This window comes from Aplidium turbinatum, chromosome 18, assembly GCF_918807975.1.
Source record: "Aplidium turbinatum chromosome 18, kaAplTurb1.1, whole genome shotgun sequence".
Taxonomy (NCBI): Eukaryota; Metazoa; Chordata; class Ascidiacea; order Aplousobranchia; family Polyclinidae; genus Aplidium; species Aplidium turbinatum.
This window is the reverse complement of record NC_137489.1, coordinates 19,998,651-20,070,739: the sequence shown is the minus strand read 5'-3', so window position 1 is coordinate 20,070,739 and position 72,089 is coordinate 19,998,651. Positions and strand designations below refer to the sequence as shown.

Genomic DNA, 72,089 nt, shown 5'->3' with positions numbered 1-72,089 from the left:
AAAAAAAGGTTTTGAATGTAGGCTACAGCTGCACAAATAGAAGTGGGCTATCATTACAAACAACCTGAAGATTAAGACGAAAAAATTATTGCTAAAATGTCTTAGCTGTTTTATTATTTAATTATTCAAAGTTCATATTTTCGTGAACAATGACAAATTGAACCGAAAATCTTCAGAGTGAAACATGCATGGAACTCAGTTGAGTGCGTACCCGTGGATCGTTGTTGAGAAGAAGCGATCTTCCAGGCGTCAGCACTATCTGACTACTCACTATAGAACAGCGAGCATTGTGTTTCGGTGTGGCATGAAGTAGTGGTGCGATACAGATAATCCTAGCCTCATGGGCGAAGCACGTGTCTATCGCTGTCACTTCTTGTTATACGACTGCCGAGAAACACAAATCCGTGGATCGTCGTCGACTTGTTGTAACCATGTTGTTGTGTTTCAGGAAAAAGACGGGAATGCATGAGGTGCAAAAAAGGATACTGCCCTGACACCTTCTTTCCATAGTAACCGTCGTACATGATTGATTTCCAAACAAGGTGCAAGTGGAAACCATTATAATTTATTAGTCGCATTGTGTGTTTGAGAAATGCCCCCTCCCCCAGAAAGCGGAAGGATTGTTTAATCTGCAAGGGGAAAAATTGTTTGTAATGTTTCATGAACATCGAACCAACCTTCTTCATATTGCAAATTTACGTTCAGCTGCTTCCAATATACACAACTTCACCTAAAGAAAGATGGTTTCGGGTAGCTCTGTTGCTTTATCCGAAAATCGTTTTTTCTTCTGCAGTTATTTAAACGTCGATGACACTTATACCGGATTTTTGGGTTATTTCTAATTTCTCTAAATAAATGTTGTATTTTTATTTATCATCACATCAAATACAATTTTTGAAAAGGAATTTCAAAAAGTTTCACATTTGGAGTTATCACTTACTGCCATTTATATAAACTTCCAAAGCCTCTCAACGACAAGATGGCGCGCTTTAATTAATGCTGCGTGTTTGATACGAGGAAGTCATTGTTGTAGGGCAGGTGTGAAATATTTATTCGGCTGCGTCGGTTTCCTCGCATATTTGTTCATACAATAAAAGTTTGTAGATAATTTTGTTGAACTTTTAAAATGTTTCATTGAGGAGTTCAAGCAGGGCAAGTGCAGTCAGTGCAAGCTCGCAAAGCTCATAGCACATATGTCGAAATCTGAAGTATTTATAATTAACGTTTCAACTTCAGTTGATCTTATCATCGTCTTACACACGTGATGTTGAAATCGTTCACCTTTCCGCATGACTGACCATGGGACAATCACACCTGTCTGTAGCGCTAGAACAATTTTCTTGTCTACTCAGGAAATTTTTTAAATCACGACTAATTACCATGGCGACCTTCGCACCCTGTCAACGATGACGTAAAGGTTGTCAATGGTTTCTTCATCTATCAGAGCAGCAAGAGATTGTGACTTGTACCAGTTTTGATCTACTCTTGTTTGACTAGATACGGTCTTGGTGGAAAAGATTAATTTTAAAATCATCAGTTGTGAAATGAATGGGATGACAAAGCAAATGACGACACAAAGCGCGCGATGATTGATTAAGCACGTGACAAGAACCTCTATGACTTACAACCCTGTGTCGGTCCCTTGGTGATAAAACTTGATATCCAGGCTTCATCAATTTTTCACTTAAACTCGGAAAAACACTTACGAGTAATCTTAAAAGGAAACTTTAAAGATTACTTGAAGCTTTGCTATTCACGACTTGTGACTAATTACCAAGTGGTTTTTGCCATTGTCGTATATGCAAGGGAATAGGCCTTTGATTAGCTAGATACTAAGCCGTGCATAATTGGTTTATTTTGTTTAAAATTAAATAAAAATCTTGTTCTGTGTCTACCACCTGCTGTCTTTTGAAAAGGCGACCTCTGAGTGAGACAGAGATCTTCAAATACTTCTCTGATGATAACACAGAGCAATTTGAGTTGTTTTTGAGATAAAAATCTGGTAAAGAGGTTTTTGAGTTATGTTGTCTATTAATTTCTTACCATGTTGTACACAGTTTAAAATTTCTGTTTTTACAATACTGTATAGTCTGGATACGAAATTTAGAGCATTTTTCTGCAAAGCGCATCACAGTTAAGCTACGTCCCAATAAAAGCTGCATAGGTTGAGTTTCGCTTTTAGAAGCATGATCGTTGCTTACTTCACAATTTAGATATTAACGACCTGTTTTAGGCTAAAACAATCTAAAACTAATTAAAATATACATTGTGAAGTAATAATAACTAATGAAATTTATTAACCAATAACACTACTTGAAATAAATGTAACTGATTCCTCACTCTATTTTAGTGGAAATACCAATGTAGCCTGTTTGAGTTCACATCGAACAGGCAAGTGAGCTTACACGCAACGTTTGAACACAAGTAGAGGAAAGTCTTCAGGTTAAAATGATAGTCCCAATAATTTTAAACGCTTTTTCATGAAAAAATGTTGACATAAAATATAATTTTTAAAATGTTAATAACTTCCTAACGCCATATGGAGAAATATTTTATTGATAGTTTTGATAAAAAAATTATTTGAAGGTCAAAGCACCAGAGATTTCATATAAAAAGTGGATTTAACCAATAAGTTTTAACTTTTTTAAAAGCCTTTCAATTTAATGGCGGTCATACGTGACCGTTGTCAAAGCAGTTTCAAACCATCAACTGGATTGCAACATTTTTGCAATTTTTAGCAATGTCGTCTTCATTACCCTGTGCAGCATTTGCAGCAAAGTAACTTTCATGGGTCAAAAACCTCCCCATTGCTACACAAGACAAGTAGCAGCATTGAAGCTGTAGCCTCCACCTTATATTGTTCTCGGCAATTTTAAAAATATGTAAAGCAGTTTATGAACATGCTTTCACATTTTAAAAATTTAAAATGCAGAAATTTAATCGACCTTTCCAAAAAAGCAGTCCACCTTCACTGATAGGATATAGTCAATTTTTCTCAGTGACTTCAATACGGTACAATAATGGCATACCAAGTCACAAGGCACCAGCAGTAGTAATAGAATAGTTTTTCACAGCCGCCGTACGGTGCTATGGCTTCGTAGGCTAGACATGTCAATAGTCACAGAAACTTTTTATAATTGCACTGATTTTTATCGATTTACTAGCCGATGTTTATCAAAGCACAATATTATATCAACCACATGCATTCCATTAAAAGCAACACTTCAAAACGCAACAGCATAAACTTATCATTACGCAGTCTAAACATCCACACATCCACCGTAGGCCTACACTCCATAAAATACACAGTATCGGTGATATCTTGCTTGAGCGGACTGCATACCTGCACCTTCACTATGCTCAAGTTCATTAACCAGTTCAAGATACCACGACCTGAAAGAATTGGCAGATAGTTCACGTGTAATTGCACATTCAACAAATCAGTCAAATACTTTTTTGAAGGATACGTAGATGAAAATTGCCAAGGAAAATATTTCAGTTGTCTGTGATGATGTAACACCATGTGGCATGTGACGTTGTTGCTGACGTAGTCTCTCAGAGCCATCCTCACAGGAGGAGCGTGGCCTTTGGAACGGGATGGACATACCGATGTCGATGAGATGGTACTTGATAGATATTGACGCCTGTCTCAGCACAGACATCCTGGTAACTTGTATTCCGATTGCCATTCAATATTGTGACCTCCGAGCGTGATGCTGGTTCCGGCTATGGTTGGGTATCAACATGCAGCGGCTCGGAAGCGAATTTTTTTTCCACGAACTTTTTGCTACTTCGCATAGAATTTGTACAGTGTGAATGCAAACACTTTCCAGAATTAATTTCTTTTTTCAACTTTTTTAAACTTGACTAGACTAGGTGTGTCTCCAGGCTACGTTATTTTTCAAGATTAATGTTTAAATTTACACCTGGAGGGCGAAAATTGGCTGCTGACTTTGAAAACCACGCGAAAAAAATGAATCGGTAAAAATAGTTACCTCGCCTTCCGGTAACTGTTAGTAATGGCTACACTTACAGAAAAATGCAAATGAAACAAAAAGTTCGTGGGAAAAAAATTTGCGGTCCGGAACAACCCTAACCCACATTCGACCAAGGAACAAGTAAACAATGCTAATAAATTGTTTCTGTAAACAAATACTCGGGATTACCCCTTTTTGATGACGAACAGCGCTTCACCGAAGACAAGAATTACCGCAGTGCTATCTTTCCCCAGCGTCGTGCGGTGGGTTGCTACGTGATGGTGGAAATGTTGGCAATTGAAAACCAAACATTATCAAAAAAGGGGTAATCCCGAGTATTTTTTTACACAAACAATCAATTAGCATTGTTGAGCGAAATACGAAGTACCAAGCGAAAGTGCCGTTGAATGTGCCACCGGACAATGAATGGACTTGAAATGTCGACTAAAAGTTTGTTTGATAACCGGACAATGGAATGGAATGTTCATTCTTAGATTGGAAGAGCTTCATTTTTAGATGAAATACATCGTTCATTAAAGTAAGTAAGGAAAGTCGGGGCAAAACGGTCTAAGAGACAACAAAATCAATTTTCCACTTTTGAAACCACAGGGATGATTGACAAGCGTCGATGACAACTTCACTTTAATTGGACTTTTATGTATTCACTTCTATGATTGAATAATTATTCTGGAAGGAAGATGTCTTCCAAATGAATTGTGAATTACCTCTAATACCCCAACCAAGTTGCAATTGAAAGGCGACTACTTACCTACGTTGTGTTGAGCCTCAGGTTGTGTGTTCTTTGGGTGCTGATGACGTAGACAACATGCCGCGTGAGTACTTGAGTGCAGCCACTCCAACATTTTGTTTCACATTCTATAGATTTTTTCAAACTTCTATCCACGATCTCGTCATCTGGTTTGTCGGTTTGCATGTTTGTCTAGTGAGCCGTAATGGAAACAAAGGCACACTTTTTGTCGCGGGCACGTGTCGACTGTGGCTTAATTGTAACGAATTGTTTCAAAACAAACTGTTTTGTTTCGAGACACAAACGAACACTTGTTGAGGGCGCACCTGCATGCAATGATCTCCACTCATGTACAATATAAACTGTGTGTTTAATTTTATTTGACGTTTTATGATGAAACGATAGCAAATGAGTGTTCCAACCACATCAAGCTTGGCCTGCCTGCTCCTTTGGTTTGCAGCATTTATAAATTATATCAAAGTATGGTGTGTTTCTATTCATTTCAAAATACACAGGACGATAAACAAGATTTCGGTGAAGCATCTTCATTTGACTCAAGACATCGAGGACTGCTTTGAGGCAAAAAAGAAGGCCGGCGTTGTCTTTCTAGATCTCACAGCTGCCTATGATACTGTATGGCATCGCGGCCTTACTTACAAGCTGCTTCGCCTGCTCCCTGACCGACATATGGTCCATATGATTATGGAACTTGTCAGGAATCGAAGCTTCACCCTCACCACCGGCAACCCACGGCGAAGCAGACTGAGACGCCTGAAAAACGGCGTCCCACAGGGATCGGTCCTGGCTCCCCTTCTTTTCAACATCTACACCCACGACCTGCCAACCACGGTCTCCGCAAAATACGCTTATGCGGACGATCTGGCAATTCTCCACTCCACAAAGTCGTGGGAAAATCTAGAAGACACCTTGAGCCAGGACATGCAAACCATCTCAGCTTATCTCCAGAACTGGCGACTGAAACTCAGCGAAACCAAAACTGTGGCTGCAGCTTTCCACCTACACAATCGGGAAGCTGATCGTGAGCTACATGTCCACAACAACGGAAAACCTCTGTCCTTCTGCCCCGAGCCAAGGTATCTTGGGGTGACACTAGACAGATCGCTCACATACCGCCACCATTTGGTGTCACTGCGCAAGAAACTGACATCCCGCGCTGCATTACTGAAGCGCCTGGCAGGCTCTAGCTGGGGGGCGAGGGCTGACACTTTGCGAATAGCAGCCTTAGCCCTTGTCTACTCTTCAGCAGAGTACTGTGCACCTGTCTGGTGCCGCAGTGCTCACTGCCACAACATCGACACTGCCATAAACAGCGCCCTGCGCACAGTGACCGGATGCCTGCGTCCCACACCATTGGACAATCTCCCCATTCTCGCTGGCATCCAACCTGCTGAGCTTCGTCGCGAAGAAGCCACTCTGTCCCTCGGTCGAAGGGCACTGGAGCCTAACCATCTTCTCCACCACAAGATCTCTGCCTTCCCAAACGGACACCCCCGCCGACTGAAATCAAGACACCCATTCGTGCCAGCCGCTCGGCTTCTGATCAACGAAGCTGATGAACAAGACATCTCTGCGGCTACTTGGGCGGACCATAAATGGAATTCTGAATGGAAGTCAAGCACCACCAGACTCCATTCATTCATCCCCGACGCCGACACACGCCCCATCGGCCTGACACTACAGAGACAGGCATGGGTGCGCCTCAACCGTCTCCGTACGGGCGTCGGGCTTTTCCGCTCAACCATGCACCAATGGGGAATGGCTTCTTCCTCCTCCTGTGAATGTGGTGCCGAGGAACAGACCGCAGACCACATCATCAATGACTGTACCATCTTCAAACCACCTAACGGAGTGGAAGGTCTGCGCGTCATGGATGATGAAACTAAAGACTGGCTGCTCTCTAGCAGCCTTCCAGTGTAGTCCGGGAACATCGTGAATCTGGGGTGGTAAAAGGATAGACCCTCGGCCCCAGAGGCTCAGACGACGACGACGACGACGATTTGACTCAAGTTTTAGAAAATGAATTAAACCAAAAAATTGTTTAATTAAAAACTAAATTTGTTTGTGCGAAAGACTTTCAATCTCCAACAAATCTGAAGCCAACATAGAATTTTGCAGGGCTTGCCAAGACATCTCTAAGCTCATTAAATAGTATTGCCGGCCTCCTTCATTGCATAATTTGACAAGCTAAGGTTTCAATTGTAATCATGAACAATTCACATGTTAATTATTATTTATCCACCCCAGGATGACCATAAGAACAGAGCGAACAACAATCTTTGACTAATTTTAAAATTGTGTCGTCCAATCAACGTTGGGATACTGCACGGCTCCGGGAACGCTGGCAAGATTTAAGAGCTCAGCATCAAACATAGGAGGACTAAGTTTCGCGCTGACACGACGAGAGGTTTCGAAGTTATCAAATAATAAAAAGTCGATTTTTTCGTTACGTCAAAATTTTATTTTTGCGTAGTTTTTTCTCTTTTTGAAATTTTTATTAAAGCTACAACAGATATCGATTTTTAATTGCAATTTTAACGTAATAACCCGTAAATTACGATTTTTGGGGTTAGCTTTGTTTTGCCAACTACAACACTAGATGATGAATAGGAGGTTAGGCGTACTGGAATGCTCGTGTTTTGTTGGCGATTATTTTTCTCCACATTTGCACAGCCTGCTGAAGAATGCCAAAGCAATCTCTGTAGCAGTATAGTCTGTATAGAACAAAGTTTCTTTTTTTTAAAAAATTGGCAAGAGGAACTTCAAAGGCGATAATGTGAAGCAGTATAGCCTGAAGTATAACACGGCTGAAATCTCTCAGTAATGTCAGGATATTTAGAGACATTGCATATTATTTATTTGCAGTTTTTCGAGTGACTTTCATTACATGCTTGTTACATCTAGTGTCGCTGTTTTCCACATTTCTTTTATTTTATCAGAAAAGAAGACTTCCTTACTTATCGATTTGATTTCAAAGATGCTCAGTTTTCGCATCTGAGTTGCAAACACGGAAGTTATTCGTAAACATTTGTAACATATCAAGTCGTCAACATTTCAAGTTTTTAGATAAAAAAATGGTTGCCCTGGTTATGGCACATGTATCTATGGCACATGTATCTATGGCACATGTATCTATGGCACATGTATCTATGGCACATGTATCTATGGCGCATGTGATGAAATATGGAAAGCCAATGAGCTGAAACGAAGGTCAAAGGTCATCTGGCTAGTGGAAACATTTCTTCCAGGTTCTGTGTTGGCTCATGTTGTGGAAAACTTCTCTTTGCTCGATTTCCGATCAAAATACAGCGACTGGAGGTAGGACCGACTGGAGGTAGGCAGCGGCTGGAGGTAGGGGCGACTGAAGAGAAGGAAAATTCAGGTTCGATTCGGCAGGAAGCAAGTTTCAGCAGCAACAATCTACACCTGTCAAAATCCTAAAAAACATTTACTCTGTCATTGTGTTTTTCTTTAAGCCCTTAATTTCATGCAGAAGCAGACGCTAACCACTTGTGACAGTATCTAAAGTATTTAAGATATAAATTGAGCTTCCTGAGAAGAGCGACTGGAGGTGGGCAGCGACTGGCGGTAAGGAGCAAGTAGAAGTAGGAAATGACTGGGGGTAGGCAGCGACTGGAGGTAGGGAGCAAGTGGAGGTTGGCAGGCAGTGACTGAAAAAATTCTTTTTATGTGTCATGCGTTGTATACGTTGTTGTGGACGACACGTTTACATGCGTATTTTAGATCCAATTTATGTCATGAAGAAGATTGGTTGTATAAATTGCTTTCTGGCAAACAACTGACTGCGCATGGCATGACCTTGTAATTACAAAAATCCCAACGAGTGGGCGCGGACGGCGGCCTGGAACTCACAATGAGTCGTCATCGCGTTCTCTTGTACAAGGACGACGTGAAGTGGCTTGTTTGTTCGGGATACAGGTGGCCGAGCGTAATCAACAGGTGCACTGCAAGCCATGCTAGCTGCTCTTGATCACTCCAGGTTACGTTAGTTTCGATGTGAGGCCGGCTGGTGTCATCAGGCTGGGAACATATGTGATGGCTGCTGATTGGTTGGTCTGATCACCAATGCACTTATATTGGATTCATCAGTAATCAAAGTAATTCATTTGGTCTTTGCGGACAAGCAGCAGTATGTTGACGTCAAGAGAAATATATATCGCACCCAGGAATTGAAGCGTAGTTAAATTTTCTTTTCAACGTTTTATCACTCAGGTACTGTTGAATTCTGTACGGAAATAAACAGTTGATTGTAAGATATGATTCATCTATAAGTGACATCTACACCGTATGTTGGCATGCAGCAGCTAGGAAAATTTTTCCAGAAGGAAAAGTTCAGGTAATAATTGTGATAGTTGATATTTCATAAGACACTGACTCACAAGCACATGACCTCATCTCGTCAACTGGCTACAACACAATTAGTAATAACTAAGTTTTTTTTTATGTGTCTTTAAAACATCGGTTGTACTTTTGAAAGAATATAAAAAAAACATTTAAATGGTGAAAAATTAGTCATAATTATGTCAATAAATTAGCAGAAGGGAAGATACTTGTACATCGTAGATACTTTGCTTCTAGATGTACCTGTATAACAAATCGAACAAAATAATAAAAACAAAAAAATAGATTTTTTTTTTAAATTTTTGCCATTAGCCTGTCAATGCGCTTGTAGAATGTAGATCTATAGAAAGAATGTAATATCTTGATTGACAACACTAGAAACAACTGTACGCCGAATAGACTTTCTTTGTGGTTTCTGCTTGTTCAAAACGTTGCTTGATTGCTTGGAATATGTTTTTCAAAACTGCATACGAGTATATTTACGTTTTGGGCTGATATTTGTCTTGAAGAATAGATGTTGAAGGCCAACATCTCTTGTCAGAAAATGTTGCCATTATGTTGAAAATGTTCTTCAACACTTGCATGTAGCAGTAGCTAGGTTTGTGCTGTCAGACATAGATAAATAATCGAAATGACGAGTTTCGTTCGTTGGAAATTCACATCACCACATAATGAATTTTCAGTTTTGGAAACAGGAAATTGACATTAAACTCAGCACAATAAAAACACTTCTCCGTTATCAACTATTCAGGAAAATTGGAACCACAGCTTTTGACAAATTTTACTGCCAGAGAATTTTCCTAAGAATCTGAAATACTGTAGGCTATACTTGATTTGGTGATAGACCACTCTGTCATTATCACTTGGCACCTGCCAACAGCTAACCTTCGCACCGAGGTCGCAGCCATTCGTCTATTTGAACGCGGTTTTGTTTCAGATGTCGCAAAAAGATGCGATAAAATCACATCTGTCCTTACGTCATCAACTCAAGGTATGTTTCGTCACGTCAGGAAAGCAGACGTCGTGTGGTCGTAGCGGTGATGTAGTAAATATGTTGGACACATACGTAGATGATTCTTCAACAAAACTTTTACAATTTCGATGATTTGAATCAAACGATAACACAAGTTAATGAAACACCTTCCATCTTGTTTTAGATTAATTTAGGACAATTTACTTCTGTGTCAAATAGGCTTATAATAAAATTGCTTTTTTTTCAAAAGTGAAAAAATGTTGGATTTACGCAGTGAAGGCAAAGAGCTGAAATAATCTCACTGATCACAATTTTGATTGAAAATATTAGAAGATAGGCTCCGGTTATCACCAAGATTGCGAGGAGAGTTCTCCGTGGCCTCTCCTGGTTACGTTTCTGTATTTTCCAAATCATTTAAATAAAACATCTCAGTTCTCAGCAATGCGATGACAAACCTCGTCTGTACTTGCACGAGGTTCGAGTAGGACTGTGAAGTCAGAGTGTCGTGAAGTCGGAGGAGTTTTGGCGTTGTCGGAGTGGGAGTCGTTTAAGAAAAACCGACTCTAACTCCGCTTGACAAAACGTGATAACCTAAGTCCTTATCAATACAATTTTTATTTGCACTTGTAAACTGCTTGCAATATGATGCAGAAAATAAAAACTAAAGCTCTATTACATACAATACCACAATGTTATGCACTACTTTTCATAAAAGTACTGATTAATCTTTTGAATAATTTAAAAAAAAATTTTGATACCCTAAAAAACACTGAAGCCAGAGTCAGAGTCGAAGTCGGCCAGTTATAAATCGAAAGAGTCGGAGTCGGAGTTGTAGTCGTATATTTTTGGCCTGACCCCACACTCCTGGGTTGTGCACAAGGTGATACTGTAAAATAGGCTGTTGTACCTAATTTCTGTTTTGTAAATTTTTATCAATCAATTAACGAGTTAATTTTCATACTTGGAATGTACAAACACACGGCAGGTATAATAATACAAAAGCAAACTTAGCGTATAGACCAGCTCGTGTATATTGTGGGTGGCATATTCTTGAATCAAAACTGTGACCAGTGAGCGAACTTGAGAATTCTCAAGTCAATATTTGCCTTCAGCATCCGAAGGCCAAAATCCACAATGTCAGTCTGAGTCGGCGTAACATATGAAGTCCTGATGACCAATGAATTGTTTCATCAGGACTTCATAGTGATCATGGAATGCAATGGCCTTCCAGAATTCGTCAATTGAAACATTCCGGCTATCCACAATAAAAACCATTGAGAAATGTCACCGCCCACCAGACCGAATCCCCCTCTGGGCGCTTCTTGTGCGACCAATCTGGCCGCCGACAAATCAGGTTTGTATTATTTATTTCAACAAGTTTAAATCAATGTAGCAACGACGCAATAGTTTGCGATTATGAGGCACTATGAAGATACATTTTGCACGCATGAGGGGCTACATCACATGACGTGCTGCCATGATGTTTCAATTATCCAATGCTTGCTCTGAGTGACCTCGAAACGCTTTGAACACGAAACCGATAGTTTGAATAGAACACAAGGAAGCGTCTTATCACAACCAGCTCGTGATCGCCTTCCTCGGTGTGTTTACAACAATCGCTTATTTTTTGCCCAAACGATTACGTCATCTGCTCTCTGCAAACAAAATATGTCCGTTTTACATAAACGCCTGCAGATATTGAATCAACGTAAAAACGACAAAGTTTTCCAACCGAAATAGTTTTTTTTTCTTGAAGTTGTTGCTTGTTGTTCAAATATTTCTTCCAAAATTAAACACATCTTTTCTGTGCGTAGTTTTATCATCTGACGACATTGCAATGACGTACGATGGAGCTGCCTCAAAAGCCTTGTCATGAAATGACGTAGACGTAGACGGACCAAACGTGACGAAAAACTGATATTTCCAAGCAGCACTCAAGCGTGAAGGTACGTAAGAATCTATTCAAAGCGAAAGCAGCACGGTCTACATCGATTGCACGTTTGCAGATGTTGACTCGGTGCATGTCGTCCTGGTTTGTTGGTAGAGGTGGGGAAGGTTCAATAATTTTGTGGTAGAATGTTTTAGCAACTCAGATTATTTAAAATTAGCTCACTTATGCCCGGTAGTTGAAGATTTCGACACGAAGCCAAGGAAACCAATCTTCGTGACCACCTTCAGGCATATCTTTAAGTGTCCTGCCAAAGACACAGCCGCATGCTCTTGAGCGGTGTTGAACCGGTGCCCTTTTGAACGTCATATCTTGACTCTCGGTTATGCATCTGGCTGTCTATCTTGATCAACCAATCAACTATCTGAAACAGCAGCCTAAATCACAACTTCAACTTTCAATTGACATTTTTTCTCTGTTTTTGTTTACCTTTGACTTTGAAGCTCCATAAATGAATTTCTTGATAAAAATTGATAGAATTCTAAACGTCGGTATGGAAAGTTGTGTAGTAGAATCCGCTTAAAAATCCACCTCGGGTCTCAGCGGTCTTGGATGCAATAAGCGGTGGATACCATATTTGTTGGATTGCCAGACGCGGCTTACATCTTTTCTCATTATTTTATGCGGCTTACGATCGGTTATATGCGGTAACCATAGCAGTAAAAATGAAAAAAGGCATAACTAGTTTTGTACATTGTAGTTGAAATGTGCAATGCAATGTAGTGTAATTGTAATCGTCCTCTCAGAAGGTTAGCGGCTCGACAACTATAGCAAACGCGAGGTTGTCTTGGCAAAGTAATTTTTCCTCTTCAACAAATTGAGTTTGCTTTATAGGTATAGTCAAACTATTTCGTTATTGACCGCCCTTTAGTTCGTTTGCCATGCATCATCCCAGTCAACTTTGCATTTTCGAATGAATTACTTCTTGCCATGTGTCCGAAATATCGTAGCATTCTGAGGTTGATGTTGTGAATTCTCCGGTCGTCGTTTTATTGGGTGGCACATTCATCTGATTTTCCATCGATCAAGATAATGTGTAATGGTCTCCTATGAACTACATTCCAAAATTTTTTAATGTTACGTTTTATTGCATGTCCAAGTGGCGTGCTTAAATAGAATCAGATAATTCGGGGACTGCGCAAAAAATCATTAAGAAAATGGATTTTTAAAGCGGATTCTACTGCACACCCAATTTAATGTAGTTAATTGCATGTGTGGTATCGTAGACAAGTTCTTGTGACGTAATGATGACAAAACCGTTACCCGTCAGTGACATCATAATGATCACTACCATCGCAAAGCTGAACAGCCAATCACAAGCACCAGTGGTGCACCAAATCCTTCAACCAACGAGCATCCTTAACCGCGCTCTATATGTTTTGTTAGTGCAGATGCAGAGTCGAAGGAATGGATGTACTAACTGTAAGTGAGTTCATATTTCTATGTGCTTCTTTTTATTCACTTTAAAGTTTGAACAAATTTGTGTCCGATTCTGTTGCAATTCTGTATTTTTACATCGATTGTACGTCTTCCTCATGATTTGCAAGGCAAAACGACCAATTGGTAAAACCATACGATAGCAATGGTAGAGGTAGCCATGTAGATGAAGCGAATCAACGATGAACTATAGCTGAAGAATTGTGTTTGCACAACTCTGGAAGGCGATGTTTGCTGGAACTGCACAGCAAATTGTCTGGAAAGCAGCAAACCCGCTCTATCTGGTGAACGGAGGATGGTGCGGTTGTTGATGGAGACTCGCTCTATTTGGTGGACGGAGGATGGTGCGGTCGTTGATGGAGACTCGATCTATTTAGTGGACGGAAGATGGTGCGGCCTTGATAGCGACCGGCTCTATTTGGTGGACGGAGGATGGTGCAGTCGTTGATGGTGACTCGCTCTATTTGGTGGACGGAAGATGGTGCAGTCGTTGATGGTGACTCGCTCTATTTGGTGGACGGAAGATGGTGTGCTCGTTGATGGTGACTCTCTTTATTTGGTGGACGGAAGATGGTGCGGTCTCTGATGGCAAATCGCTCTATTTGGTGGACGGAAGATGGTGCGGTCGTTGATGGCGACCGGCTCTATTTGGTGGACGGAAGATGGTGCGGTCGTTGATGGAGACTCGCTCTATTTGGTGGACGGAAGATGGTGCAGTCGTTGATGGAGACTCGCTTTATTTGGTGGACGGAGGATGGTGCAGTCGTTGATGGCGACCGGCTCTATTTGGTGGAGGGAGGATGGTGCGGTCGTTGATGGAGACTCGCTTTATTTGGTGGACGGAGGATGGTGCAGTCGTTGATGGCGACCGGCTCTATTTGGTGGACGGAGGATGGTGCGGTCGTTGATGGAGACTCGCTCTGTTTGGTGGACGGAAGATGGTGCAGTCGTTGATGGCGACCGGCTCTATTTGGTGGAGGGAAGATGGTGCGGTCGTTGATGAAGACTCGCTCTATTTGGTGGACGGAAGATGGTGCAGTCGCTGATGGCAACTCGCTCTATTTGGTGGACGAAAGATGGAGCAGTCGTTGATGGAGACTCGCTCTATTTGGTGGACGGAGGATGATGTGGTCGTTGATGGCGACTCGCAGGAAGAGGAAGGGGCAACCTCCTAGTAGCACGATGTTTGATAAAAAAGTTTAGCTACAGGTGAAAGATTTGTATCCATGCTTGTCTCAGAAGGGACTTTAGCCTCGTCCATAGCCTCTGTGAGTTGCTTCATCTGTTAGGTTAGCTTTTACGTCGTTAGCTAGTCTTACTGATGACGTCATTCCCAGTGGCTGCTGTCATCCTTGGCTACTATCGAGCTGCATTTTTGATAGATTGTTGGGATTTTTATTTTCGAACTACAACAATCTCTGGATCCTGGCAGTTTCAAATACTTGCTGAGGTTTTGAACCACTGACGCAGGATCGGGCACGGGGTTGACAGAATGAAGTTTCTTCTTAATGAAGTGCTGTGGTTTATAAATTATTTCATCCATTAGGTGCCGCTGAATGGAGCTGTATTTAAAGAGTTCTTCGCAATGGGCGTAAAAAAATTTCTTTTTCTATCACGCATTTTCGAAGTAATAACATCAGAGGCAACTTCTTCGTCGTATGAGCTGTTCTTCTGGACTATATGTTTGGGCATGATGTCATCAGCCACTCGACAGTTTCGTCATCCAGGGCCTTCAGTCCAAGCGCTCCATGTGGTGGTTGATGGATTGGGCAGTCATGGACGACATGATCTACTGTCTGGTCTGTGGCGCCACACTCGCATCCCGGTGAGGGAGCCAGGCCCCATTTGCACATGTCTGAACGAAAGCGACCGACGCCGGTTCGTAGGCGGTTAAGCCGGACCCACGCAAGTCTTGCGAGGGACATTCCCGGAGGGTGGGGATCGACGTCGGGTAGGAAATCACGGAGTCGGGAGGTGTTGTTTTGCCACTCCATGTTCCATGTGTAGTTCGTCCAGTGTGCCGCACCCATTCCAAGATCTTCAACGCTGCTCAGAAGCTGTCGTGCGGCGGGCACAAATGGGTGTCTTGATTTCAGTCGCTGCTGTCCTCCAGGTAGGCGCTGGAATGTACTGTGGAGGAGGTGGTCGGGGTCCAGTGCGCGACGAGCAAGGGAAATCATGGCTCCTTTACGGCGAAGCTCAGCAGGTTGGATGCCTGCAAGGATGGGAAGGCAGTCCGTTGGAGTGGGACGCAGGCATCCAGTCACAGTGCGTAGTGCGTCATTGATGGCGGTGTCAATGTGGCGGGTGTGAGAGCTGCGGCACCACACTGGTGCGCAGTACTCAGCGGTAGAATGGACAAGGGCCAAGGTAGCTGTGCGAAGGGTTTTCGCATCAGCTCCCCAGCCGGAACCCGCCAGCCGCCTCAAAAGTGCAACGCGCGCAGATAGTTTTTTGCGCAGTGACTCCAGGTGTCGTCGGTACGTGAGTGACCTGTCCAGGGTTACGCCGAGGTAGGTGGGTTCGGCGCAGTAGGGGAGGTGTTCGTCATCGGTGGTAATGTTGATCTCACGTTTTGCTTCCTTGTTGTTTAGGTGGAAGGCCGCCGACACTGTCTTTGCCTTGCTGAGCTGTAGCTTCCATTTCTGGAGATATGTTGATATAGTTGACATGTCCTGGCTTAGGTTCCTCTCCATTGACTGCCAATCTCCGGCTGGATGCAGGAGAGCCAGATCGTCTGCATAAGCATACTTCCTGGAGATGGTGTCAGGCAGGTCATAGATGTAAGTGTTAAAGAGGAGGGGAGCCAGGACAGAGCCCTGTGGGACGCCGTTCCTGAGTCGACGTAGTCTACTTCGTCGGCCGCTACCGGTGGAAAGGGTAAAGCTGCGGTTTTGCACAAGTTCCATAATCATATGGACCATGTGCCTGTCAGGAAGGAGACGGAGTAGTTTGCAGGTAAGGCCGCTGTGCCATACAGTGTCGTAGGCAGCCGTGAGATCGACAAACACGGCGCCAGCCTTCTTTTTTGCCGAGAAGCTGTCCTCGATGTCTTGGGTCATCAGGGTGACCTGGTCTACAGTTGATCTTCCGTGGCGAAAGCCGGCTTGTTCCCGAGGGAGCTGAGGGTCTATTATCGGTTCGACACGGGCGTAGATAAGTCTTTCGAGTATCTTGAAGGGGATACAGAGCAGAGAGATGGGGCGGTAGCTCTTCGGATCCCCTGGGGGCTTCTTCGGCTTTGGGACTGCAACCACTAGGGCTCTTCTCCAGATTCTTGGGATGCGCAGGTGACGCAAGCAGCAGGAAAGGAATTCTTTTAACCAGGACCTCATAGAGGGGGCAGCTTGGAGTATTAGTTCCGGGCATAGGTGGTCAAGGCCCGGGGATTTGCCTGGCTTTAGGTGCTGGAGGGCGGAGGCAAATTCTTCTGGGGTAAACTCACCAGAGATGTTGCCCTCGACAGGTGTTGGGACCTTCCAGAGGTCCGTCATTTCCTTGAGGACGGACTTGTCTGATTCACGGTCTCTCGTTCTGTGCACTCCATTTTTCACAAGTTGTGAGGCGATGGCATTTGCTGAAGTGGGGCATTGGCGACGAGAGGCACGTGATCTGCCAGTGAGGTTGTTGAGTGTACTCCAAGCTGTGCGGCTGGAGTGCGTGAAGTCGATTGAGTCTATGGCTTCTGTCCAGCGCTTCTTCCTCTTTGAATCCAATCTTGCCAGCAGGGCTGTTGCTGAGTTGGTGGTGGCGGTACCCTGGGGGGAACGGAGGAAGTCGCGGTAAAGCCTGTCGCACTCCACATCCCAGCAAGGTATGTAGTTTTTCCGTCGACCTCGCGGGATGGAGTCTTTTGCCGCAGATATGATTGCATCACAGAAGTCCTGGTAGGCTTCATCCACTTTGATGGTGTGTGGGGATGGGAGGTACTGCGTAGCTTCGTTTGTAAGGAAGCTGTAGTATTCCCAGTCGGCCTTTCTGAAGTTCCATCGCTTGACAGGCTTGCTCGGAATAGGTGTGGCAAGCAAGGGGGCCGTGATTAGCGAGGGTCGGTGTTGAGACCTTGGGAACTTCTCTAACACACGTCTGTCCGGCTGGCGATCATCGGGGTCATCACTTGCGAAAGCCAGGTCTGGGTTCGTGCCAGTGTTCCAACGACCGGAGTGGAAGCTCGGTGCGCCCTTAGGATCGTGTAAGAGGGCGAGGTTGTTGTTGGTTGCCCAAGCGGCCAGACTATCTCCGTCGTTGTTGATGGAGTTGTATCCCCAGTCAGTGTGGTGGCAGTTAAAATCGCCAGCATAGAGGCTGGGGTGGGGGAACACTGGGATGGCTGTTGATGTTATCCGCGAAGGTGGGGGCTTGTAGACATTGACGATGTTGTAGCCTGCTACATCTACACATAGCCACTCGATCTCCGATTGAGCTTGGGATTGGTCAACCAAGGACCAGCTCAGCCGGTCATGGACAAACGTGGCGAGGCCGTGTTTCCTGCTGCAGGTTGCGCCTGCGAGTGTGAAGTTGGTTATTACCAACTTATCCACAGATGTACAGTGAGTCTCCTGGAGGAGGATGATGAGGGCTTGATGCTTGGTGGCCAGGTGCTCGATGATGTTGAGCTTGCTGGCCGTGATGCCCTCGGTGTTCAGCTGCAGTACGGTGGGTCGTCGGTACTTTTCGACAGTGCGAGCACTGCCGTGCCCTGAAAAGGGCATTTTCCTATCCACCCTGCGCTGAACAGTCTCATTAGCTCTTGTTTGACAAGCTTCGTTTCGCATACGTATTTTGTATAATTTCGTATGTTACTGACGGGGGGGACCACGTGAAGGTGCTTGTCTTCCTCCCCAGAGGCAACTGAAAAGTCAATTTGTTTTTTGTCTTATTCAAAGTCTGTGAAACATGTACAGTTTAAACTATACGTTTATATGATGAGATGTTTCTGAGATGATTGTTTCTAAGATGCCAAGTTGAAATTTACGATCGAGCACAATGTTTTTAATGATATCTTTTTTTCTTCCTTTTTGACTTCTCATTAAAATCACACCGTATACCGACTTTCTGTTATAATTTCTGGTTTAATTCTTCTCAAATAACCTGACTGGCCGTTTCTAGACGGTTGAATTTTTAAAGTAATGAAGCTGTCTGGGAGACATTCGGGCATGCAGGGTGGACAATGGTGTTAGCGAGCCCTTGTAACTCGGATAGACAACTTTTGTATTGAAGGGGAGGGATTGACGAAATTGCCAGTTGATGCCATCATATTATGTCTACTTGATTTTGGTTTGTTGCCATGCCAATGGTAATGCTTGGTGAGGAATATTGAAGTAATTGGACGGAAAAGAAATGAATCGCGTCGCTGTGTCAACCTTCAAGCGGCGTGGGTTTGATGGCTATCGAACCAATGACGTTTCAACTCGAAATCCTCGGCCACGTGGCCAGTAGCGCACCCAGAAAAAAATTTAGGGGGGGGCTAATTCAGAAATGCAGGCCGACGAGTGATTTCGACAATAGTGACAGTGACAATAGGCCAATGCCCATCCCTTTGATTAATACAGTATTTACAAGCACTTACAATCCACCGGTTGCCGATACATCAGGATTCGTTCACTCAATCAGACTAGAAGTTGGCTAAGTGAACCCCATGCCCAGGCGCGGATCTAGGAGTTTTTTTCGGGGGGGGGGGGGGGGGGGGCAGAAAATTTAATCATCAATTACAAAGAAAGAAAAAGATAAAACAGATATGAACAATGATACTACGACATATACGATATGCTATAAAATAGACATTAAAACAGCTATATTTTCATCAGTTGTGAATGTTTAAAAAATAAATTTTACTTGAATAAAAATTGCTGAGCATGCAAAGTAAACTTGAAATCTGGTTTAAAACCCTGTATACAGTGTCCATGACCAATTGGATATTTTTATGTTTGCAGGCTTATACGGTACTTGATTGAAATTATAATGAAGACTAAAAAAGGTAAAGGTGAGTCCCATACTTGAATCCAAGCATCAGGATATGAGAAGATAAAGTTCTCATAATACTAAGCCTTCGGCACTAACGAGAGTAGTTCCTTTCTCTTCGGCCGCCTTTACTTCAGCAACTACGCCTACCCAATTTATTACACCCTGGGTAGAGGTGAGCGGTGTTTTGTCAACAACCAGCATAAGCCGGGAGTCGAACCAGATAATCGCATGATTGGAAAACGAGCAGTGTTGTACGTTGACGCCGTCAATTTGACGGCGTCATTTGACGGCGTCAACTTTTTGTTAACGCTGAGGCTAGAGCCGTCAATTTATTTTTCACTTGACAGAAGTGATAGCGCCGTCAACTATTTTGCCGATTTTAAGCGTCAAGCGCTATGCGTCATTTTTTATTTTCATGGAAAAAAAATGAAAAATCTCGTTTCACAATTAGAGTTTCACCTATGGTTTCACAATGTATTCTGGCCAGCGCGACTCATCCGAATTACCGGCTTTTGCGTTGGTTGGAATGGCTCCCTGGAATACACTCGGAAGAAGTTTGCCAAATGGTGATCAGTCTAGGGCCATTTTTATTTTGACCTAAAAAAAAAATTTTTTGACTTTATTTTTATCAAATTTTGACTTTATTTTGACCTAACAAAATTGCTTATTTGTAAAGGTCACATTTCTTCCTTGAATTGATATCAGTTACCCAAACATAATATTTTGTCGATTTCAGACCCAAACGTAATATTTTGTCGAAAAGTCAAGGTTTTTATGGATTATAGGCCTAAAAAGTGCGTCGTGTTTTTCGGCGATAGGAAAATCTCCACAAATCTGTCTAACTTTTGCTGAAGACGATTTAGCTTGGCTATTCCTAAAATCCAAACTGTTGATTTTCGAAAAGACTACGTTTGTGAAGATGGAGCTTTTTATAAAAAATATTTAAATACGTAACAATGAATAAACAATGGGCAATTTGCGATAAAAGGTACTGCTGATCCGTCAGCATTGTGACATATTTCCATATTTCCTGCTTTTATAGGTTAATATGGTTTAATTGTGTCGCAGTTCCTGATTTACAATGCTTCCACGAGGATTTTGACAAAAATTACTTTCAAAAAACACAAAAAGTTTGTCAAAAGCCATAATTTGACATATTTTGACTTTATTGAAAATTTTGACTTTATTGTCAATTTTGACTTTATTTTGACCTATAACCTTCTTAGAAACAGTCCCCTAGGTGCTAAAAATAACTTTATTCTTGGATTCGTGGATAGACGAGGTCCTTAAAAATTTTTGACTTTATTGACTTTTGCGGGCCCTAGTGATCACCCATGTATTGAGAACGAGAGATGAGAGACAGAAAGCGAAAAATCCATGATCGGCTTCGCGGAACGTCGAAGATACTTTATTTCAAGAGCTTTATGCCTCTGAAAAGAGCGATGTTGGTGCAGTGAACCTGGTTAAAAGATTTGTACATGCTAAACTATCACAGCACGTTAGGAACAGTGATACCTTTCCGAGTAAACGTTTTCAATTTATTTTTGAAATACAACACACCAATACCAACCAGCGCTGCTGTGGAACGCATGTTTTCACTTGGAAAGGACAATAGCTTAGGCTATGCGTCCCAAACGCAGCAAATTGTCAGACAAACGTTTTGAAATGCTTGCTTTTTCTGTAAGGAAATAACTAATAGGCTAAGCAGCTAATTACAATACAGTCTCAAAACATAATATCTGCTCTTTATTTTTAGCTATTGTTAGCCTAAACTTGGTTGAAATATTTCCGTTTTCTGAGACGCTGGCAAAAAATAGCGCTAGAAATTAGCGCTAACGCTGACGCCGTCAATTTCTTTAAGAGCTTACGCAGTACTTTACGCCGTAAAGTTTTTAGGCAATTCGCGCTGACGCTGACGCCGTCAATTTATTTCAATGACGCGTACAACACTGAAAACGAGCACCTTACCGCGCCATCCCACCGCACTAATGAAGACTAAAAACTATAAAACAGCTATTCAAGGTTTCAGATTGTTTTAACTGACGTCATTTGGTTCAACGTTGGTAGCTGAGTTAGCTCCAACAAATATTGCTATTAAATTGTACTCGAAGTTGTATGAAAGAAAATTATTCCCCCCCCCCGAGATAAGTTTAGTCCGCCGTGAGATTAAGATCAGCGGCCATTTGATACGGAAACATACAGTTTCAACAGTTCTTCACAAAATTTCCGGGGGGGCCCTTGCCCCCCCCCATAAATCCGTGCCTGCCCATACTACTAGCACCATCAGCATCCTCATCCCTACGTCCATTCTCGCAATCTTCTATAGATCTCGACTTTTTTCGTCATGTAGCCTATGACAAAATAGAATTAGCTTTCCGTTTGCCAACACAAATAAGTGCGAAAACAGTTTGAAACAAAACACTAATTTTGCAAACATTAAGTTTGGACGTTTTTCCTACTTACAAAACATTCAAATTTAGTTCGTATTTTCAACTAAAGTCCCAAACGCCTTCGTCTCTCTGCTCAAATGTCGTATACAGTTTTACAGGTCCGTGTGATTCGGCATTGACGTACGGTACATCGGTATGTCCACCAGACCTTTGACCACGAGAGTACGGGAGCATCTGAACTTTAGGGAGTAAAAGAAAAGTGCCATCAAAGACCATACTATGGAGTGTTTATTTTGCACTGGTCGAAAATTCTCTGCTGACTCATAATTTTACGCAAAAGCAAATCCCAATTTGACACCAAAATTCACTGTTATGAAAGGAAGCATGTTAATCAAACGCTACAACCAAATTTAAACAAACAATTATTTGCTGGAGGCGCGTCCATTCTCTTCAACATTTACTTGATGTAGCCTATCACGTTCCCTGTGGTTCAAAATTTTTTTGTAGTTATTTATGTAGGCCTAGTCGCTTTTTCCTAATGTAATTTTACCTTCACGAAGTTGAAATTTATTGCATTTTTATAAATATTTTCAGATTTCTGATGAGGGTTTAAATTAAACCGAGAACGTTCGACTGTTAAAACTATTTGTAAATATGTAAATATATTGCTATAATGCTCAGCCCTGTTGTATTGTTGTCTTATTTATATCTAACCCGTAAGCAAAAGGTATAAATGGGGAAAACACAAAAAATTCATTTTGGTGGTGGGTTTGGGGGGGGCTTGAGCCCCCTTAGCCCCATGCTGGGTGCGCTACTGCACGTGGCTGACTTTGCTAAGTTCTATTGGCAAGCTACATGGATGCCCTTTACACTTTTTCAATAACATGTTAGAAGTATTTTATTGACTTAAAGCCCAAGGACATACGCGAAGAAGACAATTTTAACATGTTTTTGATACATACATTTTTGGAGAACTTTACCGAATCTTTTTTCAAAATAGAACAAGAAATTCTAATTCTAAAAAATTAAAAATCTAAAAAGATTTTGTGTAATACTCATAGAAGTGAAACGTTTAATGTGGGCGGATATTTCTAGCTAAAGTTTATTACTCCCTTTGCACTAATGTTATTTATAAACTCAGTTGTTTGATAATAATTTATATCAACAAGACATTTATCGACGAAAGCCTGGGAACATCTGGATTTGAAATATACAAACAAAAGTGCATTTGAAGATCATTTGCTCATGTGCAGTCCACAAAACCAACGTTTCGATTGAACAATTTAAGATCATGTCCAGAGGCAGATGGGAACCAAACTAAGATCTTGGAAGCCCTGCATAGAAACGCAACAATCCACCTCAGGCTCAGCAGCTTGTCGTTCGTGCTCTGCATATTTCAGTTAATTACTTTTCCTACTTTGCTTAAATGTGTGTACCATGTAATCTGTTCAAACGGCGTTTAATGCAGTTACCTCTTTGAATTCTTGTGTATAATGTTGAACTAGTTATAATCATTAATCACTGTGTTGTTTTTTTTTTCTTGGAAAATTTGAATTTTTACTGCTGTATTGTGTTCATCAGGTGTAAATTAAATTAATGTTGTTATGACGAGGACACTTTGTGGTGTGAAGATGTTCTATAACAAATTGTTTTGATGTTTGATACTTTAATATTTACAAGATGTTTTGATGTTTGATACTTTAATATTATTTACAACTACTTACCTAATATTTACAAGTAAAACACCAAATGAAGGACGACTGTTGTCAACAACGCAACTTCTGTTATTTTAATGAAGGCAAGAATTTCAAATGAAATATTTTGTCATTTCGAGTGATAGAGTGTCTTTTACAACTAAGGAGGCTATTCACCATTCAGTCCATCACCAATATAATCGAACTTTAAATGACATTCGAACTTTAAACGTACATTCATCTACTGTACACTTGTACAGTATTGCCTGGTTAGACAGTTCTTATGCTTCTGATCAGTCTTGTATTGTTTCAAATACTTCAGATATCAAAATTGGCTTGACTTTGATAAAAAGACCCACTACTGCTACCTATCGGATCTTTCAGTTTGCTGATAAACTTATTTGTAACTTAAGAATTCCGATAAATATTTAACAAAGCGTCAAAAATGGCTCAACTCTCCTGAATCCTCCGTGACTAAGATCTATATGCGAAGCTGTAGTCTGCAAACATTCCAGTTGTTTTAATTTCTGACCATCATTCATAGCAAAAACAATGCACGTCAACATTGCAAAGGTTTAGAAAAAGGTAGAAGCGAAAAAATGCGAACATTAATGTTAGTACATAAACACATACTTTATCAGATTCCTACTCATTTTATAGCTGCTTAAACAACATAATACAACGTAAAATTTATAGGCCTATTGTATGTTCAATAAAACTGGTTACAATAGCCTACCATGTTGCTTGGGCAGTTTCACAAAAGGATTCGCCTACCTATACTTGTCAGATTCAACAGATCTTCGCATTGGCTGCCCAAATTAACATGATACGGTTGCAAATTAACAGAATTTTGTTGTTTATCTTACTGCAATCTACAAAAAAAATTAGCACATCAATGTGAAGCAATAAACCATTTTGTTTGTTGTTAATTTTACTTTCAATTTCATCAGATGAACGTAGCAACTAGTGCTAGAAACGATAATTGTCCTGATGAACACCCAAACTCTTCAGTATTCACATCAATGTGAGTGCACTAAAAGACTATTCTATAGTTAATGATGTTTTCAACTAACAAGTTTTTTTAATTGGAGTAATTTTGAGGGTAGGCCTACTTATTAAGCAATTTTTGCCTATATTTGCAACAAGGTCACCTGCCCCCCGGCTCGTACGCCTATGATCAGTGCCGGTCTTAGGGTGTTTCGGGCCCTGTGCGGAATGTGCTTTGCGGCCCCAATGACAATGATCCAATTCTGTAGCGTAGCTAAGTATTTTGAAAGGGGAGGGGGGTTGACGGTCGGTGGGCAAAGCCTGACGGCGTGTTCGCCGAAGGCGACACCCAACGGTGTGGGGTCTGGGGGCGTCCCCCAGAAAATTTTGAAAAACTACTTTGAATTTGGTGCATTCTGAGCGCATGTTCAACAAAAGTTTGGGTATGAATATTAACTGTAAAATGGTGCTGTCCGGTGGCATAGCAAAAGGATAAGATCATGTTTTCTCTGGCATTTTTCGGAAATAAAGCCGAGTCTCCATGTTTTCTTGTTGCAATTCCTAAAGCCGCAACTGACTTCAAGGATAACGGTACTTGCTTGTGAATCGAATTGAATTTTTTCCATTGGAAATGACAAAAATTACTGCATTTCCTGAGTAAATTGCGGGCGCCCTAATTTGCGGGCCCTGTGCGATTGCACGGTTTGCACACCCCAAAGACCGGCACTGCCTATGATATTACAATTAGGACTTGTTTGATATTGCATACAAAGCCACAGTTGAAGTAGGGCTTATAAAATCGGTCATGTCATAAATCAATCATTTTTATTTTTTGTCATTAAAGCGTCCGGGACGAAGAAGATACTAACTCCGATAGTCGATATAGACCTACCAGCACGTTAATGAACGGGAAAAGGTGGCAAAACCTTGAAAGGTTTAAAACGTGCCTGAATGGAAAATCATGTAGTAGGCTATATGACTGTATAAGTTAGCACGGCCACAAAACCCAAAAAACAAACAGCAAAAAATAAAACAAAAACAGAGAAGCACACATGTAGTAATGAATGACAGCCTAATTAGCACATCATAATAATAATAATAGGATGGAGAAAGAAAACCGGACATAAAAGAAACCCATCCTCAGGCAAAAGCCCGTTTCGATGTAGTCCAGGAGAGCAGGTGTTGAGCTCTTTTCATGGTCAGACTGCACATCACACAGTAGCCTACGTTGATTGAGGTTTGAGATCCAGTTTAAATTATTGTTTCTTATCCTGTCCATAATCTTAACTAAAAAAAATTGACTTTCATTTCATTCGATTAATGGACTGATGCAAAAGATGTAGACACAAGCGATGGATGTTCCGCTCAAGGATAAATCAAAACGTTGCAAATTTTTTTAATCACTTGCATTATAATCCACTCCATCTTTGAAACAAAATTCTCATAAACTAAGGCTTTCAATTAAAACAAAAATTAACTTTCCAATGCTTTTCGATTACGTTTTTACTGTGAGTGTCCCGCTTTGCCCCTCTTCCTCTATTGCTCTTTCAGTCAAGCGTAACTGTTCCGTCATGAGATTCAAAAAAGCACTCAACCGTATTAACAGCTGACAAACTTTCACCACACCATTGGCAGTTAGTGACGAATGTATTTGTCCGTGAATGAGGTAAAGGGCAATGTTGCACTCACAGCATACGGTACCATGACATAGGCTTCAGGGTACAATGGACAAACGCGGTAAAACGCCCACAGCCCAAGGAGAGCAACTTCTCTTCAGGCCCGAGCATAAAATTTTACAATAACGATACTTAATACTGCATTTGTCGAAAACGCTTCTCACGATAAACATTGGAATCGTTTTCAGCATTCCAGAGCATAAAGGGGAATTCTCGCATGCCACCACACACAACATGAAGACTCGTTGCTTCTTCAAGGTAAAAGCTGCCATTTTTGTTTTCTAAAAAGACCATCACCCATCAACCTGCTGCGTGGGAGAAGTAAACGCACGCTTTAAAGGAAGTTTTGGAATGCACAAAATAAAAGTGAAATTTCATTCTTTGCCTTAATTCGACGACCTTTCTAACTATCGAGGTGTTTCACCACCTCGTAGCTGAGGAATTTACTAAAAAGAGAAGCCTCAGTTGAGAACAACAGCTTGTCCGCCAACAAAACATGAACGATCCTGTGATGTCAGCAAGCTATCGTTTTTTTTATGACATCACACATTGCGTCAAACGATGTTAAGTTATTTAATTTATCCATGAAGTCAGTCGTTTGAACTAAACAATATTCTACAAAAATACTCACCCACTTCAATATGATAAACTTAAGTGCACACACTTTATGGAAAAGTTAATATCTCGCCAAGCGACGCCCCCTTCAGTGGAATAGATCCGCTGTTGGTACAACGAAGTGACATTAGAAAAGGCAACACAACGTCATTTTAAATTCAAGGCGTTCTTTGGTGGAAAAGTTTACTGGCTGTTGTTAATCCAATCCTTCGTACATCTTGACAATGACGTCCTTGTAATGGGCGTAAACTTGAGGTCGGCGCGTTTTGAAGGTAGGGGTCAACATTCCGTTCTCGACGGAGAATAAATCTCCAGCCAGGAATATCTTCTTCGGCTGTACCAATATAGGGAAGTATCATTATTTGCATGAAACATAATCCGCACCACACATTCGAATACACTCCATTTCTAACTCGCTACACGAATAATAATTGGAGTTCGCCAATCACGCTCATGCGTTGCTACTCACGTCTACAGTTGCTGTGGCAAACTCACCAATTCAAATGACTTCAACCCTCTCTGCCGCCCGATGGCGCACATGTCATCGAGGACCATCTTGTTGACCTGATCGTTGGCGAGGAGATCCATGTAGCTCCCCTTGACACCCTTACCTTCACACCACGACTTGAAGTTGTCAGGGTCTGGAACGGCTATGGCCGTTAATGTCGCTTTCAAGCTCTCTCCGTACACAAAGACCTGGAGATCAAATTTTTATTGAAAGATTTGAAAACAAAGCTATTTGTCTGTGAAGTCGTCGACATCGACAACACTGTGACGTCGCTGCTTGGCCACGAAAGCACTCAGCAACACTCCAAAAGTAGTGCAGGAAAAGAAAACATATTCGTCTCCAGTCAATATAAATTCTACAACCCGAATCACAAAATAGTTCAGACAATCTACAATAATTTCTTTCTCGGCCAAGCCATTGATGTCTTCAAATATGTGATGACTCAAAAGCAGAATCAAATTGTTTCAGTCGTGCTCGAACAGGGAATGATGTCGTTGATGGCAACTGCTGATGCTTCATGAAGTTAAAAAAACGTAAATATGACAAAAGTAGAACTTTTACTCGCTGAGAAGTTTACTTTCTCCACAGAACTTCAGTAAAAATCAGAACAGCAATAGTTAACAATTAATTAATAATGAAAAAACAATACAATAAATTGAAAGATTGCGCTAGATGATAGTACCTGACTGACGGCAAGGGATTGAACTAGCATCCCCTCGATCTTCTCGGGAGCAATGTATTCGCCTTGTGCAAGCTTGAAGATATGCTTCTTACGGTCGATGATCTTCAAAGCTCCGTTCTGGTAACATAATTGAGATCTTATCTTGCGCTCGACAGTTTAGTTCAGAACAGTAGGAGGAAAGTGACTTGAACAGAAAATAAGCGCTGGAAGATTATTCGCTCATAAGCTACAGCCACCACAGAAAAAGTGGCATCACAGCAACATCTCAAAATGCCGACAAAAGCTTACCGGGAGCCACATCCCGATGTCGCCCGTGTGCAACCAACCGTCCTCATCCAGTGCTTCTTTAGTTTTCTCCTCGTTCTTATAATAACCAATGAAAATGTTGCCTCCTTTTGCACAGACCTCTCCTTTGCCATCCCTGGCGAAGTAATTCATCTCGGGAACGTCAATCAGCTTGATTAGGTTGCACAAAGTCGGGCTTCCGACACTGCCACTGTTGTAGTCACCGGGGATGGAGAGACACAAGCCAGCAGTGCCTTCTGTCTGCCCGTACCCTGGTTGAAATAAAATAGCTTGAGGCAACCTTACAAATCAAATTATAACAACTTAGTCCTAAACTAAAATTAATAAATACTGTAAAAACCGACACGCACAGAGAGTCTCTCATGACCACCGATCAGTTGCAACCAGAAACATTCCCTCACCTTCACTGAAAGGGATACCCAGTGAACACCGCATGAAGTTAATCACTTCCAAGGAAACGGGAGCCGCTCCGGTGATGCAAACTCTCAAACGACCACCCAACTTGTTGCGTACTTGTCTAAACAGATGAACAGCCATCACAGCAAATATACAGCATGGTCGATGAGCACACAGAGTTATTGAATCCCAACATGGACCTACTTGAACACGATGCTGTCCCAGCATGTGTGTGTGGTGACGATGCCTTGCTTCAACTTGGCCATCTTTGCTGCTGTGGCTCTTTTCAGCAAGAAGTTCTTGATGACAGATTGAGAAGCACCCCCCCAGACCTGGAACACATTTACAATAGGAAAAATCGTTCCAGTTCTTGCGATTAGCAAAAGATGAACACGGAATTTTTTTTTTTTGTCGGAACCCAATGAAGTGGCCAGGGCTTAGAGAGTTAGCTGTATCATATTTTTGAAAAGTTTGTGACATCACTATAGCGAGAATTAAAGATGGCCGACGATGTAAACAATTTACTCCAATATCCTGAATTTCTATGGCTGATATGCAATAAATATTTTCTTCGTTTCTAGAAACATGGTGATTGCTCATTGGTACTGGAACGTGTACCAAAATACCAACGTAAAATTACAAGCATAAGCACGCTACCTATACTCCTTAAGTCCTTAATGGCTTTAAAACTATCTTCTAAATCTTAGATCTTGGAATCCTGCATAATGCCAGCACCCAGCAAGTCAGTCACTGCTTGTCCTCAAACCAGTTTTCGGCGAGAAATGTTGCAGTAGTTAGGAACATAGTTATAGGACACGATCTCACGGGAAATTTAATGTTTTTATTATTTTGAAAAATAACCAATACGCGATTGTGTTTGTTGTAGCCACTTGTAGAGGGTGTTGGGCCCATTGAATTTAGACGCCACACTGTTCAGTATACTGCATGTTAAACGGCGAATATGGAAAAACAATCCGCAGATGATTGTATTGTCCAGGTGTTATCGCATAACAAACAAACGAACGAACCAATAGCGGCGTTAGTGTCCGTTCGCTAAGTTACTTCCGCCTTGAAAGTTTGCAACGAACCCTTTGTCCTGTGGGGGGGGGGGGGGGTCGGGTGGGACTTGGCGCTTTTCAAAGCAATATCACTAAAGAACTACGCAATCCACACCTTTGAAATTTTTTGACTTTTCCTAAAAATTATTCAAGTATTTATTCCGCTTGAAATGGCATTGCTATTGTCTATAGTTTTAGAGATATGACATGATTTTCATAACATACTCGGATATTTTAGCCTGCTACTAGCTAGTCCTTTTGTTTTCTAATTATACGGATTAATAGGATTACTGAGCGCCGTCGTGCGTGGAACTGCGACGCAGATATCTCGTGAGTTGGCTTTGTTGTGAAGCATTCGACCGTAATGATTCCGCCTTTTGTTTGCAAACTCGAGTTTTGAGTTGCTTTGATTAATCTTTTAATTACATCTGGGTTTCTTTGAAATTATATCAGAGAGTAAGTATACGATAAGCCATGCTGAAAAAGATGTAATTTTACATAGTTTTCTATGGCCAATACATTTTGTTTCTAACTTATAACAAGAAGCCGTACGAAAATTTCTTGACAAAACTCAGTCTATCTCACAAAACAAACAAACTGATGTGGGAAGTTTTTTGTTGATTTCTTGTCGGAAAGCAACAAGGAGTGAGTTTTTGACCCGCCAATAAACTTCTGCATGTACCGGTACACTTATATTCACATAAATATTTATGGATGTTGTTAAAACGTTTTTATAAAAACGAGAGATTGAAGGATACTGAAACGAACTTGACATCGTCTATCTAAACTGCTCTGCTTTTGTGGAAAAACACGCGCAGCGAAATTGTTGTGCTTTGACAAACATTGCACATACTGTATTGTCAGCAATGAATCTTTACCTAAATGGTAATTTTGCAGTTGCTTGAGAGATTACAAAATTATTTTTTCTCTACGAGGATTGAATAGCTTTGATATATCTCAGCAGAAACACTATTAGGACCAACTCAATAATTTCAAACTTTGTTTTCAAATGTTGATCTTCAAAAGCTTATTTTCACAAAAGCTTACCTCAAAAAGGTGTAGGCATATATCATTTTCCCAATAAATTTGGATGTTTATGTCATTTGGAGCAAAGTTGTTTGCTTGGTTGAAAGAATCTGAAATCAATGCCTTGTTTTTGTAACGTATCGCAACGTAACCTATCAGTCAGCCGCTTTTGAGCCTTTTTGTTTTCGAATACATTTCCGTGACAAAAGATTGGCTTTTGTAATAACGCCATCAACCGCGAAGTTGCATTCTCTGACTGCATCTAAAACGCGATACCATACTCAGCAATTTTTCTAAAAAATTGTTGCACGAAATACATATCTGACAAAATAAGGGAAATATGTTGAATTGAATTATTTTTTATACGGATTGTTTTCCTTGTCTCCTAAAAGTAACTAAAAAAAATAAAAACGATTTTTATCGTTTGGCATAAAAATATGATATTGAGGTTCACCTTGGTTTGCATGATGAAAAATGAAAATCATAACAAACAATTGCTCGAAGTGATTTTCACAGCTATTTGATCCTTCGCGATGATATCAATTGTAGTTTCTATTACATGAAACCTGTTCAAACTAATTTTTTTTAAAACTGTGGTTGATTCAAGAATATAATACTTTGTAAATATAACTTACTTCATTTTTGTGTTTTTACTTCGACTTTTTCACAAGCAAGACTTTACACAAAACAACTTCAGTGTGAGCCTACCCAATAATGTCGATAAGTTATTTGCAACGTGAGTCGATTGACCAGAGTAGCCTCAGTGGACCAGAAAGCTGTGGCCAAAACTTGATTACTTTTATCAAAAGGTTTGCACATAGGGAACAGCAATCACTTTGTTTCAAATCAGCAAATCACTTTTTGTCACTGGTTCAACGTCTGAACTAATATACAACAAAATTGGTTTTCTGGGTCTTTGGTTCGGAAAAACATCATTATGATGTATTGTTACGTGGTCTATCAGCCAGCAGTAGTTGATGCGCCTTTTGTTTTTGGTTATTGTCACGATTTCTTTCTATCTCTTACCAGGAAAAAGACTTGGAAAGATTCAATGACGTAGTTTAATGGGTCAACCGAAAAGAAGTCAATTAAATGTCGAATAATTCTACTAGTGAAATGATAATCTGACTTCTTGAAGAACTTTAACGAACGGCTTCTCAAATAACTCTAATTTCTGCATCAACTACCAATCCACAACTCATAGCACACCTCTCATAATCAACTCATAACAATCACCATAATAATAATCTCAGAATCTCAGAATAAACATTACACAAACTACACCACTATTTATAGTTGGCTGTTCAGTCCAGTAACTTCGAGAAGGTTACATCATAAAGAACCATCGTTCGGTCACGTAGCATTTAAAAGGTAAACAACAGAAGTCTCTAGAAGGTCACGTTCGCAAGAAGATTCTTACATAATAACGATTTCGCAATCGGACATTTACTGATAAACAACCTTATGACGTCATGACAAACGACGCTCAGAAATCATGAAAAACAACAGAACCTTCTAGATTTGCATGCTTACAGATGATTCTAGAAATACGTTACATAATACAAATTTCTCAATCAGAGGTTACTTCAGGTCATAACCGATAATAACACAACGCACCAGAATTCCATAATGAAAATAGCACATTCGTTGAAGATACAAAGCAAGCCATCGCGAGGCATTTGCACCTTGATTGTGACATACGCCCCCCCTTAGAATATTGTTGCAAACAATATAACAACACAATCAATACAAAACACACCACAAAACAATTAATTACTCAATAAATCAATTCTCATAAGTCCATCGTTGCATGATCTACCAACGATAACTTTTCTCAAATCAATAGTCACGTTTTCTGCGAAAGTCTCCAACGTCCTCAACATCTTCAGTGCATCGGCGAGCGAGATGACCCATCTTCCTACATCGGAAACATCTCCTCTCCGGACAGTCCTTGGCGAGATGACCTTCTTTATGACAATTATAGCAAGCCTTTTCATCAAAAGGGCAGCTCCTGGCTATGTGTCCAATCTCCCCACATCGGTAGCAGTGGTTGTCACGGCAACGTCTATTTTCCGAATGTCTGCCGTCAGCAACGCACTCCCTGGCGAAGTGTCCGCGTCTACCGCATCTATAGCAAACTCCAAATGGTCGTCGCCTGCCTCTTCTCCTCGGTTCTTCGCGCTCGTAATATCCGTCATCGTGAGATCGTTGCTGATTATCTGCAGAACAATCTCGAGCAAAGTGACCATTCTTGCCACAAGAATAACAAGTAACTTCAGAATCTCTCTCAAAAACATTTCCGATTATCAGATCAACTAAAGAGTTTTGTAAACATAACGCTTTCACAGTCCCACTACAATACGGAGTTTCGATAGATATCATCGCTAAAGGTCCTTGGATTGAAGTGGTATCTATTTTTGTCACATGGCCAGTTTTCCCCGTTAATTGACTGTCTTTAACCAAATCTCTCCTCACTATTATACCAGTAGAACCAGAATCACGTAAAACTTTTACCTTTTTGTCTCCAACTTTTCCATCCACTACTGGCAGGTGATCTTCAGGTATTATTTTTTCGCAACCATCTTCATTCGGTTTCTCCTCGTCAAGCGTGGGTTCAGGAATCATTAATGCACAACCGCATCGATAAACGTCCTCTGTGTCTTTATCTTTTCCAGACTGATTGGATCGGGAGAACGACTTGTCCTTGCATTCCTTCGCTTCGTGTCCTTGCCTATTGCAACGATTGCACCACTTCCTCGATTCCTGATGATTTCTATTAGTCTTTCTCCGGCAGTTAACAGACTTATGACCTAAGCCATTACAATTAAAACAACGTACTTCTCTTGGAACCGCACCTCCTTTAAAATTATTTGTTTGCTCTTCGTCATTATCGCATGACAACGTTTCTTCAGTCGACAACTTCTCATCATGAGCAACTAAGTACTGTTCTGCCACACTGGCTATTTCTTCTAGATTCTTTGGACTTCTCTCCATTAGATAAACAGACAGATCTTTTGAACATGAATCTGTGAATTGTTCCTTAACTATAAGGTTTGCCAATCCGTCCAATGATTGTTCGGCCCCCGAAAGTTCAAACCATTTTAACAAAAGGTTTCTTAAACGTTCGATAAATTGACCTGGACTTTCGTGTCGTTCAGGCTTTGCCTCACGGAATCTTTGACGGTATCCATGCTCGGTAAAATTGTATCGCTTTAACAGAGCTAACTTCAATCTGTCGTAATTCATGGCTTCTTCTTGTGAAAGTCTTGAATATACATCAAGAGCTTGTCCCGATAATAACATGCTTAGCTGGGTAGCCCACGTCGACTTCTCTAATTTGGCTATTGTAGCATATCTTTCAAATCTTAACAAATAACTATCCAACTCATCTTTTTCTTCAACAAATGATGGCAAATCTGGGCGTCTAACTTGCGCCACAATAACATCTCGAGCATTATCATTAGTAGAATTAGATCGCTCACCAATGTCCAGCTTTTGTCTTTCTAATTCAAGTTTTAACTTTTCCAATTCATATTGCGCTCTTCTTTCTTCAGCTTCTGCTTCGCGCTGCGCTTGTTTCTCTTCAGCTTCTCGTTGAGCTTGTTTTTCTTCAGCTTCGCGCTGCGCCCGCTTCTCCTCTGCTTCAGCTTCAAGTTCTGCTTTCCTTATTTCACGAGCAGCTCTTCTATCTTCTCTTTCGTCAGCTTCTCGCTGAGCTTTTTGGTCCATTATCTTGTGATACTCTTCCATCACAAACTGAGACTTCTCATTACCAGTCAGCCCCAATCGTTCAGCCATGCTCCCTAAGTCTTCAATCATCTCATGTTTGACAGTATCCGCCATCTTGACATTAATTTATTATTCTTTCAATAAATCTTCGGTATTCTTCGGTTTTTCGGTTAATTTTTTTCGGTTTATCCCGGACGAGCCCCCAGAATGTCACGATTTCTTTCTATCTCTTACCAGGAAAAAGACTTGGAAAGATTCAATGACGTAGTTTAATGGGTCAACCGAAAAGAAGTCAATTAAATGTCGAATAATTCTACTAGTGAAATGATAATCTGACTTCTTGAAGAACTTTAACGAACGGCTTCTCAAATAACTCTAATTTCTGCATCAACTACCAATCCACAACTCATAGCACACCTCTCATAATCAACTCATAACAATCACCATAATAATAATCTCAGAATCTCAGAATAAACATTACACAAACTACACCACTATTTATAGTTGGCTGTTCAGTCCAGTAACTTCGAGAAGGTTACATCATAAAGAACCATCGTTCGGTCACGTAGCATTTAAAAGGTAAACAACAGAAGTCTCTAGAAGGTCACGTTCGCAAGAAGATTCTTACATAATAACGATTTCGCAATCGGACATTTACTGATAAACAACCTTATGACGTCATGACAAACGACGCTCAGAAATCATGAAAAACAACAGAACCTTCTAGATTTGCATGCTTACAGATGATTCTAGAAATACGTTACATAATACAAATTTCTCAATCAGAGGTTACTTCAGGTCATAACCGATAATAACACAACGCACCAGAATTCCATAATGAAAATAGCACATTCGTTGAAGATACAAAGCAAGCCATCGCGAGGCATTTGCACCTTGATTGTGACAGTTATGTATCAATTATAGTCCGGCAGCCCGTGACGTTTTTGTAACATCATAAGGTACAAAAGGTTTGAGTGTTTTATCAACCATGCCCCACTGTGGGATGTTCAGAAACCCACATCCGAGGCTTCACTGCTGGGGCGTTTGGGGGCTACGGCCCAGTGAAAAACCCATTTTGGGGGTCAAAAAACATCATAAGGTACAAGAACAAAACCTACGCCAGAGTTTATGCCTTCACTTGTAGACTTTGGAACAAGTCGATCTGGGTGCCCCAGGTGGGGCATTCCCGAATAAGGGGCCCCCAAAGTTGGGGCAGAATACGTAAAAATAACATCATAAGGTACAAAGATGGAACTTCTTTCATCAGTTGGGGCATGTTCCACTGAGTTCGAAACAACTTTTCTTATGGCCCCAAGGTGGGGCTTAACTTCATTTTGGGGGTATAACCCCTAAAATTCACAAAATTAACATCATAAGGTACATGGATGAAACCAAGTGTAGGTGATAGTACCTCACTTACGGACTTCAGAACATTAAAATTTGTTCGCCCCAGGTGGGGCATTCCCGAATAAGGGGTCCCCAAAGTTGGGGCAAAATACGTAAAAATAACATCATAAGGTACAAAGATGGAACTTGTATCATCAGTTAGGGCATGTTCCGCTGAGTTCGAAACAACTTTTCTTTTGGCCCCAAGGTGGGGCTTAACCTCATTTTGGGGGTATAACCCCTAAAATTCAAAAAATTAACATCATAAGGTACATGGATGAAACCAAGTGTAGGTGATAGAACCTCACTTACGGATTTCAGAACATTCAAATTTGGTCACCCCAGGTGGAGCATTCCCGAACAAGGGGCTCCCAAAGTTGGATCAAAATACGTAGCCTACCGGTAAAAATAACATGATAAGGTGCAAAGATGAAACTTCTTTCATCAGTTAGGGCATGTTCCACGTCTGAGTTCGAAACAACTTTTCTTATGGCTCCAAGGTGGGGCTTAACCTCATTTTGGGGTATAACCCCTAAAATTCACAAAATTAACATCATATATAAGGTATAAAACCAAGTGTCTCTCGTGTATATTTCAAAACGTCTGCAAATATTTTGGAAAATCAATGAAGCATGTAAGATATAATATCTACACAGCATAACATTTGCTTATTAGGTTAAAATTTATCACTATGAAAATAGATATTCTACGCAGGGGTGGATTGGCGGCTAATCATTAGCCTACTCGGAATTCTAGAACGTTCCCGGTTGGCCGGTCAGAGGGTCACTGTCCTGTTTTATGTACAAAAGAAAATTTTATTTGAAATATAATAGTCGTAGCGCTATATCCTAATTCTTTGTTTGAATAACACTGACAATGATTCAAGTTACAAATCGAAGCTTGCTATACAAATACGTGCAATGTCTAACTTTATAGCCTACATCATATTACCGGTGAAAGACTTTTTCTGAAATGAAATAAATTGTTTGTGAAACGAGTATTTTTATGCTAAATCTATTTTGATAGAAGTGGACCGTTATTATTTTTAAATTCCCCGGCTAATTCAATTTGCTAATCCGCCCCTGATTGTACGTAGGCCTACCTACATTTAAGTTTCTCTCAGACTAAACACTGAACAGAAACAAATCACACTATGTGGTCTTATTTAAACAACTGAGAGGACTTCTCGAATAACATGTGACTTCTGCTTAAAGGAATGGAAAAATTACTCGCTACAAAATAACGAAACCTGGAACGGCGTGTGAAAGAAACGTTAAATTATACACTAGTAGAACGAAAAGATGCACATTGAACTATTTAAAAACGTATGGCCTGTTCATCAAGTCAAAGGGCTTCTTGAAAAAGCATGCCTCCTGCATAATCTCTCTCGGGTAGGCTATGCACCATTGGCCCCGGTTTGCAGCCATGTGAAAAGATCAATCTTAACACTTTGTTCTATGTGGTTTCGTAAGTTCTGGTGGAAACCGTAAAATTAATACAAGTTCAAATCATACTCTATCCCCATGTTTACAAGAATAAAGGTAAAAAGTTGCTTATGTAGGCTATAGCCTACAGTTTATTTATGCTTGAGGTGGAGAAAGGCAAAAACATCTATTCATTAAAGGTTTGCAGGTTCGTCGTCAGAAAAGTCGCATTCATCCGTTTCTGTTGTTTCATGATCTGATTCTGTTCCGTGTTGGTCCAAACCCTTCTCACTTTGCAGAACGTTGTCCAGCGTGGACGGAACTGGATCTCCATGAAACCAAACCAGTGAATTTACCATCTTCCAAACGCCAGCCGCTTTCAACTGGTGTCTGGAAAAAGCTTCCTTTTTCAGCAGCATGATTCCAAATGCCACAAATGTAATTCGCTCTGAGTATTTTCTGATGGAGCACAGTTTTGCTCAGGGGAAAGTTGCTTCCATCTGAACCTTTCCGTCGTCGCAATGGATTGGAACCTTTCGGTTTGTATGTCTCAATGAATTTTTTAAATCGTAATTCATTAACGCAATGACCACTTTTACATCCACACATCTGGCACACAAATTTTTCAATGCCTTTTTCAATGTTTTCATCAAGATTTTTCGAATACCCCAAAGAAGCAAAGGCATGTTGAGCATGCACATTTTTCTCCAATATATTAAGGGGTCGAGCCTTCCCTTTACCCGAAAAAGCAGCTGTATGATCACAGCCTGTAAAGCAATGAAAACCGGGAAGCGACCAAAGCATGTCTGGAGATAAAGTACTGCCAAGCTTTGATACATCAATATATCTCAGAGTGGTGTTTGCCTTTACACCACCTTCCATCCATATGTTACGTCTTTTTGTACAAACGACAAATTTCCCAACAATATAATCAGAACATTCGTGTCATTAGAGCGGACTACCACATTTTTCACATCTTGGCATGCGGTGACAATGTGGTATACATTAGGCGCGTATCTGCTTCTTCGTGGTAGAATAAAAAGGACTCCTCTTCACCACACAACATTTTTTCGCCATCTTTTCGATAAACATAACATTTTTCATCAAGTGTAGCATAAAAGAACCTTAAGTCGAGAAAGCTGGAATACTCATCTGATTTTCAAGAATTAACAAGAAAATGCACCAATGCTTGCCTGAAGTTGTCATTCCTCATGCGGCTGCAAAATTAACAGGTTGTTTTATGGCCTCTCCTTCGATGACGTATTGCTGATCGCGGAAGCCATGAATTGCTCGGCGATCTCGCTCGGCATCTTTCATGGACAGTTCGATACAGTTCTATCGAAAACAACGGCGATAGAGTTCTATCGATACAGTTTCATGGACAGGCGATACAGTTCTATCGAAAACAACGTGTATTGTTTTCCCACTGTGTCTGCACAATTTCTTCAAAGTCGTCTTTGCAACACCTCCGAACGTCATCGGCAAATCTCCAAGAGTGTGAAGAAGAAACATACTATCGATTTCAAGAGCCTTCAAAAGCATTAACTTTTGGGTTGATTTCATCGTTGCATCCATATGGCACAAATACAGTGGTACTGGTGTGAGGGGGTAAGACAGCATCAATTCCACGTCTACCTTGTGATCTACTGCTGAACATAGAAGCCTTTCCATCAAATTGCGTTCCATTCTCAACTTAGAAAATTTGCCTTCGCGGGTTATGCTTTTCACAACGGCAGTTTTAGAAGCAAAGTTGCAGATTTTGTTTCTACGTGTTGGCTTGTTGAAGGTGCTAGTGTCCTGGTGACATTGACTTATAAATTTGTTTCTATCCTCAGTTCCTTTTTGAAAAACATTCAAAAGAAAATTTGAAGTGGCAGAAGCGACTGCTTTTCCTGTGCTAAAATTGAATAGAAATGATACATCGAAACTTGCATTAAATGGATTAACTGTACTGCTTATTTTTTTGCATTAGTTTATCCAAATGTTTGCGGTCTCTATCGGTGCTTGAAGGACGAAGGTCAAATGATGCTTCCTCTGCTGATGTCATCCCCAGATCTTCATAGAAGTTGTAAAGGATCGATCGGCACATAAAGTGGGTAAGTGCCCATCTCTGTCTGGCACCAATTGAATTGGTGAAAGACGAAATCCCAGTGAGTCGATTGGCAGATTCTGCATTGATTATTTGCTCCAAAGTTTGATCAAGAGCACATCCGCAGAAGTTTATTTGAGTTCTTTTTACGGACAAGATGCCTTGTTCAAACAGATCACTTATTTCAGGGTGAGTTTCTTTCATTTTTAGCATGTTATCCTGCAGTCGCAAAATCCATCTTGCATAATTTGGTTGGTTGAAAATGAAGAACACGCTTGACATCTCTCCTATGCAGTGCACAAACAACTGATGATTTGCAGAATGAATACTCCGAGCAAAGAGTAGGTACGTCTTGACAAGTTTTAAGTATCCATACCAGTACTGGGCAGTCTTGCCATTTTCTCCTGTTTCGGTTTTTCTTGAAAATTCTTGGTAGGAACTCAAAAAGTCTTTAAGATCGTCAACCAAAAAGCCAATCGTTGACTGGGATGGACGAATACATAAACGACGTAGTTCTTCGTCCAGATTTTCAGGAGCAGGGCATTGTAACAAGAATTGATTAAAATGCAAGATTTCTAATGCTGTTCCGAAAAGAACGTGTATTCGTTTGCACCTATTGTAATGAGTACCAAGCAGAAATCCGTTAAGGGATCCTTCGGCAGAGAATACCAGCTTCTGTTAGGATGTATGGACCACCTGAACCATCCAAGTACCCATAGCTTTAAAGAACGCCATGGAAATGTGGAAACCACCCAGTAATATGAACAAGCGGTCACATTTTAGACTTTCTTGCTCTTGAATGATGAGGGAATGTTTTGCAATAGCCAGATCGTATGTAACACACAGGTACTCTTGCTACCACATGTACGTATGCTACTGTACACTACAGTCTTCAACCGGTGAAATATTAAATTATAGTTGCTTAAGGAATTATGACTTTCGCACCCGGTATCAGTCTTTGTGCTAGGAAAAATCCTCAGGTGAAGCAAAAAAACTTTTGACGTTTTGCAAACACTTGGTTCCATCCAAATAGGCTACAACCTTGAATTTGGGGTTGTATATCCTAAAATGAGGTTAAGCCCCACCTTGGAGCCACAAGAAAAGTTTTTTCGAACTCGGTAGAACGCGTCCCAACTGATGATAAAAGTTCCATTTTTGTAGCCTACCTTATGATGTTATTTTTACGTATTTTGTCCCAGCGTTGGGGCTCCTTATTCGGGAATGCCCCACCTGGGGCGAACAAATTTTAATGTTCTGAAATCCGTAAGTGAGGTACTATCACCTGTCCTACACTTGGTTTCATCCATGTACCTTATGATGTTAATTTTGTGAATTTTAGGGGTTATACCCCCAAAATGAGGTTAAGCCCCACCTTGGGGCCATAAGAAAAGTTGTTTCGTACTCAGTGGAACATGCCCCAACTGATGAAAGAAGTTCCATCTTTGTACCTTATGATGTTATTTTTACGTATTTTGTCCCAGCGTTGGGGCTCCTTATTCGGGAATGCCCCACCTGGGGCGACCAAATTTTAATGTTCTGAAGTCCGTAAGTGAGGTACTATCACCTACACTTGGTTTTATCCATGTACCTTATGATGTTAATTTTGTGAATTTTAGGGGTTATACCCCTAAAATGAAGTTAAGCCCCACCTTGGGGCCATAAGAAAAGTTGTTTCGAACTCAGTGGAACATGCCCTAACTGATGAAAGAAGTTCCATCTTTGTACCTTATGATGTTATTTTTACGTATTTTGCCCCAACTTTGGGGGCCCCTAATTCGGGAATGCCCCACCTGGGGCACCCAGATCGACTTGTTCCAAAGTCTACAAGTGAAGGCATAAACTCTGGCGTAGGTTTTGTTCTTGTACCTTATGATGTTTTTTTGACCCCCAAAATGGGTTTTTCACCGGGCCGTAGCCCCCAAACGCCCCAGCAGTGAAACCTCGGATGTGGGTTTCTGAACATCCCACAGTGGGGCAAGGTTGATAAAACACTCAAACCTTTTGTACCTTATGATGTTACAAAAACGTCACGGGCTGCCGGACTATTACAAAAGATGGCTTTTGCAGTAATGCCGTCAACCGTAAACTGCATCTAAAAAGTTATTTCAAAATTTGAAGAGAAAGAAATCTTCTAATGCGTAAGAAATAGCTTGACACAAAATGCATGTCCAACAAATTAGAAAAACATGTAGAAAACCTTATCTTGCAAATCTAGTTGACAACATAAAAAAGCCATGCCAATCGCTTAGACATAAACGTGCATTTTCAAAATATCAAAAACCTTCAATTTTGCCGAAGAAAAAAGTCAAAATTTTAGTGATTTTTTTGTATGATAATAACAATCAGCCTAAAAAAGATTTTTTTTGCAAGATTTGATATCTTGCTAAATGTATTTATTTTTCCTATCGTTATGCCACGACTTTGAGTTTGTCACGCAGAACGGGAGTTCCTTTTGGCAATGTACAAACGACCTTTTCTATAGCCTACCAATACGATTTGACTAAACGATTATTATCACTTCACTTTATCAAAATTGTTGCAAAATTATTTCATTCAAAATGATCATTGTTGGTAGGTATGGAAACAAATCAGTTTTGTAATGCATCGTGACATAGTTTATCAGTCAGGAGTTCTAGACACTTTTTGTTTTTGAAGTGCATGAAGGTCCAAGTTGGAACGAGCTCCTATCGAAGCAAGTAACTACCTTTGGATAGGTTGTGGTTCAAACACCATGTGACACCAATAGGCTACCTTTCTTTTCTGTATCAACCGCTAGCTAGAAAGCAAATCAGATACTTTTACATCAATTCAACGTCTCTAGACGTTGAAACAATGTTAAAAACAAATAAATAGCTCCCTGGGATGTGCTGTAAACTGCAAAGTGTTTCTTGATCATGTATAACCAAATTGGACAGTATGAGTGTGAAAAGAAAACTGAACTGAACACAATTGTTACAAATAAAATGTTTACTAAAGCTCATTGCTTGATTTAGTTTTAATATCAAGCGATGACAGTACATTTGAAAATGTGTAGACTATAACATATGGCTCAAAAATGACTTGAAACAGTTTATTTTGCCGTGATTTTGTCTCATTCTCTGCAAATGTTGAGACAAAGCGAAAGATTTTTGCAATGCCTCGGGCAAAACAACAAGCAAACGCAAGTCAGACGCCAATTACAATTTCATTGAAGCGTGGACGACGTCCACGCGTAAGAGATTAAAATCCAACACAATGGAATTATCCCGTCACACTCAATTATAAAGTAATTAAGAAACGATTTCTCAAGTCAAATAAAAAAATATGACCAACCATCAAATTATTTGATTTTTCAAGTTACGCTGTTGAACAAATTGCAAAAGATTTTCGATGCTATGTTGTCAGATAAATTATCAGCATCATGTGAAAATTTGATTGATCTATTTTGCGTAGTTTTTGAGTTACACGAGCTGAAAGTGATAGTGTCGCACCGACCCCCCCCCTCCGCAAGTCAACTGGCCAAAATACGTCACAGGAAATAGGAGAATTCTAACATGAAAAGTTTTAGTTTTTGTGTTGAAGTATAATACTCGTGCAAATAAAACTACAAACTTTTGCGACTAAAACAAAATTGATGTGATGGAAATGCATTAAAATAGCAAGCAGTGTAGATGTCTTTGCTACATCGTATACCACATTGCCTGACACACAGGCGAATTGATAACGTATGGGTTTATGAATCCACTGGCAGCTAACTCGTCTTGCAGACGCAAACCGCCAGGCACAGCAAACAGCCCCACAACTGCTAGACCATGGAAGCACTCACCGTATCGTAGACTCTGTTGATGAGCCGAGGTACCATCGCAAACACTGTAGGTTTTAGGACGCCCACGTCATCAAGTAGAAGCTTGACGTCACCTTGAAAGAAGCCGACGCTGCAACAACAATCAAAGATTAGTTGCCGCGTCCGGGTGGAGTTGTACAAGGGCCTGGATAGTGGATGTCTACGACTGGGTCACTGGGTTAAATCGTTTGATGAAGTTGTCAATTTACTGCACACGCATGAACTAAAACGTGGTGTTGACTCTGACAACGATCTTGAATGAAATCATCACGTGAAGCTTATTATGCAATGGCCCAGTCGTGGGAGGGGAAATCCCCCTGTAGGCTATGATCCAGTCGTGGGAGGGAAGGTATGCTGGTAGCCAATTGGCCCAGTTTGTGGAAAGGGAGGTCCACTTATAGGCCATTGCCGTCGTGGAAGGGGAAGCCCACCGGTAGGCATGGCCCAGTCATGGAAGGGGAGGCAAACCTGCAGGCCGTGGCTTAGTTGTGGGAGTGGAGACCCACCTGCAGGCCATGACCCATGTAGTCAGTAGCGGGAAAGGGAAGTTTTTTTGTTAAAACAACGCAGAAAATTTCGTAATTATGGAATTAAGTTTATTGATACTTTATATCAAGATGAATGAACAACAAACTACAAAAAGGGAATAAGGCAGCGTATGGTCATCACAGCACACCACGCATGACAATCATCTCTGTCTACACTTGCTGGTGAGACTGGTTGCCTCTTTGGTACCGTATAAACTCTGCAATCTGCATAACAAAGCACGCCACCTACCTTGCACCAACATAATAAATAGCAATCGCCATGAGGCGCTCGAACACGTGGGCGAGAGGAAGATATGAGATGTAAACGTCCTTGTTGCTGAAGTCGATAAAGGTCTGGAACGTAAACAGTGAGATGATATCAATCTGCATGCCGCTTCTAGTGGTAGGAAATACACTGGCTCAATGTACACTTGTACGGTAGACCACAGAAACATCAATCTATTTCAAATATCTTGATTTTCTTAAATTGCAGTTACTAGATCTGTCAGTCCTCAATGAGATCAAGTCATGGTTCATTGCACAGTGACGTAGTAGATAGTTGTCATGGCAGAAGTGAGATATAACGTGATGAAGAAGTCAAGAAGGTTACATAAAACTTACGTGTGATATTATCTGTTTAGTTTTAAGCAGAATCAAATGTAGGTTTGCGCTATGTAATTTATTATCTTAATTCAAATAAGTTGGTGTGGGCAGGTACTTGTAATGAACTATGGTTTGGCACGCACAAAAGACGAGCCAAGATTGTGACGTCATCATCTCTTATTGAGTGAAACTTTTTAAACATTGCTCACCTTCTCTCCCATGCCCATAACGCCCGCGTGGTTCGCTATTATGTTGCCGTGTGTAAGCATGACCCCCTTAGGAAGACCAGTTGTCCCGCTGGTGTAACATATCGTGTGTAAATCTTCCGGTTTCGGAGGCTGAAAAGTAAAACACGTCAAGATGAGTTTCATCCGCAGTTGATGTCATAACAATGCATTGATGCGATTGCATCGTTTGCTCATAGGTGTTTTTATATCAAGAGATAATACAAAAAGAAATATTTTTTAAAATTTCCAGTGCATTATGCCACATCTGGGAAAAAAAGTGTTGCTTCCCCTTACAGAAATTCCATTTCACTCTGAGCAAATATTCTGCGGAACCCTTTCCACAGCACTTCACGATGATAACAATCAGTCGGCGCAAAGGAACCAATTCGTTGTTTCCGCGGCACCTCGAGATTGTTTTACTGATGTTCAGTTGCATTTATCCCGTTTGAGTTTTCACAGAATCGATCAAATGGAAAATATGTTTAGGCTATAAACAGCCCGATGACTTAAGTTTAAAAGTATTGAAAACCTTATAAAATTCCTGTGATTGATTGTGAATCCACGTCATATGGGCAGTGGACATACGTCATCGTCTAAGTTGTTTCAACACTGCTCACTCTGTATCTGTGTGTCGTGATCTTCATTCAGGTGCTTTGCTATTTTCGTTTCCTTTCCACTGTGTCCCAACTTCGGTATCCGAACAATTGCCCCCGGATAATGAATACCAAAAGAATAACAAAATTGAAGCATGACTTGGAGAAGTTTATTCATAGTTTATTCGAAGATGTTCGGTGGCAACATCGCTACTCGTTACACCGAACAAAAGAAAGGCAGGCGGAAGGATTGCAAGACCAATATCAGGCAGATGCTGACTTTGCTCTGAAAATTCGTATGCTTCCAGCTCTGGCTTTCATTCGACCAAATGACGTAGTTAGTGCGTTTGAAACACTTCAGGATACTATGCTAACAGAAGCTGACTCGATCGTAGATTACTTTGAAGATGTCTTCAACGGAAGAAGGCTACGCATCAACAGACGATCACCCCGTTTTCCGATCTGCATGTGGAGCATGCATGATCGTGTATAGTCTGGGAGCCTACGACAGAAGATTTCACCCCATAAGGTACAAAAGGTTTGACCCCTTGAAGTTACTGGGGTCAACCATGTCACTCACAAAAAGTATGGAAGATTGACCGCACCGGGTGGATCTGGACCCTAGAGCCCCCTAAAAAGCCCAAAAAGGGGGTTAATTTCACCCCATAAGGTACATGGACCAAACTTGGTGAAAACGAAGTTCTATGTCAGGACATCACAAAAATATCAAATCTAACAATATTTTCGAGTGGAAAGGTGATGTAAGACTCCCCCCAAAGTGACCCCCCAGGGGGTTAATTTCACCCCATAAGGTACATGGACCAAAGTTGGTCAAAACGAAGTCTTATGTCAGGACATCACAAAAATATCAAATCTAACAATATTTTCGAGTGGAAAGGTGATGTAAGGTGCCTTCAAAGTGACTTCCCTTAATGTGACCCCCTCGGAAGGTTTATTCCACCCCATAAGGTACATGGACCAAACTTGGTCAAAATGAAGTCTTATGTCAGGACATCACAAAAATATCAAATCTAACAATATTTTCGGGTGGAAAGGTGGTGTAAGATGACTTCAAAGTGACTTTCCTTAATGTGACCCCCTCGAAAGGTGAATTTCACCCCATAAAGTACATGGACCAAACTTGGTCAAAACGAAGTCTTATGTCAGGACATCACAAAAATATCAAATCTAACAATATTTTCGGGTGGAAAGGTGATGTAAGATGTCATCAAAGTGACCCCCAGAGGGTTTATTTCACCATAGAGTACATGGACCAAACGTGGTCAAAACGAAGTCTTCTAGGGCACCACAAAATATCAAATCTAACAATACTCTCAGTTGGAAAGGTGATAAAAGACCTACCCAAAAGTGAATCTCCTCCTATAGTTTAATTTACTTCATCCCTTTCTCGAACCAACCTAGGTGTAACGAAAGTGCTATGCCAGGACAGTACGAATGGATTAAATTTAAAAATATTTTTATATAGGTTTTGATGAAATACATTCACACGCTGTCCCATGATGCATGAAATGGAACTATAGCCTACTTTACAAAAAGTTTTTGTATAAATCATATTCAGTCAATCGAAAAAAGGCAACAGGACATGACAATACATGGCTTTGTAACACCAAAAACAGAAAGTACATAAGAAGCATATAGGCTACAGTAGCCAGAAAATTGATCCAAGATCTTGATACGACCACTAAATGTGGACTTAATCGAACAACTGACTATCCAAATCAAAACGTTTCGAAATGAATCATTTGGAACGTTAATTTAGGCAGTAATGAACATTTTCCAGCTGCTACAATAAATAACCCAATAAACCCAATGTAGTAAATTTTTGTTTAATGCCATTTGCTTCATGTCTCCAATCAGTTATTGTAACTGTTCATTCATAAACAGAGATTGTTCGTGTAAATGTAAACGGTCGTTTCTTTATTCTTCATTGTCACTGCTGTCGCTTTCACTTTCTTCATCTTATTCTTCAGATTCATACAATTCTCCTGTTATATACAGAGATAAAGCAAGCTGTCTGCGATGTACCAGCCCCAAGCAATGTGGTTATCCGCACGTCTGACACTGACTGTCTTGTAATTGGCTTAGGTTGCTATGGAACTTTTGATTCTTCATTAAAGATATGGATAGAAGCTGGCTTGCAAAGCAATAACACGCAGCGGTACATCAACATCAACCAGCTGCATAGGCCTACCGCACTTGGAGTGACGATTTGCAAGTGTTTACCTGCATATCATGCCTTTACAGATTCTGATTACACCTCGTCATTTAGCAGGAAAGGGAAAGTGCGGCCGCTGAAATTACTCCAAGGAAACCACGAAGCGCAGGCAGCTTTTAGCCAACTCGGACAAGACAAAGAAATTAGTGAAGACATTATCATCGCAATAGAGAACTTTGTGTGTAACATGTACAAAAACAAGAAAATTAATTATGTCAACGAAGTCCGTTTACAAATGTTTTTAGACGGCTACAAACCCAAAAAAGAAAATGAAAGGATATCATGCATACCAGAAGCTACTGTAGATAGTAGTACTCTACCACTTTGTTTACGAGTACTTCTCCAGAAGACAAGGCGCACTCATCTCATCACAAGATGGTGGTTATCTTCAACTAGAAGTGAACAAGCAGCAACGTCGCTGCTAGAGTAGGCTATGGCTGGAAAGAAGAAGGAGGTTGTTATAAAGTGGTGTGGTTTGAAGGTAAAGGTATAAAGCATCTTTAGATGTCTCTGCGTGGAATCTGATCTCATCCAGGAAAGTCAAGAAGAAGGTAAACAACATTGGATGTCGCTTGGGTTACCCTTTATAAATATAAAACTTTCTCCTGGTCTATCTGTCATTTACTTTCTTACTGTAAACATTAGCCAATAACTGGCTGTAAAGTTTCGTTTTAGGAACCTATAACCAATAGTTTCTGCAATCTTGAGAAAAATGCCTGGGTGCACTAAATAACAAATAAATGTTGAACTTTTTCCAGTTAATAGTAAGTTGCAATGTTGCATTATTCGAAGAAAAATAGACGTCTGTAAAAGATAATAAAATTACTATTGTATGTTACGCATATCTGTAGTGCATAATAGCAATTGTTTCGTACAGTCTTTATTTCTCTGTATATAACAGGAGAATTGTATGAATCTGAAGAATAAGATGAAGAAAGTGAAAGCGACACCAGTGACAATGAAGAATAAAGAAACGACCGTTTACATTTACACAAACAATTTCTGTTTATGAATGAACAGTTACAATAACTGATTGGAGACATGAACAAATGGCATTAAACAAAAATTTACTACATTGGGTTTATTGGGTTATTTATTGTAGCAGCTGGAAAATGTTCAGCCTGCGCTTCGTGGTTTCCTTGGAGTAATTTCAGCGGCCGCACTTTCCCTTTCCTGCTAAATGACGAGGTGTAATCAGAATCTGTAAAGGCATGATATGCAGGTAAACACTTGCAAATCGTCACTCCAAGTGCGGTAGGCCTATGCAGCTGGTTGATGTTGATGTACCGCTGCGTGTTATTGCTTTGCAAGCCAGCTTCTATCCATATCTTTAATGAAGGATCAAAAGTTCCATAGCAACCTAGGCCAATTACAAGACAGTCAGTGTCAGACGTGCGGATAACCACATTGCTTGGGGCTGGTACATCGCAGACAGCTTGCTTTATCTCTGTATATAACAGGAGAATTGTATGAATCTGAAGAATAAGATGAAGAAAGTGAAAGCGACAGCAGTGACAATGAAGAATAAAGAAACGACCGTTTACATTTACACGAACAATCTCTGTTTATGAATGAACAGTTACAATAACTGATTGGAGACATGAAGCAAATGGCATTAAACAAAAATTTACTACATTGGGTTTATTGGGTTATTTATTGTAGCAGCTGGAAAATGTTCATTACTGCCTAAATTAACGTTCCAAATGATTCATTTCGAAACGTTTTGATTTGGATAGTCAGTTGTTCGATTAAGTCCACATTTAGTGGTCGTATCAAGATCTTGGATCAATTTTCTGGCTACTGTAGCCTATATGCTTCTTATGTACTTTCTGTTTTTGGTGTTACAAAGCCATGTATTGTCATGTCCTGTTGCCTTTTTTCGATTGACTGAATATGATTTATACAAAAACTTTTTGTAAAGTAGGCTATAGTTCCATTTCATGCATCATGGGACAGCGTGTGAATGTATTTCATCAAAACCTATATAAAAATATTTTTAAATTTAATCCATTCGTACTGTCCTGGCATGGCACTTTCGTTACACCTAGGTTGGTTCAAGAAAGGGATGAAGTAAATTAAACTATAGGAGGAGATTCACTTTTGGGTAGGTCTTTTATCACCTTTCCAACTGAGAGTATTGTTAGATTTGATATTTTGTGGTGCCCTAGAAGACTTCGTTTTGACCACGTTTGGTCCATGTACTCTATGGTGAAATAAACCCTCTGGGGGTCACTTTGATGACATCTTACATCACCTTTCCACCCGAAAATATTGTTAGATTTGATATTTTTGTGATGTCCTGACATAAGACTTCGTTTTGACCAAGTTTGGTCCATGTACTTTATGGGGTGAAATTCACCTTTCGAGGGGGTCACATTAAGGAAAGTCACTTTGAAGTCATCTTACACCACCTTTCCACCCGAAAATATTGTTAGATTTGATATTTTTGTGATGTCCTGACATAAGACTTCATTTTGACCAAGTTTGGTCCATGTACCTTATGGGGTGGAATAAACCTTCCGAGGGGGTCACATTAAGGGAAGTCACTTTGAAGGCATCTTACATCACCTTTCCACCCGAAAATATTGTTAGATTTGATATTTTTGTGATGTCCTGACATAAGACTTCGTTTTGACCAAGTTTGGTCCATGTACCTTATGGGGTGAAATTAACCCCCTGGGGGGTCACTTTGGGAGGAGTCTTACATCACCTTTCCACTCGAAAATATTGTTAGATTTGATATTTTTGTGATGTCCTGACATAGAACTTCGTTTTCACCAAGTTTGGTCCATGTACCTTATGGGGTGAAATTAACCCCCTTTTTGGGCTTTTTAGGGGGCTCTAGGGTCCAGATCCACCCGGTGCGGTCAATCTTCCATACTTTTTGTGAGTGACATGGTTGACCCCAGTAACTTCAAGGGGTCAAACCTTTTGTACCTTATGGGGTGAAATCTTCTGTCGTAGGCTCTCGGTCTAGTAGTGGAAGACCTTCTCAGCATAAACAATTCGTTGGAAGGATAGCATATCCACCTTCAAGCTAACATTACTGCATGTCATCCAAACGTTTGGAAGTTTATGGACGCATTAAACAGCGAGCAGGCTTTAACAACGATAACAATCAACCAAATGGTTGCATGATTTCCTGCACCACCGCCCAAAAAACGCTATCAAGACTGTTCAGCTGGCACTGAGCTGGCATTGCAACCATTGTAGAAGACTATAAAAATCGCAATGTAGGCTACTTGACTTTTTAAGAGGAATCGCTCATAATTTACATTTCTAGTGGCGATGTTTATATATATATTTCTGTCGCAAATAAGAATCAAACCATTAGCGCTAATTAAGAAAAAACTTTACTGCATTTTTTGATGGAATTGTCCGGGGGCAATTGTCCGGGGAGCAGTTGTCCGGGGGGAAGTTGTCCGGGGGGCAATTGTCCGGGGGCAGTTGTCCGGGGGGGGGGGGGCAATTGTCCGGGGGACAATTGTCCTAACTCTCAACTTCATCGGACTCTCACGAACAAGCAGATAGACAAAATTTATGTAAGTTGTTGTCATTCGCTCACAACTGAATTTCTATAAAAAGACGAACTTCCAAAAACAAACACTTACAACAAACTCTTTCAAGTCATTTCTCCCAACTTCTTCGACACTTTCAAACTTCATGAGCTTCACGCCAGTCTCTTCCGCGAGTTTCCCAACGTCTTCATTTGGCGTTTCCATGACAATCAACAACTTCAAACGGCATGTTCCAGATTTGCATTCTTCCAGAAGAGCTTTTGCTTTGGAGTTTTTGTCTACGACGATGTATTGGAGCTCACCTGGAAAATATCAACCACATCTAGAGAAATACCCAAGGTGCCAGTCTACGCAACTGGCGTGACTAGCAAACTATTACCTGAAGATATTTGCAACCACACAACTAATTTCCGGTCGACAAATCACTCAAATGACGAATAACAAATTATTGATTGCTAAAACGTGACAGCTTTGTAAACGTATTACGATTATGACGTATGTCTAAAGCACTGACTGCTTTTTAACCTTTTTCAGTCTACTTCCCACTTTTCTTAAAAACATGTCACAGTCTTTCAGCAATATCACACTGGAAAAAATAAAACAAAATTATAAAACCGATAGAAAACACAATTCATTGTTAATCAAATACTTGACCTGATATTTTCAATGTGACTGTGACTGGACAAAGTTTGATTAAGACGATTGACAAACTACATGTTGACAAAGAGTCAAAAAGTACAGTACATCCATACATAATACACATACTTCCTTAACTCGCCTCATTGCCTGAAACAGCTTGGCACATATTTGCTTCGAACATTGGAGAATCCGGAGTTGCACGGAACGTGGTATGGCTTTATAATTACTTACATTGTTGAAGGATGTGATGGATCGACTCCGGTCCAAGTGTATCGTAAAGAGGAATCACCACCATGGAGAACGAGTTGCAGGCCTGCTCAGCCACTTTCCACTCGACTCGATTCTGTGAGAAAATTCCGATAAACTGGGACGGATTTGCTTCCGCCCCTTCCGCCATTAGACCGGATCCGAAGTGCTGGCTACGATCCAGAACCTGGAACGTTCAGTTGAATTTCAAGGACATTCGCCTTGTACAAGAGGTTTGATGAGATCATTCGTGCAGGAATAACACCAAACAACTCATATCTCCACAGAAATATAAACCTAGTGAGTTAAGAGTTGAAATAGTATGTTGAACGGTATAGTGACGAGAGATCGATAAGATGACTTGTCCATGAAGTATTGAAGTAATACCAAGCGTAAACTAGGAAGGCAAACAAAAAATTCATGCGGTTGCCACAGTGGTGACTTGCATATATAAGTGGAAACAGTATATCACGTGGTACACTGCATAACCTATAGGTCTCATAGGTCGAATCAGTGTCACTGTCTGCAATAAGTAAAAACCACATTCTAAGTTTTCAGTATTGACTCGTTTCCTGTGCTGCCTTTCAACCAGTTCCTTCACAATTGTTCGGCATCTTTACGATGTAATGCATTTTCAGATCAAATAACAACTCTACGACATTAAAGTAGCCTACTTAATACTGTATCTTCAAATGGACTACTGGAAATATTGCTGGGACAATGCTAATTCTGAACGACGACTGAACGTGTCAAAAAAATATACTTTGGCCTTGAAAAGGATTGATTCATCTTTATCCTCGGACTGTGAAAGCTTCTTTGAGAGCTTAATCTTGGCAATGGTGCATACTAATAAAATCTTTGAATCACTGACGCAGGCCCTGTCACCGAGATGGACATAATGAAGGTTTTCGATTGTTGAAGTGTTGTCGTCTGTGAATTCATCCATCCATTAGGTGAAGCTGAATGAAAAGCAGTTCTGAAATGCGCTGCTCAAGCGCAAACTACGAGAACCGAACCAGCGCCGCTTGGTCTTGAGTCGAGCGCATAAACACTGAGTTAACGGGGCGGATTAACCGTTTATGAACAAATAACTGAATCTAAAAAGCAACTTTATGTAATCTTACGCTGATTGATGAAAGGATTGCTCTATGGTCTGCAATTGCGACACCTGCTGCATCAGGACCATCCTGTAAGTTCAGTCTACAGTAGTTACCTACCAGCAAATACTCAATGACAAAAAATAAGTTTCACCTCTTGATATGTGATCCACTGGAAGGGTTTCTCGGGTCCAGGCCTCCAACCAACGCAAGGACCTCCATCTGGAACGGAAAATAAGTCGTTAGGACTTTTTAGTTTGCATATGCAGTGTCAACAGCTTGTTAACAACATAGCTTTTAACAGCATGTGTCGCCTTTCATTGTTGTTGCTATTATTTCAAACTTGCATTTTAGTACAAACACCAAAACCAGCTTGTAAAGTAGCACACCAAAACAGTTTTATTGGTTAATAGTCGTTTGGTTTTGAATCTTGATCCTCGGACTGACAAAACCTTAATAGTAGAAGCTTTTGACGCAGAGCCTGGTACTGATATTGACAGAGTGAAGTTTCCAATTGTTGCCAGGGAATTATTCTATCCACTAGATGCCGCTGAATGGAGAGCAGCCCAGAAACGCGTTGCTTAAAAGCACACCCCGATTGCTTAAGAGCACACCCCGATTGCTTAAGAGCACACCCCGATTGCTTAAGAGCACACCCCGATTGCTTAAGAGCACACCCCGATTGCTTAAGAGCACACCCCGATTGCTTAAGCGCACACCCCGATTGCTTAAGCGCACACCCCGATTGCTTAAGAGCACACCCCGATTGCTTAAGAGCACACCCCGATTGCTTAAGAGCACACCCCGATTGCTTAAGAGCACACCCCGATTGCTTAAGAGCACACCCCGATTGCTTAAAAGCACACCCCGATTGCTTAAGAGCACACCCCGATTGCTTAAGAGCACACCCCGATTGCTTAAGCGCACACCCCGATTGCTTAAGAGCACACCCCGATTGCTTAAGAGCACACCCCGATTGCTTAAGCGCACACCCCGATTGCTTAAGAGCACACCCCGATTGCTTAAGAGCACACCCCGATTGCTTAAGAGCACACCCCGATTGCTTAAGAGCACACCCCGATTGCTTAAGAGCACACCCCGATTGCTTAAGAGCACACCCCGATTGCTTAAGAGCACACCCCGATTGCTTAAAAGCACACCCCGATTGCTTAAGAGCACACCCCGATTGCTTAAGAGCACACCCCGATTGCTTAAGCGCACACCCCGATTGCTTAAGAGCACACCCCGATTGCTTAAGAGCACACCCCGATTGCTTAAGCGCACACCCCGATTGCTTAAGAGCACACCCCGATTGCTTAAGAGCACACCCCGATTGCTTAAGCGCACACCCCGATTGCTTAAGAGCACACCCCGATTGCTTAAGAGCACACCCCGATTGCTTAAGAGCACACCCCGATTGCTTAAGAGCACACCCCGATTGCTTAAGCGCACACCCCGATTGCTTAAGAGCACACCCCGATTGCTTAAGAGCACACCCCGATTGCTTAAAAGCACACCCCGATTGCTTAAGAGCACACCCCGATTGCTTAAGAGCACACCCCGATTGCTTAAGAGCACACCCCGATTGCTTAAGAGCACACCCCGATTGCTTAAGAGCACACCCCGATTGCTTAAGCGCACACCCCGATTGCTTAAGCGCACACCCCGATTGCTTAAGAGCACACCCCGATTGCTTAAGAGCACACCCCGATTGCTTAAGAGCACACCCCGATTGCTTAAGAGCACACCCCGATTGCTTAAGAGCACACCCCGATTGCTTAAAAGCACACCCCGATTGCTTAAGAGCACACCCCGATTGCTTAAGAGCACACCCCGATTGCTTAAGCGCACACCCCGATTGCTTAAGAGCACACCCCGATTGCTTAAGAGCACACCCCGATTGCTTAAGCGCACACCCCGATTGCTTAAGAGCACACCCCGATTGCTTAAGAGCACACCCCGATTGCTTAAGAGCACACCCCGATTGCTTAAGAGCACACCCCGATTGCTTAAGAGCACACCCCGATTGCTTAAGAGCACACCCCGATTGCTTAAGAGCACACCCCGATTGCTTAAAAGCACACCCCGATTGCTTAAGAGCACACCCCGATTGCTTAAGAGCACACCCCGATTGCTTAAGCGCACACCCCGATTGCTTAAGAGCACACCCCGATTGCTTAAGAGCACACCCCGATTGCTTAAGCGCACACCCCGATTGCTTAAGAGCACACCCCGATTGCTTAAGAGCACACCCCGATTGCTTAAGCGCACACCCCGATTGCTTAAGAGCACACCCCGATTGCTTAAGAGCACACCCCGATTGCTTAAGAGCACACCCCGATTGCTTAAGAGCACACCCCGATTGCTTAAGCGCACACCCCGATTGCTTAAGAGCACACCCCGATTGCTTAAGAGCACACCCCGATTGCTTAAGAGCACACCCCGATTGCTTAAGCGCACACCCCGATTGCTTAAGAGCACACCCCGATTGCTTAAGAGCACACCCCGATTGCTTAAGAGCACACCCCGATTGCTTAAGAGCACACCCCGATTGCTTAAGAGCACACCCCGATTGCTTAAGAGCACACCCCGATTGCTTAAGAGCACACCCCGATTGCTTAAGAGCACACCCCGATTGCTTAAGAGCACACCCCGATTGCTTAAGAGCACACCCCGATTGCTTAAGAGCACACCCCGATTGCTTAAGAGCACACCCCGATTGCTTAAGAGCACACCCCGATTGCTTAAGCGCACACCCCGATTGCTTAAGAGCACACCCCGATTGCTTAAGAGCACACCCCGATTGCTTAAGCGCACACCCCGATTGCTTAAGAGCACACCCCGATTGCTTAAGAGCACACCATCGTCGCACTTTTTTTACATTTTTTTTCAGCACAATTTTTGAAAACTGGCAAAAGCTACGAGGCGACTCAATGGAGATGAACAATGAACGAGCTTATCATGAAATGAACTGAACCATTTCGATTTTGTATGCACGCTTTTCTGATCAGTTTGATTCAAATGAATAAAATAGTTCATGGCTTTCATTAGATTCCATTTGAATAAGAATTTTTTAGTTTCCTGTTAGAGATAAAATTGTGGGAATATTTCAGCATTAAATTATTCTATGCAACTTTTTAACTCTGGATTGTTTCGCAATATGGAAATTCAACAAGTGAGGGCCAAGCGTGGTTCTGATAAACAAGCACAAGACGTCTTTGAACCAAAGTCACCGATGCGGCAAAAATCAACAGGATTTTAATGTTTTCGTTTCACCAGTTATGATACTTCTTCTATGAAGTGTGTTCGAAAAGCAACTTCCCCTGGAATAACTATAGGAATGGTGCCCACATCGACTGCTGTTGAGGGAAGCCTCACAAATAAAGAAATCTCCTATCGATTAGTTACCGGACAATCTCAGACCCCTCAGGAACAGGTCGTGCAGCGTTCGAGTGTTGGGATCCAAGTAGGCGATAGGCTCACTCGTCTTCAGTAGAGGAGATCCCCGAATCTGATCGTTTCCCTGCATCCAACGTGAAAATATGTATCACAATTCTATTTAAGTGCTAGTGCTGCTAGGTGCTTTGTTCATAATTAGGGCCTTATAAAGAAACTGCCCTCTTCCGACAAAAATAAATATTACCACTGGAGACTTTCAAGTGTTCCCATTAGCCCCAGTGGTCACCAGGAAAATGCTAGCTTCAAACATCTTTCAGTGCAAATTCATAAGCGGGGTGCTAGTGCCAGCGCAGAGTCGTTTTTATGCATTACGTCATAGATGTAGTACAGTGTAAGTGTCTCATCGCGTCACAATAAACAGAGAGCACCGGAAGCTTTAGTGCGGTAAGTGACTCAAAAAATGACGGCATTAGCGTGGAAGCGTAAAACAATCCAGTCATCGCTTCTACGTCACAGTCCTTTTTCCAGTGATTTCATTGTTTACCTACAACCCATGTTTAGTTTACAACAGATTGCTTTCACGTGCAAAATAATGACTTCATCGGCCTATAGAAGCGAAACGGTGGCATTGCGCTGAATAAACAATCCCCATTGTAGGTACAGCCGGTAAGACAGGCTACTCACATTGATGGGAACGCTTTGTCTCAACGCTAACTGGGAGACTGGAATGATGTTGTAAGCCTTCTCTTCGTGGTCGCTCATCGTGCCGTTCATATGCAGGAAAACAGGTCTTATAAAAAATCAACTAAAACGAATCGAGAATTGTAAAACAGCTGAAACGCATAAAAATGTTGTGAAACTTCAATCAATGAAAGATGCATTCTGGCAGGGAAGCAGCACTTGATGCATCACCCTTCTCGGAACTTTCCCTGGGTACTAATCTTCAACCGGTGATCTGAGGAAGACTGTCACTCCGAGCAAAAAGTTTGCTACTTTAACGTGATCCACCTCTGTCGTCGTGGTGAGCCTCAACTTACTCAATAATAACAAGGAAATTTGAAACTTTGCTGATTCACGGAAACTATTTCCGTGTTAGCCTGATTGCAAGTTTTTATTTCCCATTCACACACCAACAATAAATCAGACTCTAGCTAGACTGTTATTTCTGGAAATGCAGACCATTTTTTGCACAACCTCTTTAAACTTGCACAAAGCTTTCATGCTTGGTTGCATTAATATAATATTAAAAAACTAGACCGTTACATTCGAAAATATTCGTTACCTTAGACCGTTTCATTGCAAGTTCGTTCAAAAACAAATGATAATTTATAGAAAACCCAAAGGATCCAAATGCATTCAAGCGAAGCTGGCTTAATTGCTGGCTTATCCTGTCAGTGTCAAAGCAAACCACAGCAAGTTTCAGCTGAGTGACCGCAGCAAACAGATCGTTCAAGAACAGCCTGACATGTGAATTGTTGTTGTTACTTGTAGTAGGGACTTGAGCTATTACAAGCCAATAACAACGAAAGCTCTGAAGGTGACACCAATAGCATTCTTTGTAACAACACTGCGAACGTTTGGTGTGACTACAATAGTTTGTTTGTCGTATCCAGGCTTACAACTGGTGGTTGAAGATTTAGATCAAATGGACGGGAAGGCAAGGAAGCCAATCTTCGTGTCCACCTTCAGCAATGCCTGTTAGTGTCTTGCCACAGACACAGCTGCAAGCTCTTGAGCGGTGTCGAACCGGCGCCCTTTTGATTTCCGTTCCATGGTTCTCACCACTCGGCTGTGCAGCCGACAGCACTACAACAGTGACATAAAAGAGCTACAAAACCTCAGCTACTGAAAAGAACAACTTTTGAAAGCTCGAAAGTTCTGGATTGACCAAGTTAAGTGTGACTGCAGAGATGGCCCAACATCGTATAGCCTCTCACACGTAAGATGAAACACCAAATGTTTCTTCATACCAAGTGTTCGGGAAGGCATACCACTTTGAAGAGGATTCTTCCGATTCCTAAATTCTTCCTATCCCGACTTCCTATCTTACCTCGCTTGCGAGTCAGGTCTCGGAAGACATTACAGCTGCTAACAATTAAAGTGGTTGACTGTGTTTGAATTGAATATTTCTCCGACCATGTACAGAAGACTGCGTTGTTCACGTCTCGTTGTTCGACTACGGAGGCAAGCAGAGTGATCGTAGAGAGGGCCGCTGGTGTGTGATATCATGGTTACAGCTTGGGTGCATCCGCACCATCTGGTTCGCCATTATATAATCTATCTTATATTTTATAATCTATAATCTAGCACATTTTTAGCATATATCCTACATCATTTATTTCTCGTTTTTACTCCACACATTGCTCTCACAATCGTTGCCCTATTCCGTTCTTTTGATAATTGCCAGTTCACTCTCTCAGTAGGCTGTATCCACCTTCGGCTATTCTTAAGTAGAGATGGGCATTTTCGAATACAGTTAGTTATGGATTCGAATAAATTCTACAATAATTATACCGAATCCAGAATCCGATTCCAAATATTTCGGGGCTGCCCTGTTTCACTACTGCTCTGGATTTAGTGAAAAAAACCACTACATGGCCTGTGTGTGAGATCATCTACAGCTTGCTTGCATCCGCACCATCTGCTTCATCATTCCTCCATCGCCACAGGACATCTTAATCCAGAAACATGACTAGCGCGTGATTTTGTTTTGAGTGAGGGAAGGCTGCACAAGACTCCAATCTATCTCGTCTCGGGCCTCAGAATCCAATGGTAAGAAATGGTCAAGACAATTGGGTGAACCATGAGATGCAGCAGGATGACTATGACGTCATTCGTGTCACGTCATGCTCATAGGCACGTCATACAACGTTGATACTGTGTGGTGCCTTCTTGTCGTACTACATCAATGATGATCATTAGCTGCTACTACACCGGAGCTATTCCCATCGGTTGCAATTTTAAAGTCATGCCCAGAACTTATCTGATATGCAGAACCCTCGACGACATGACCATGTTGGTGTTTCCGAGCCCTATAATTTATGATCAACCAGGCTTCCCAACTCCCAAGCTATCTATTGAGAGCACAAAAGCAGTGATGTTGTAGCCAGATCAATACACTCCATTGCAAGTCATCCTGCAATTTCTGCAAGACGGCAGTTTTATGGAAAAGTTTTATGTGAATGTTATTGATCATGAGCTGATGGATTGCTATCAAAATAACATTGGAAAGCACCGAAAGTTTAAAGCTACACCATGACCTACTCTAGTAGTAGTAGGCCATGGCTACACGTAATATAATGCCAGGAAACCTTTGTGTTCACAAGGTTTGTATAAACGGTAAACTCGCAACATATTGCAAACAGAACCGTAGTTACATAGTTAAGCAAACCAAAACCAAACACAACTTAAAACCATTTTAAATCGACGTTTGAAAGTGTAACTGCATCAAACAGACCTAGTCTAACCTCCAATACGATAAAAAAATCCTAACCGGATCAGTGCAATACAAAAGACACACTGATACATTTAAAGTGATTTGACCAAAACATGTAGAACTCTCCATCTGCCAAACAAAAAGCGCTTGGCATGAAAACTTAACTTTTTCTTTTCAATTCAGTCCCCTCTCAACTATTTCAATTCAGAACACGGTTGGTTGGTTGCGATGCAGAGTTATATAAGAACAGAATCAAGAAGCTTTCTGTTGAGCCCCAATAATCGCAGCTTCGCATACTTGCACAACAAAAGCTTTGGATATTTATTACCTGACTCACGCCTGACCCTTGAGGTTAACAATTTAAAGTTCCCTCCATTGGTTCAAATGATTGTTGCTTCTACTGCAAATTATTCGATGGCTGGATGCCGCTTCACGGAAAGTTATTTTCAATCTTTCTACTTTTAAACCAGTTCACGTTGAGAACGACTTGATGGACTCAGAAGCAATCAACAGGCGGTACATGACGTCACAATGAATCACGCAAAATAATCGTGCTTGGACACAAATAATGTCATTCGATTCGTGCAAAGTCCACTACAGATGTTAAGCTGCTAAATCTTTTATAAACGACATGAAAACTTGTCGGTTCGTTGACATTCTTCTCAATTCGCTCAATTCGTCCACAAAGCGTAGAGTGAACAAAACTCGGACAAAAATAATTAAAAAAATGTTATAAGTCGTTTGATGACTACGCCCTCAGGCTACGGTTGAAAGCTGTCTTGGTAACCTGCCATCATGCTGAGCCTTTAGTCAAATGTAGTTCAAATAATTACTACGCAACGCCTGGCAGCACAGTGATCAGCAAACGACATGAGCAGTGAAATTTACTGCGCAACACGCTTGTGTTCTTGCATGGCAGTGAAAAAGTTTTACAAATTTGTTGTGCGTCGCGCCATCAACGCGTTCCGGGTATTACAAATCTTATATTATTATTTTTGTATAGAAAATGTCTTCCGGTTTTTCCTCAACGTATCACACCATTTTTCCTAATCAGGCCTCATCAGTAGTACAAAGACCAGACGAAGAAAAACTTCTACCAACACTCATATCAATCGATTGCGTTCTGTCTGGTTTCAAGACAATCACCCAGTCAACTCAAACACGTCATTGGTTCAGAGATCTTCTTGGCTATCAGCACTCACAAGAACGGCTTTTTAAACCAAATTTTATTTGATCATCTGAAGATATCTCTTAACTCTTTCACCATAAAAACTTGTCCTGTCTCTCCAACCATGTGAGACGTAAGCAGGGCCTTCGAGAGAATATCAGGACAGCACTAAACAACTTTAGACAGGTCTAGGGCTAACTCGATGCAGTCAAAACAACGTGGAATACCGACATAGTGGTCAGAAGCAAAACAACTGAACTCTACTAGCTAATGCCGCAAATCACCGAGAAATGCGCCGCGACTACTAGTTCCTGATGCTTGCTAAAGATAGGTTCGGTTGTTTCATGGAAAACAATAGTCATTCCGCTGACCAATTATGACGCACATGCCAAACGTGCAATTGCGCGAGCCATGGCTACTGAAGGAATGTTAACCGTGGACGCCGCTATAATAGACGTCCACGTGTTAACCTATCACAAACCTTAGCTGGCAATTCAGTCATCTAAAATTGAAAGAATATGAAGAGAATTTAATTTTCGAAGTCTGCGCTAAAATAATTTATCTTTTTAAATTAAAAATAACCGTCTTTTCACACATCAGAACTAGCCTGGCAATCCACCCTCTGGCCAAGTGACAGCATAGGTAAGACCGTCACGCATGACTTGCCTTCACATGAAATATTAAGATCATCCACCAGGGTTACTATCGGTCATTCCAAAGAAAACAATCGATTTGAAAAAATTAATTATATTTTGCATAGATTCAACGTCTCCAAAAATTGAAACGGAATAATGAGCAAAAGTGACTGTTTTGTTGAAGAACGGCTGAGGATACCCAGAGGGCATTGAAGCACGTCGTAATCTGAACACTAAACAGTTTGCAGGCTTGCCACCACCAGGTATAAGGCTGGACAGAACAACTAATTAACAATGCTCATCCGATGACAAAGACATAAAGTGAAAGGATATGAAGCATTTTGGTGCTCACGCAGCTTACAATCGTTTCGCACGCATCATGGCAATGATCCTTGCATTCATTGCAATTAGTTGCACTCATTTCATTGACCATTCTTCTACGTCACTCCCTGCTGTGCTCCTTGGCTGAGTTAGGGTTATCAGGGTGAGTTTTTGAGGGATGACATCACATGACCGCGGTGCGTCTGTCTGATGATAAATGATCTACCTTGCTTCGGCGGGAGATGAAATGACGGAGATTCTTATTGATGTCCATTGGCTTGCACTTAGTTTCACTGTAGTGAAGGTGACTTTTCGTCATCGTTTTCATACCGCAAAGTTTTCAACGTCATGTTTAAAAATAAAAGTAGAGCTATCTTTGCTCTTGACGAAAACAGTAGGATGGCTTATGAAAGCAGTTTGTTGAACATATCAAAATTGTACTTTGACGTGTTTGATGACGTATTGCACAGCTCAGCGTGAAACTTCCTGACTGCCGACTGACACTGCGAGCCGACGATGACATTTACAATGCACTTGTACTCTGTAATTGCATGTGGTCAATTTGGAACGAGAAGTCCTAGCACTGTTTGTACTCAACAAAAGAAGGATCGGGATGAAGTTCTTGAAGCAGGCACTTAATTCGAAACGAAACAATCAGTCCACTGAACAGTGAACACGCCTGCGCTCAAATTGTTCGAAGAACAGGCTCGAAACCTAATTTAAGGACAAAGTGCTTCTGTTTTTGCGAGATAAATTGTCGTACATTCCTTATCCAAGTTACAAAAAAGTGAACTTGCTTTTTTTTAGAAACGAAATTCTTCACAAACAAACTTGGCCTACTCCAAAACGCCACCAACAATGAAATTATGTTAATCGAAACTTCCTAGTACTGTTTGTACTCAACAGACCTATGTTTATATTCGGCACGCTGTCCAGCACACGCAATTTCCTAAATGTCCTCAAGTAATCGGTTCAGGCAAGTCACTCAATACAAACCGTGCACAAATATATTATCTATAATTATAGATATAATTATATATCTATAATTAAAAACAATGAAAACTATTAATACTACAAAAAGTGCTCAATGCTAAGCAAAAAAGCAAAGCAGAACGAATTAAATCAAATATAGTTATTACTATCTGAATCCTTAACAGCCTGTTTCACCTTTAACGAATCATCAGAAGGGTCTTATTCAAATAGAATCTATAATTCTATGTAACTATAGGCCTAATTATATATCTATAATAAATATATAATATATAAGTATCCTGCTTCATTCTTAAAAAAATGCTTGTTTAGATGCAACCTCATTTCTAATAATCAGCTTGGCTGTTTTTTTTTAAATACAATGAGTCTAACAAACGAATCCACTTGTTCACAGTAGCCATGGTCTGTCACACAAGAATATACTGCTGGTGCGTCCTGAGCTTTTTGTCAAAACTTTGTCTCGAGGCTCATGTGACCTGAAGTAACCTAACACCAACCAATCACCAATGATCCAGACACCAAGTGATCATCGTGGCGTCAGCGATTAGCAACGGGAAATCTAAGAAAAGAAACAGAGATTTGCTGATTTTAGCATTGATTAAGGGTTGAAGTTTTGTTGCCGGTCAGTGGCGCCGGCAGGGGAGCAAGAGGGGCGGCTGCCCCCCAATGTTTTGGGTATCATCTTTTTAATTTTTTTTATATTATTACATATTATTATTATTTTTTTAATATTTGGATCCCAACCTGAAGTCAACTCAAGTTGCAAGAGGGGGCTGGGGGGAGTAAAAGAGGGGGGCTGGGGGAGTAAAAGAGGGGGGCTGGGGGAGTAAGCTTTCTCTTTTATTTTAAATTTGTTCTTGCTCTTGTTATTATTATGATTTTGTGATTCTAGTCATGTACTTTGCCTGCTGCCTGTTACATAACAACTGTTACCGGCAGTCCTGCCAGTCCAGCAGATTGGTTCTTGCTAAGTTATTTCATTTTTAGTTGTATAATATTTCATCATATTTTTATCTGATGGTGGAAAAATCCGAGTCCCGAAACAATGCTAGCATTTTAACGTAACAGCAGCGAGTACAACAAGAGCACGATTTTTCCGTGTTATTTTAGGATTTCGTAGCCAGCAAGGTTGTTGAATCGAGTGAAAATATATAGCCTAGATATTATTTCTTCAAAATTATTTCTTGTATTTTTATTAGTATTCGCACGTTATTTATTTATTATACTTGTTTTGTTTTGTTTGTGGGAAATGCAGTAAAGGAAGGAATGAAGTGGAAGGCCATGATGATGAGTTCTGCCATGGCATCGAAACAGTGACAGACTTCTGTTATCTGGGTGATCGGATAGATGGAAGTGGTGGATGTGAAGCAGCGGTGACAACAAGGGCAAGATTGGGCTGGGCAAAGTTCAGGGAATGTGGGGAAATGTTGTATGGCAGAAAATTTTCACTAAGGATGAAAGGAAAAGTATATCGGAGCTGTGTGCGGCCTGCAATGCTATATGGTAGCGAGACATGGATATTGAGAGAGAGTGAACTGGCAATCCTGAGAAGAACGGAAAGGTCAATGGTGAGAGCAATGTGTGGGGTGAAAACGAGAAGGGAAAAAGGACTGAAGAATTGTTGGATATGCTAGAGATGAGAGAGACCATAGACCAAATGGCAAGGGCAAATGGAGTAAGATGGTATGGACATGTGATAAGGAGGGAGGAAGGAAGTTTTCTTAGAAAGGCACTAGATCTAAAGGTGGATGGGAAGAGGAAACGCGGTCGTCCAAGAAGAACGTGGAAAAAACAAGTGAATGATGAATTTAAAAAAGTCGGACTGAAGGAGGAAGATGCAAGGGACAGGGTGAAATGGAGAAAAGGGATTAAAACAATTGCTGCGCGGAAACAATCGGCCACCCCCACTAGTGGGGAACAAACCGACGATGGATTATGATGATGATGATGATCTATTTATTATACTTGCGAAAAGGAAAAATTTTCAGAAAAGTAGCTTTAAATTTTCGTCCAATTTAATGGACCTTACCTTTAACATTGGCTATTTATGCATTTCATATGTTCAAATGCCTTCTTTCCAAAGGAGTGTTAGATAAACGACAAAGCAAACCTTGGATGTAGTATCCGGCTTTGATCGAGCGGAAGACCTGCTTGCAGCAGTCAACAGTGAAATCGTCACGCTGTCACTAACCTTTCTGGAAAAGATCACTTCCGCGTGCAGTTTTACTTTCAGTATAGCAGTCGATATTGAGGGGCACCGGAACGATTTTTGAATGGGAAGGCACCGGGGTAGGATTATGAAAAAGGGCACGTTTTTAAGTTTTAAGATAAGATGTAGCGATGATGCTGAGAAGTTCGTTAATCGTTTTCCCCCTATTAGCCATGTAAATCGAAATGTGAGACAAATGAAGATAAATGAATGAAATATATTGAAATAGCTTGAACAAGAAAAAACGCAAGATAAATCTCACGTTCATAGCGTCACAATCTGCTGCAAAGTATAAAAAGTGTTCACGGGATAATCTGTATAGTAGGGTGTCCCACTTTTAGGCGACTTTTCAGGAAAATTAGGTTCGGGTCAAATTCTAACTGGATTTTCGTCACTGATTTCAAAAATGACGTTATTTTTTCATTATGACGTCATATTGATGTGCCAGCTAGCGGATTTTTGCTATTTTGGCCTTATCACGAATATGGTAAGAGCTAGAGAGTTGGAACTTGTGCCAAAATGACCGGAAGGGACAACTTCCTATTTGTTGTCAATACAATATGAAACGCTAAATCCAGTCAGAATTTGACCCGAACCTAATTTTCTTGAAAAGTCGCCTAAAAGTGGGACACCCTACTGTATAGGCTACTGTATATGGAAAAATATCAAACCAATCCAAAGTGGGCCTGCATTTTACGCGCGTCGGTTGCTCGAATGAACTCATTTGCAACAGCTTCTAAGTCAATGGTGTACATCACCTGTTTGTGAATAGTCGCAAACATTCGGTTGTAACCCTGCAGAACCCAGACCAAGATAAACAAGCTGAAAAAAATTTATTTTCAGTTATTTAGCTGATTACATCTTGTACATCAAACAATTAGTGCAAAAAAACACATTTAATTATTTTTAGGGGGATTTTTACCTTGTGACATATATGTCACAACGGGTATTTACAGTACATTTTGACTTTGTGACCCCAGCTAACAAATCAGCCATTTTTACGTTGATTCAACGTCTGCAGACATGGAACCAATGCAAAAATGACAGATTTTGTTGTCTGGGAGATTTACGTAATATTGGGCAATAAAATATAATTTAGCAAAAAAAGAAAAACGAATATACAATTTTACACACATCTCAATTTTGAACAGTGAAACTGATCGAACAATCTTGTAAATTTAGCAATTTCAGACATGAAAATCAACAAAACAATTTCTTCTACAAAACACAATCTTACATTACATTTAGAGCATAAAGTGTTTGTATTGTTTTTTTTTCACATATTCTACACTGTCCTCTCTTATCAACTTTTGTGGGCCAGTGTAAAATGTTCTTTTTTTTTGACATTTGTGCATGGAAAGTTAGAAGTTATAAATTGCTGAAAATATACAAATGGAGATAAACAGTTCATCATCAGGAGTTTGGATTGTAGGGCCAGTAGAAGTAGTATTGGGTGGAACGAAATCTTTTTTTCTCCACTGATAGGATGCACTTGATTTGTAGGATGAGCTCCTGGCTGTTTGTGGAATCAAGTGGGACAGAGGTTGATCATCAATCATCATCACTAGTGTCACTTTGATCTTTACCAACAGTCTGCAATAGTTTCAAAGATAACTTGTTTTTCAATAAGATACCTGTAATATCTATCATTTTTACATTGATTGAACGTCTGCAAACATTGAATCTATGTAAAAATGATGGATTTTACTGTCTGAGCATGTACACAAAGCAATGAAACACAGGCCCACATACACAAGCGACAACACATTGCATGGATTCTATCAATAACGCTGCTATTTGATTATGTGAGGTGTTTGAGTATTTTTCACAGCAAACGTTTACTAATTGTAAAACATAAAATTTGTATTTTAGCACTAGCCCGGTTGATCAAAAAAGTTTGCAAGTTTTGTAGTAATTTGGCATTAGTGATGCATGGCCCGATGGTTGCCGACCCCTAATCTAAGTCCAACTCCAGGTGTCCAATAATCTTGAAGTTTAAAAATAAGTACATTAACTTTTAAAGTGACTAAGTTACTCAATACCTGAGAATCTTGACAACCGTCGTCATCGGAGTCACTATCTTCTGCAAATTCTTCAACCTCACTGTCATCTCCATTTATCATTTCCAATAATATAATACTCCATGCTCACATGATTCCGAGAAGACATAATGTTGGCTATTGGAAATTGCAAATGCTGTTAGGGTGTTCCTGTAAGAAAAAAATGTTTCTTTTCAACTCATTTGGCCAATTATTTTTCAATGTATAGCCTAAATAAACAACTCAAAGCTAGCCCTACAATCCATTTTTTGAACAAGAACCTATTTTGACTACTTATGTTCTAATTTACAGCATGTAGGCCTATGTGATTTAACAAAAAAAGCTTTCTTATAGTCCACTTGTTAGCAACTTTTCGTCATCGTTTTCATACCGCAAAGTTTTCAACGTCATGTTTAAAAATAAAAGTAGAGCTATCTTTGCTCTTGACGAAAACAGTAGGATGGCTTATGAAAGCAGTTTGTTGAACATATCAAAATTGTACTTTGACGTGTTTGATGACGTATTGCACAGCTCAGCGTGAAACTTCCTGACTGCCGACTGACACTGCGAGCCGACGATGACATTTACAATGCACTTGTACTCTGTAATTGCATGTGGTCAATTTGGAACGAGAAGTCCTAGCACTGTTTGTACTCAACAAAAGAAGGATCGGGATGAAGTTCTTGAAGCAGGCACTTAATTCGAAACGAAACAATCAGTCCACTGAACAGTGAACACGCCTGCGCTCAAATTGTTCGAAGAACAGGCTCGAAACCTAATTTAAGGACAAAGTGCTTCTGTTTTTGCGAGATAAATTGTCGTACATTCCTTATCCAAGTTACAAAAAAGTGAACTTGCTTTTTTTTAGAAACGAAATTCTTCACAAACAAACTTGGCCTACTCCAAAACGCCACCAACAATGAAATTATGTTAATCGAAACTTCCTAGTACTGTTTGTACTCAACAGACCTATGTTTATATTCGGCACGCTGTCCAGCACACGCAATTTCCTAAATGTCCTCAAGTAATCGGTTCAGGCAAGTCACTCAATACAAACCGTGCACAAATATATTATCTATAATTATAGATATAATTATATATCTATAATTAAAAACAATGAAAACTATTAATACTACAAAAAGTGCTCAATGCTAAGCAAAAAAGCAAAGCAGAACGAATTAAATCAAATATAGTTATTACTATCTGAATCCTTAACAGCCTGTTTCACCTTTAACGAATCATCAGAAGGGTCTTATTCAAATAGAATCTATAATTCTATGTAACTATAGGCCTAATTATATATCTATAATAAATATATAATATATAAGTATCCTGCTTCATTCTTAAAAAAATGCTTGTTTAGATGCAACCTCATTTCTAATAATCAGCTTGGCTGTTTTTTTTTAAATACAATGAGTCTAACAAACGAATCCACTTGTTCACAGTAGCCATGGTCTGTCACACAAGAATATACTGCTGGTGCGTCCTGAGCTTTTTGTCAAAACTTTGTCTCGAGGCTCATGTGACCTGAAGTAACCTAACACCAACCAATCACCAATGATCCAGACACCAAGTGATCATCGTGGCGTCAGCGATTAGCAACGGGAAATCTAAGAAAAGAAACAGAGATTTGCTGATTTTAGCATTGATTAAGGGTTGAAGTTTTGTTGCCGGGCAGTGGCGCCGGCAGGGGAGCAAGAGGGGCGGCTGCCCCCCAATGTTTTGGGTATCATCTTTTTAATTTTTTTTATATTATTACATATTATTATTATTTTTTTAATATTTGGATCCCAACCTGAAGTCAACTCAAGTTGCAAGAGGGGGCTGGGGGGAGTAAAAGAGGGGGGCTGGGGGAGTAAAAGAGGGGGGCTGGGGGAGTAAGCTTTCTCTTTTATTTTAAATTTGTTCTTGCTCTTGTTATTATTATGATTTTGTGATTCTAGTCATGTACTTTGCCTGCTGCCTGTTACATAACAACTGTTACCGGCAGTCCTGCCAGTCCAGCAGATTGGTTCTTGCTAAGTTATTTCATTTTTAGTTGTATAATATTTCATCATATTTTTATCTGATGGTGGAAAAATCCGAGTCCCGAAACAATGCTAGCATTTTAACGTAACAGCAGCGAGTACAACAAGAGCACGATTTTTCCGTGTTATTTTAGGATTTCGTAGCCAGCAAGGTTGTTGAATCGAGTGAAAATATATAGCCTAGATATTATTTCTTCAAAATTATTTCTTGTATTTTTATTAGTATTCGCACGTTATCTATTTATTATACTTGTTTTGTTTTGTTTGTGGGAAATGCAGTAAAGGAAGGAATGAAGTGGAAGGCCATGATGATGAGTTCTGCCATGGCATCGAAACAGTGACAGACTTCTGTTATCTGGGTGATCGGATAGATGGAAGTGGTGGATGTGAAGCAGCGGTGACAACAAGGGCAAGATTGGGCTGGGCAAAGTTCAGGGAATGTGGGGAAATGTTGTATGGCAGAAAATTTTCACTAAGGATGAAAGGAAAAGTATATCGGAGCTGTGTGCGGCCTGCAATGCTATATGGTAGCGAGACATGGATATTGAGAGAGTGAACTGGCAATCCTGAGAAGAACGGAAAGGTCAATGGTGAGAGCAATGTGTGGGGTGAAAACGAGAAGGGAAAAAGGACTGAAGAATTGTTGGATATGCTAGAGATGAGAGAGACCATAGACCAAATGGCAAGGGCAAATGGAGTAAGATGGTATGGACATGTGATAAGGAGGGAGGAAGGAAGTTTTCTTAGAAAGGCACTAGATCTAAAGGTGGATGGGAAGAGGAAACGCGGTCGTCCAAGAAGAACGTGGAAAAAACAAGTGAATGATGAATTTAAAAAAGTCGGACTGAAGGAGGAAGATGCAAGGGACAGGGTGAAATGGAGAAAAGGGATTAAAACAATTGCTGCGCGGAAACAATCGGCCACCCCCACTAGTGGGGAACAAACCGACGATGGATTATGATGATGATGATGATCTATTTATTATACTTGCGAAAAGGAAAAATTTTCAGAAAAGTAGCTTTAAATTTTCGTCCAATTTAATGGACCTTACCTTTAACATTGGCTATTTATGCATTTCATATGTTCAAATGCCTTCTTTCCAAAGGAGTGTTAGATAAACGACAAAGCAAACCTTGGATGTAGTATCCGGCTTTGATCGAGCGGAAGACCTGCTTGCAGCAGTCAACAGTGAAATCGTCACGCTGTCACTAACCTTTCTGGAAAAGATCACTTCCGCGTGCAGTTTTACTTTCAGTATAGCAGTCGATATTGAGGGGCACCGGAACGATTTTTGAATGGGAAGGCACCGGGATAGGATTATGAAAAAGGGCACGTTTTTAAGTTTTAAGATAAGATGTAGCGATGATGCTGAGAAGTTCGTTAATCGTTTTCCCCCTATTAGCCATGTAAATCGAAATGTGAGACAAATGAAGATAAATGAATGAAATATATTGAAATAGCTTGAACAAGAAAAAACGCAAGATAAATCTCACGTTCATAGCGTCACAATCTGCTGCAAAGTATAAAAAGTGTTCACGGGATAATCTGTATAGTAGGGTGTCCCACTTTTAGGCGACTTTTCAGGAAAATTAGGTTCGGGTCAAATTCTAACTGGATTTTCGTCACTGATTTCAAAAATGACGTTATTTTTTCATTATGACGTCATATTGATGTGCCAGCTAGCGGATTTTTGCTATTTTGGCCTTATCACGAATATGGTAAGAGCTAGAGAGTTGGAACTTGTGCCAAAATGACCGGAAGGGACAACTTCCTATTTGTTGTCAATACAATATGAAACGCTAAATCCAGTCAGAATTTGACCCGAACCTAATTTTCTTGAAAAGTCGCCTAAAAGTGGGACACCCTACTGTATAGGCTACTGTATATGGAAAAATATCAAACCAATCCAAAGTGGGCCTGCATTTTACGCGCGTCGGTTGCTCGAATGAACTCATTTGCAACAGCTTCTAAGTCAATGGTGTACATCACCTGTTTGTGAATAGTCGCAAACATTCGGTTGTAACCCTGCAGAACCCAGACCAAGATAAACAAGCTGAAAAAAATTTATTTTCAGTTATTTAGCTGATTACATCTTGTACATCAAACAATTAGTGCAAAAAAACACATTTAATTATTTTTAGGGGGATTTTTACCTTGTGACATATATGTCACAACGGGTATTTACAGTACATTTTGACTTTGTGACCCCAGCTAACAAATCAGCCATTTTTACGTTGATTCAACGTCTGCAGACATGGAACCAATGCAAAAATGACAGATTTTGTTGTCTGGGAGATTTACGTAATATTGGGCAATAAAATATAATTTAGCAAAAAAAGAAAAACGAATATACAATTTTACACACATCTCAATTTTGAACAGTGAAACTGATCGAACAATCTTGTAAATTTAGCAATTTCAGACATGAAAATCAACAAAACAATTTCTTCTACAAAACACAATCTTACATTACATTTAGAGCATAAAGTGTTTGTATTGTTTTTTTTTCACATATTCTACACTGTCCTCTCTTATCAACTTTTGTGGGCCAGTGTAAAATGTTCTTTTTTTTTGACATTTGTGCATGGAAAGTTAGAAGTTATAAATTGCTGACATTATACAAATGGAGATAAACAGTTCATCATCAGGAGTTTGGATTGTAGGGCCAGTAGAAGTAGTATTGGGTGGAACGAAATCTTTTTTTCTCCACTGATAGGATGCACTTGATTTGTAGGATGAGCTCCTGGCTGTTTGTGGAATCAAGTGGGACAGAGGTTGATCATCAATCATCATCACTAGTGTCACTTTGATCTTTACCAACAGTCTGCAATAGTTTCAAAGATAACTTGTTTTTCAATAAGATACCTGTAATATCTATCATTTTTACATTGATTGAACGTCTGCAAACATTGAATCTATGTAAAAATGATGGATTTTACTGTCTGAGCATGTACACAAAGCAA

At 40.7% G+C, this 72,089-nt stretch overlaps 4 protein-coding genes across 6 annotated transcripts in view; 1 reads left to right on the top strand and 3 right to left on the bottom strand.

The window, feature by feature from the left end:
* The window catches only part of LOC145787734 (uncharacterized), a 7,857-nt gene extending 6,755 nt beyond the window's left edge, over positions 1–1,102 (top strand). Inside the window, exon 4 of the mRNA XM_082599540.1 lies at positions 449–1,102. Coding sequence (XP_082455666.1) covers positions 449–510 — 62 coding nt within the window. The 3' untranslated portion in view covers positions 511–1,102. The remainder of the gene's footprint in view (positions 1–448) is intronic.
* A 22,818-nt stretch (positions 1,103–23,920) lies between these two features.
* On the bottom strand, positions 23,921–57,126 carry LOC145787088 (long-chain-fatty-acid--CoA ligase 1-like). 3 transcript variants are annotated; one of them, XM_082598804.1, is made up of 14 exons: positions 56,986–57,126; positions 56,311–56,425; positions 53,057–53,124; positions 51,791–51,992; positions 51,014–51,222; positions 44,556–44,684; positions 43,994–44,097; positions 43,199–43,307; positions 28,886–29,013; positions 28,687–28,802; positions 28,268–28,536; positions 27,980–28,096; positions 27,285–27,485; positions 23,921–27,123 (listed from the first exon to the last, which is right to left on the bottom strand). In XM_082598804.1, exons 1-14 carry the CDS (start codon positions 57,073–57,075, stop codon positions 26,986–26,988), a joined length of 1,995 nt encoding a protein of 664 aa, XP_082454930.1. In that variant the 5' UTR covers positions 57,076–57,126; the 3' UTR covers positions 23,921–26,985. The 3 variants fall into 3 exon arrangements, 2 of the variants coding, with proteins under 2 accessions (XP_082454930.1, XP_082454931.1); XM_082598805.1 differs by lacking the exon at positions 56,311–56,425; XR_014291364.1 differs by lacking the exons at positions 23,921–27,123; positions 27,285–27,485; positions 27,980–28,096; ... (8 more) ...; positions 56,311–56,425; positions 56,986–57,126 and adding an exon at positions 30,787–35,343 and having other exon boundaries at positions 28,987–29,013.
* A 9,246-nt stretch (positions 57,127–66,372) lies between these two features.
* LOC145787406 (uncharacterized) lies at positions 66,373–67,189 on the bottom strand. The gene is made up of 2 exons (XM_082599146.1): positions 67,103–67,189; positions 66,373–66,653 (listed from the first exon to the last, which is right to left on the bottom strand). Exons 1-2 carry the CDS (start codon positions 67,174–67,176, stop codon positions 66,422–66,424), a joined length of 306 nt encoding a protein of 101 aa, XP_082455272.1. The 5' UTR covers positions 67,177–67,189; the 3' UTR covers positions 66,373–66,421.
* Positions 67,190–71,022: 3,833 nt separating this feature from the next.
* Positions 71,023–72,089, bottom strand: part of LOC145787271 (uncharacterized) — a 1,464-nt gene continuing 397 nt past the window's right edge. Inside the window, exons 2-3 of the mRNA XM_082598982.1 lie at positions 71,762–71,950; positions 71,023–71,179 (exon numbers count right to left, since the gene is read on the bottom strand). Of these exons, the coding sequence (XP_082455108.1) occupies positions 71,023–71,179; positions 71,762–71,950 (346 nt within the window). The remainder of the gene's footprint in view (positions 71,180–71,761; positions 71,951–72,089) is intronic.

Coding starts and splice junctions, on each gene's coding strand:
- LOC145787088 (XM_082598804.1), bottom strand. CDS start 57,075: ATGAACGGCACGATGAGCGACCACGAAGAGAAGGCTTACAACATCATT. Junction 53,125..56,310: donor GAGGGGTCTGAGATTGTCCG/GTAACTAATCGA, acceptor TTTCCGTTCCAG/ATGGAGGTCCTTGCGTTGGT. Junction 29,014..43,198: donor TCAACAGAGTCTACGATACG/GTGAGTGCTTCC, acceptor AATGTGTTCCAG/GTCTGGGGGGGTGCTTCTCA.
- LOC145787406 (XM_082599146.1), bottom strand. CDS start 67,176: ATGGAGATGACAGTGAGGTTGAAGAATTTGCAGAAGATAGTGACTCCG. Junction 66,654..67,102: donor ACGGTTGTCAAGATTCTCAG/GTATTGAGTAAC, acceptor AAACTATTGCAG/ACTGTTGGTAAAGATCAAAG.